The sequence below is a fragment of the Procambarus clarkii genome, chromosome 12, assembly GCF_040958095.1.
Source record: "Procambarus clarkii isolate CNS0578487 chromosome 12, FALCON_Pclarkii_2.0, whole genome shotgun sequence".
Classification (NCBI taxonomy): domain Eukaryota; kingdom Metazoa; phylum Arthropoda; class Malacostraca; order Decapoda; family Cambaridae; genus Procambarus; species Procambarus clarkii.
Window position 1 is genome coordinate 39,227,857 of NC_091161.1, and position 71,755 is coordinate 39,299,611.

General features: G+C 48.1%; 1 protein-coding gene across 1 annotated transcript; it reads left to right on the plus strand.

Annotated features, from left to right (window-relative positions):
• Nucleotides 1–18,496: 18,496 nt before the first annotated feature.
• On the plus strand, nt 18,497–30,422 carry LOC138363906 (zinc finger protein 271-like). The gene is made up of 2 exons (XM_069323366.1): nt 18,497–18,644; nt 24,488–30,422. Exon 2 carries the CDS (start codon nt 26,399–26,401, stop codon nt 27,437–27,439), a length of 1,041 nt encoding a protein of 346 aa, XP_069179467.1. The 5' UTR covers nt 18,497–18,644; nt 24,488–26,398; the 3' UTR covers nt 27,440–30,422.
• Nucleotides 30,423–71,755: the final 41,333 nt, after the last annotated feature.

A 71,755-nucleotide genomic window follows, 5' to 3' on the forward strand; every position in this document is an offset into this window, starting at 1 on the left:
AAGAGGTTGACCTGAGGGTGGCCCTGATACCTTTGGCTTCCCCCACTCAACTCCTCCCCACTCAGATTTCCCTCTCCATCTCCCTCTCAATTCCCTCTCCCCGGTCCCTTCCCCATACCAGGCGAGTCAAATGTCCCTACTCTTTATCTTGGAGGAGACAGGCTTGAACATAATTTATCAGTGTGGTAAACATTGTTCGCAGGTACACGGGTTTCCATAGAGGCGCCTTGTCCCCTTCTATAGCTGGAGAGAGCTGACTCAATCTTCGGGAATTCATGTAGCCTTCCACGGCAGATCATGGAAGGTGATTGGCGGTAGATAAGGGCCAAGTCCTTATTGGCCCTAGAGAGCCAGACCTCAGGCCTAAGTGTTAAATGGTTGGCCATTGCCAAAATAATGGGTGGAGCCCTGGGGCTGTATTAGATGGTGGGAGGAGCAATCCTTTCCAGCAATAAGCTGGTAAAACAAAATTTCGGTATGGTGTCTAGGGAGTGTGTGGAATAAGGGCCGCAAGCCCGCATCCAAGGGGCTGAGGGCAGCCATCAACATCTTGGCCTCAGTGCGATTTTAAGGTATTGTGCACTTGATTCATGTCCTCAGTTGATATCCATTGTGCCTATATGGGAATAGAATAGGGTATATGTTCCTCCATACACATGACTGATGCCAAAGTCTGACATTAGCATATCAGCCTGGTAAAGCTCCGGGGAGCCTCCGGGTTTCACCCAGAAAATGGCGTTTCATTACATTCAACGCTGGTTTTTTAAATATAGTTTTTTTGCAAGATCATTGCTGATATGCGCCCAGGGATTTGGGTGGCGGCGTTCCCTTTGGATACATATATAGTTTTGTGAAATCATGTTGATTCATGCGTGAGTGGGGTGGCTTCGGGAAGACTTTGGGACATTTGCTGGGGAAGGGAAGGGGTGTGAGAGGTAGTTGTTCCCGGTTCAGAGGTGTGAGTGTATTTAAGTTTAAAGCTATTTTTATTTTTTATTAATTTTACGGCCGTGGCGGGTAGGCAGTTCCGCACAAAACATGATTTTTTTTTGTTTTTTTATTAATTTTTGTGACTGCAAATGCTAGTAGGTAGCTTCGACGAGGGCAGGAAGCCGGTGGCTTGTCCGAGGTCTCTCCATTTTGCCCTGATGATCCTTTCGGCTTTTTTTTTTTTTTTTCTAAAAGCTCAGAAGAGTTTATTTGGCTGATTTTTCGGCTTCGGCAGGTAGGTGGTTCCATAAGTTATTATAACCTGTCATAGGACGGTTTTCTTTATGCTGTCCCTTATTCCAATGGCTTAAGAAATACTATTGTTGAGATAACTGTTATAATTGTACTTACGGAATCTTGGGGATAGAATTTCAGAAATATATATGTAGCTTCGGTGATTATATCAATGAGAGAAATGGCAAATATATTGGGACCCTCGACAATAGCATATGTGATTTGTTGTGATGCCAAAAAATATAGCTTAATACAGAACATATATATATTATACAAGGAATTAAACTTTTATTAATTGAACACTAAAGAGTTAATTAATCTTTACAAGTGTTAAGATATTGAGGTTGGGACTCTGCCCCGCACGAAATGGCTGATGCAACTGGGGAAATCGTGTATAATTCTAAAAATTGCATAACTCTAACCCAATGCTTTCTAAATTTTTATTTCAAAGGTTAACATTTGTTTTGTGGCATATTTCCATATTAAAAATAAATTCAAACCTCTGCAAATATAAATATAAAGTGCTTGGAACTATAGAAAATTTATCATTGCTATGTTTTGTATTGCAAAAAAAATCCAACTGACTGCATGTTCAAATAACGACAGTTTATCGCAGTTGACCCTTAAACATCCTGTTTGTTCATTAAATCCCCTATTGATGATTTTTTTATAATTATACATAAAGTGATGTAAGCTTTGCTATGGTGATGTGATTCTGGTTTGGAGAACGATTTCAATATGATAAACATTCTCTGTATGTTTGACCCCACTGGGTCACTCGTAGGTAGGGGGCCCCTATTGATGACGTCAGGTCACGTGACACCCCTGCGACGCTGGGTGAATTTTTCTTCTGGAGACCCAATTTGGCCTCAGGCTACCACTGACTAGATGTTTTCTCTGGAACAAAATTGAAAGAAAATGGGACATATATCTGGGGAAACTAGCACAAATATAACTCTAGTCTTTGTTCCCATTTATTTTTTTACCTGACTATTTTTACCTGATTATTGAAACCTTACCAAATATAGGTTGAGAAACCCTTTTTTCAGATACGCCTCCCAGCAGGAATTAGAAACAGATATACTCACACATACACACACATACTCACGCTATTAAAATGAAAATACTCCAAAGAAAGGTTTATATTCCTTTCACCAGTTTTTTTTTTAATCTATTGAACATTCATCCTCTGTACCATTCATTAGTAGGGACCCCCCTATTGACGCCTAGTACTCACGCCAGAGCCTTGGGACAAATTGTGAAAAAACCGGTTGGGTTTGGGCACGAGTCGCTCAGGCTCGTCCTGGAAGGTGGGTGGGGGGGATCCCTGGGGGAAACGGACCACCACCCCACCCCACCATCTAGCCATGTGTGCGCCGAGCGTGCCGTAACCCAACCGCTTAAATCCGTTTTTGCACGAATCCGCCCCCAGAAGTAGAGTCGGCACGACACTGCCCAACCGTTTCTCAAAATCAATTTATGATTTGTCTCATATTACCCTACTGAGCATTGCAGCAACCTAAACCTAGCATGCAACGCCGCAGCTGCCTGTACCTGCATATCATGATCGGTGACTTTGGTGAACGGGAGCCCTCACAGACAACACGCGTCACATGACTCCGGGTCAAAAGAAACACCGACCCAACAGGCAGCATGGTGGAAGCACAACTGGTGAGTGTCACCCTGAGAAAAGGGGACAGAACAACATTCGAACTCGCAAGACGTGAGGGGGGACTCAGGGGTCACATCCATCGGACCACGTAGCCCCCCGTGGGGTTTTCCAGGGCCTTGAGCCATGGTTACATGCTAAGGGAAGCCCAGGCAGGGTACTGCAAACCGACGCCAAGTCTACCAAACAAACTTCTAAAAGCTGAACCCCTGGAACGTGTCCACTCACGGGGGCCAAGCAGGGAATATCATCAAACAGAAAATATATATATAAATACCCCGAGAACAGCAAAGGGGGACCACAAAGGCAGACTCTCCTACCAGGCAAAAACAAAAGCAGAAGAAAAACCCTGCAAAAGGACAACTTACCCAGGTGAAACAGAGCCGGCCGCTGTTATTGGTGAAAACTAGCTATGCAGTACCCCGTGCCCCTACCAGTGATGAAAACTACCTCCTACCCAGAGACAAACAAGGGCGACAAACCCCCAGCTGACTCCAAGGGCGGCCAAGTACCGAGCAGTAAAGGACACAGCAGAGGTAGATCCCATGGTGACTTGTAGAAGGTGGCCCCAAGCCCCAAGGGCAGTACTTACAGGGCACCTAGTCCTAGGCGCATGCAGCCCAAGTACCATGGAATCTCTCTCCTGGCTCACAACCTGTAGAGACAGCCCACACCACAAGGCACAGAACTGAAACAAAACTGGAGCCAGAGGCACCCGACCGGCCAGTAATCACATCAGCCAAGAACTGCTGGTCGGATCGCCAGTGTGGAGGGTCTGGGGTCCCCCTTCCCCCTCCCGGGGGTGGGGGGGGGGGTCCAATTGTTCGGCTTTCGGTAGCAATATTTTCACCAGAATAGGGGTTTGTTTTGGGGCGCCTTTCTTTTTGGGTGCCTATCCAGGTCAATGACAGACAGAATGCTCCCAACCACAGGGGGGTTTCTGTAGGCCATTGCTCCTCGTGCCTCTCTGAGGGGGGGGGGGGGCCAGGTTCTGGCTCGTGGTCCCCGGAAGCAAGAACTCCAAGCACTTTGACTGATGTCAGAAAGTTATACATATTCATTCAGCCTGGATAGCTCCGGGGAGCCGATGGGGCTCCCACAAGAAAGAGGCGTTGACAGAGCAAGCATCCGAGGCGGTCTGCTTTGCCTCAGCTGTCACGGGGGAGTTGCCACAAAGATATTGTTACCTAATTATCTTAATGTCTGTGATTGATTTTTTCTTAGTTTTTTGCAGTAATATTATTCAATCGTGTGTAGTGTGATATATTTATATAACAAAATGTGTTAATCAACGCTATACTGTATTCAAAATTATGGTGTTTATATTACTGATTCAATTATTTTGTTCATAAACAATAAAGAAATAGTTTTGCAGTTATTACATTATATACACAGGTTATATATAAGTATCAGCATAATTTGTTCACCATAATAAACCACTAAGTTGATATGGTGAGTCAAAAAGCAACGAGGAGTGGCCACCACATTCCAGCCAGCCAGCCGCTCTCCACCACCCCCTCCCTCAACAACACCTCACTCACCAACATGCTCCTCCCACCATACTGTGTTTGCTTTTATTCACTATATACAGACATTATATATAAGTATCTACATGTTTTGTTCACCATAACTGTTCAACTAAGCTGGTATAATGCCCAAAGAGCATAGTGGCCACTCTTACACATCATGACAAGTCTTGCAGATGATGCCACCTCACTCACTAAAATGGTTTCTCCCACCACTCATTTTGTTGTTATTACACTATATATACACGTTATATATAAGTACAGTGGTACCTCGGAATACGAGTGTCCCTGTATATGAGTTTTTCGGAATACAAGCAGGATTTGCTTGGAAAATTTGCCATGGAAGACGAGGGTGTTGATACACGTACAGGCCGACTAGCACGTGGTGGCACGGCGATCGCGCCTCAGTTTACCAGTACCTTGCGCCCAGTGACTATCCCACCTGAATTCTCCACAAGAATTTATGTTTTTTTGTCGGATTTTTGGCCATTTGAGCATAAAAGTTGTTGTTATATATAAAATGTCACTAAAGCATGAGTTAGACCAGCATCAAATAAAGAGCTACGTTGATCACTAGCCGTGAGTGCCAAACAGCGACGAAATGTTTCTACTCTTTTTCAGGGTTGTCAACTTCTACAGTGTTAAATTTGGTATCACTGAGATCGCAATAAAATTCCCTACACGGACATATGCATATAAATGTAGAATCAATGTCGCAGCCCACCCGCAAGAGTGTGGGAAGTGGCCGAAGTGTTACCCGTGACGGCACATCGGCGAAACCCCTATTGAAAAGTGTATATTCTTTTCACTGTTTTGACATTAATTTTTAATGTACGTATTTCATTTTTGTACCAATGTGTTCGCAATAGAATGTTCTAGAAGAACATAAGTATAAAATGTCACACAAGGATGTGTTAGACCGGCACCAAATAAAAAACTACCTTGATTACTCTTGTCGTGTCAACAATACAATTGTCTTACCTCCATGGTGCAATGCTATGCTGTTTTCTCAAATAGGCTATGCGGCTATTAGAGAAAACGGAAATTTCATGGCAAACATTTTCAAACTATCCCAAAGTCGATCGCATAACAAATAGAGATTATAGAAATATTTTTTCTTGTGACTCGTGAGCGAGTCCGCTGTGCAACCTCAACACAAAAAGTGGTAACGCTCTCGAGCACCGTGATAACGCTAAAGTGTTAAGAAAATGTGTAAAGTATGGGAAGAATTGCAAAGTTGTGTTGAAAAAACTTGCCCAGATAAAGCTGTAGCAGGCTGTTGCACTGACCCTTCTAAATGACAATGTGATGTCTTACTACAGACAAGTGTTAAAATATAGGGAAAAACAAGTGTCTTTAGATAGATTCTTAGTAAGACAAGCAAGTCTTAGTGGTATGCATGCAAAACGTGCCAGTGTGTGCACACCAGTGAAATCCTCACTGCCTGATGTTATAATGGAAGGGGACTCCCCTTCCAAACAATAACACCTCTTCTCCTCCCTCCTCCTCACCATCTTCCATACGCCAACAGCAGTCATCAGCAAGGTAAGTAATAACTTGAACATAGTTTTGTAGGTTTATTTAGATGAATTAGGTATAAAATTTAGTTTGAAGTGAGGATTTTGGGTAGTCAGGAATGGATTAATTCATTTCCCATTATTTCTTATGGGGAAATTAGCTTCGGATTATGAGTTTTTGGAATACGGGCTGTCTCCAGGAATGGATTAAACTCTTAAACCAAGGTACCACTGTATCTACATTTGTGTTCACCATAGCGAATCACTAATCTTGTATGGTGACTGCAGACAGTAAAATGTTGCCACACAACTGATGCTCCCTCCCCTCCATCCCTCCCTCCCTCCCTCACTGGTTCAAGGCAAGATGCACTAACATTCCTTCTTCAAGTATATACTGTTTGTGGTGTTATTACACTATATACACACATTATATATGTCTCTACATTTTTGTTCATTATAACTGATCAACTAAGCTGGTATAGTGCCTAAAGAGCATAGTGGCCTCCCTTACACAGCATGACAAGTCATGCAGATGATGCCACCTCCCTCACCAAAATGGCTTCTCCCAACATTCCTTTTGCTGTTATTATACTATATATACATGTTATATATAAATACAGTGTCCATTCGATTTAAAGACCTATATGGGGCTGTACCCAGATGTTAAATGCAGGGCTCTGGTATTTCCGACGTTGTTGAAGTGTCGGTAATATTTCAAGTAACATTCTGGTAGGATATATTTTATGTAACTAAAGTGAAATACAGTTCATTGTGTAATTGCGTTCCAAGTTAGTTCCTGTGTTAGTGCCCATTCTATCACAAGTTACAATTAATAATTCCTTCATATGACAAGTTGGATCACACAAGTGGACCACACAACAAGTGAACCATAGTAACCAAATACCTCCCTCCCTCACACCCCACTCTTCCCTCACCCCCCCCACTCTTCCCTCACCCCCCCACTCTTCCCTCACCCCCCCCACTCTTCCCTCACCCCCCCCACTCTTCCCTCACCCCCCCCCACTTCCCTCACCCCCCCCCCACTTCCCTCACCCCCCCCCACTTCCCTCACCCCCCCTTACTCTTCCCTCACCCCCCCCACTCTTCCCTCACCCCCACTCTTCCCTCACCCCCCCCACTCTTCCCTCACCCCCCCCCACTCTTCCCTCACCCCCCCCACTCTTCCCTCACCCCCCCCCACTCTTCCCTCACCCTCCCCCACTCTTCCCTCATCCCCCCTCCCCACTCTTCCCTCATCCCCCCTCCCCACTCTTCCCTCACCCCCCTCCCCACTCTTCCCTCACCCCCCTCCCCACTCTTCCCTCACCCCCCCCCCCACTCTTCCCTCACCCCCCCACTCTTCCCTCACCCCCCCACTCTTCCCTCACCCCCCCACTCTTCCCTCACCCCCCCCACTCTTCCCTCACCCCCCCACTCTTCCCTCACCCCCCCACTCTTCCCTCACCCCCCCCACTCTTCCCTCACCCCCCCACTCTTCCCTCACCCCCCACTCTTCCCTCACACCCCCCCCACTCTTCCCTCATCCCCCCCTCCACTCTTCCCTCACCCCACCCCACTCTTCCCTCACCCCACCCCACTCTTCCCTCACCCCACCCCACTCTTCCCTCGCCCCACCCCACTCTTCCCTCGCCCCACCCCACTCTTCCCTCGCCCCACCCCACTCTTCCCTCACCCCACCCCACTCTTCCCTCACCCCACCCCACTCTTCCCTCACCCCACCCCACTCTTCCCTCGCCCCACCCCACTCTTCCCTCGCCCCCCCTCACTCTTCCCTCGCCCCCCTCACTCTTCCCTCGCCCCCCCTCTTCCCTCGCCCCCCCCACTCTTCCCTCGCCCCCCCCACTCTTCCCTCGCCCCCCCCACTCTTCCCTCGCCCCCCCCCACTCTTCCCTCGCCCCCCCACTCTTCCCTCACCCCCCCACTCTTCCCTCACCCCCCCACTCTTCCCTCACCCCCCCCACTCTTCCCTCACCCCCCCACTCTTCCCTCACCCCCCCCCCACTCTTCCCTCACCCCCCCACTCTTCCCTCACCCCCCCTTACTCTTCCCTCACCCCCCCCCACTCTTCCCTCACCCCCCCACTCTTCCCTCACCCCCCCACTCTTCCCTCACCCCCACTCTTCCCTCACCCCCCCACTCTTCCCTCACCCCCCCCCCACTCTTCCCTCCCCCCCCACTCTTCCCTCTTCCCTCACCCTCCCCCTCTTCCCTCACCCCCCCCACTCTTCCCTCACCCTCCCCCCCCCACTCTTCCCTCACCCCCCCACTCTTCCCTCACCCCCCTCCCCACTCTTTCCTCACCCCCCTCCCCACTCTTTCCTCACCCCCCTCCCCACTCTTCCCTCACCCCCCTCCCCACTCTTCCCTCACCCCCTCCCCACTCTTCCCTCACCCCCCCCCCACTCTTCCCTCACCCCCCCCCCACTCTTCCCTCACCCCCCCCACTCTTCCCTCACCCCCCACTCTTCCTTCACCCCCCCCACTCTTCCCTCACCCCCCCCCACTCTTCCCTCACCCCCCCCACTCTTCCCTCACCCCCACTCTTCCCTCACACCCCCCTCCACTCTTCCCTCACACCCCCCCTCCACTCTTCCCTCACCCAACCCCACTCTTCCCTCACCCCCCCCACTCTTCCCTCACCCCCCCCACTCTTCCCTCACCCCCCCACTCTTCCCTCACCCCCCCACTCTTCCCTCACCCCCCACTCTTCCCTCACCCCCCCACTCTTCCCTCACCCCCCCACTCTTCCCTCACCCCCTCCCACTTCCCTCACCCCCCCACTCTTCCCTCACCCCCCCACTCTTCCCTCACCCCCCCACTCTTCCCTCACCCCCCCACTCTTCCCTCACCCCCCCACTCTTCCCTCACCCCCCCCCACTCTTCCCTCACCCCCCCACTCTTCCCTCACCCCCTCCCACTTCCCTCACCCCCCCTTACTCTTCCCTCACCCCCCCCCACTCTTCCCTCACCCCCCCACTCTTCCCTCACCCCCCCACTCTTCCCTCACCCCCCACTCTTCCTTCACCCCCCCACTCTTCCCTCACCCCCCCCACTCTTCCCTCACCCCCCCACTCTTCCCTCACCCCCACTCTTCCCTCACACCCCCCCTCCACTCTTCCCTCACACCCCCCCTCCACTCTTCCCTCACCCAACCCCACTCTTCCCTCACCCCACCCCACTCTTCCCTCACCCCCCACTCTTCCCTCACCCCCCCACTCTTCCCTCACCCCCCCCCACTCTTCCCTCACCCCCCCCCACTCTTCCCTCACCCCCTCCCACTTCCCTCACCCCCCCCCCACTCTTCCCTCACCCCCCCACTCTTCCCTCACCCCCCCACTCTTCCCTCACCCCCCCACTCTTCCCTCACCCCCCCCACTCTTCCCTCACCCCCCCACTCTTCCCTCACCCCCTCCCACTTCCCTCACCCCCCCTTACTCTTGCCTCACCCCCCCACTCTTCCCTCACCCCCCACTCTTCCCTCACCCCCCCACTCTTCCCTCACCCCCCCACTCTTCCCTCACCCCCCCACTCTTCCCTCACCCCCACTCTTCCCTCACCCCCCCACTCTTCCCTCACCCCCCCACTCTTCCCTCACCCCCCCCCCCACTCTTCCCTCACCCCCCCCCCACTCTTCCCTCACCCCCCTCCCCACTCTTTCCTCACCCCCCTCCCCACTCTTCCCTCACCCCCCTCCCCACTCTTCCCTCACCCCCCTCCCACTTCCCTCACCCCCCCTTACTCTTGCCTCACCCCCCCCCCACTCTTCCCTCACCCCCCACTCTTCCCTCACCCCCCCACTCTTCCCTCACCCCCCCACTCTTCCCTCACCCCCCCACTCTTCCCTCACCCCCACTCTTCCCTCACCCCCCCACTCTTCCCTCACCCCCCCACTCTTCCCTCACCCCCTCCCCACTCTTTCCTCACCCCCCTCCCCACTCTTTCCTCACCCCCCTTCCCACTCTTCCCTCACCCCCCTCCCCACTCTTCCCTCACCCCCCTCCCCACTCTTCCCTCACCCCCCCCACTCTTCCCTCACCCCCCCCACTCTTCCCTCACCCCCCCACTCTTCCTTCACCCCCCCCACTCTTCCCTCACCCCTCCCCCACTCTTCCCTCACCCCCCCCACTCTTCCCTCACCCCCCCACTCTTCCCTCACCCCCACTCTTCCCTCACACCCCCCTCCACTCTTCCCTCACACCCCCCCTCCACTCTTCCCTCACCCAACCCCACTCTTCCCTCGCCCCACCCCACTCTTCCCTCGCCCCACCCCACTCTTCCCTCGCCCCACCCCACTCTTCCCTCGCCCCACCCCACTCTTCCCTCGCCCCACCCCACTCTTCCCTCGCCCCACCCCACTCTTCCCTCGCCCCACCCCACTCTTCCCTCGCCCCACCCCACTCTTCCCTCGCCCCACCCCACTCTTCCCTCGCCCCACCCCACTCTTCCCTCGCCCCACCCCACTCTTCCCTCGCCCCACCCCACTCTTCCCTCGCCCCACCCCACTCTTCCCTCGCCCCACCCCACTCTTCCCTCGCCCCACCCCACTCTTCCCTCGCCCCACCCCACTCTTCCCTCACCCCACCCCACTCTTCCCTCACCCCCCACTCTTCCCTCACCCCCCCACTCTTCCCTCACCCCCCCCACTCTTCCCTCACCCCCCCCCCACTCTTCCCTCACCCCCCCACACTCTTCCCTCACCCCCCCCCACTCTTCCCTCACCCCCCCACTCTTCCCTCACCCCCCCACTCTTCCCTCACCCCCCCACTCTTCCCTCACCCCCCCACTTTTCCCTCACCCCCCACTCTTCCCTCACACCCCCCCCACTCTTCCCTCATCCCCCCCTCCACTCTTCCCTCGCCCCACCCCACTCTTCCCTCGCCCCACCCCACTCTTCCCTCGCCCCACCCCACTCTTCCCTCGCCCCACCCCACTCTTCCCTCGCCCCACCCCACTCTTCCCTCGCCCCACCCCACTCTTCCCTCGCCCCACCCCACTCTTCCCTCGCCCCACCCCACTCTTCCCTCGCCCCACCCCCACTCTTCCCTCGCCCCCCCACTCTTCCTTCGCCCCCCCCCACTCTTCCCTCGCCCCCCCCCACTCTTCCCTCGCCCCCCCCACTCTTCCCTCGCACCCCCCCCCCACACTTCGCTCGCCCCCCACTCTTCCCTCACTGCCACCACCACCACCACCCACCATCCCTCCATCACTGCCTCCCATCCCTCCCTCAGCACCTTCCATCCCTCCCTGCTTCTCCCCATCAATGCCTCCCTCCATCACTGCCTCCCATCCCTCCCTCAGCACCTTCCATCCCTCCCTGCTTCTCCCCATCAATGCCTCCCTCCATCACTGCCTCCCATCCCTCCCTCAGTGTCTTCCATCCCTCTCTCAATGTCTTCCATCCCTCCCTCACTGCCTCTCTGCCTTCCTCATAACATGAGAACAGCAGGCTTTGGAGGAGGGAGCTACTAACAGGGTCAAGGGAGTTACTAATGGGGTCGAGGCTAGATGTAGAGGCGTACATGTCTGTCAGCCCCTGCTCACAAATGCCAACTGTGCATAATTCCTAAAACTATATAAGTTTAATTAATAAACAGGAAACAATAAAACATGTTAATGATTAATAATGTATAGTAATACACAAAAATTAACATATTTTGGCATAAATATTTTACTGCTAAGATTAAAACTTTGAATACAGTATGAGTGAGAGGTTTAGCAATCATCGCCTGGTCAGCAATCCTTCCCTCCGCCTCCCTCACCACCACCAACACCCTCACTACCACCAACACACTCCCTCCCTCACCACCACCACCAACGCTCTCCCTCCCTCACCACCAACACTCTCCCTCCCTCACTGCTTTTATCCCTTCCTGCCTCTTCCCCTCAATGCCTCCTTCCATCAATCACTACCTCCCATCCCTCCCTCAATACCTTCAAGGTTGGTGGCCCGTTGCCATGTGAGGGCCCGCCGATACCGAAACAAACCCAATATCGACCGCCAGACCGGTATATGAGGTTCCAGATACCGGATCTCACAAACCGGTCAATGGAACTGGCAGATTGGTAAATAAGAGACTGTTAAATAGAGTCGATACTGTATCTACATATGTGTTTACCATAACAAACCACTAAGTTGGTAAGCTGAGTCAAAACGCAGCAAGGAGTGGCCGGCACACCAGCCAGCCACTGGCTGCCACTCACTCCTTCACCAAAATTCTCCTCCCACTATACTGTTTTTGCTTTTATTCACTATGTACAGACGTTATATATAAGTATCTGCATGTTTTGTTCACCATAGTAAACCACTATGCTGATATAGTAAGTGCAGACAGCAACAGGTGGCCACACAGATTCGGCAGTCGATGCTTCAGACCTCCCACCCGCAACTTTACTCATCTCACAGCACAGCACAAATTATCACACCAATCCTGCTATTGTCAGAATCCTGGTAATTTTTATCACAGTCAGGGGATCATCTGTAATACTATCATTGCTAAATAATACCAGTTACATATATTTTTGACATTTTTAGGTGAAGCTGTGGTCACAAGCTGAACAGCAGTGTTGTGAGCTCATGCTGCTTGTGCCAGCCCTGGTGGCTCACTCAGCCCCCACACCCGGGAATGTTGCCGACAATTTTTTTTTAAATGGCGTCTGTTTACAAGAGCCCTGCAGAAGGTGATGGGAACCCCTTGTATCTGTGGGCCGTTTAAATAGTACTCCATATTTTTTATGGAGTTATATTATTTTTATTCAAACTTCAGTTTAAATAGCGGGTAGTACTCCAAAACGTCATATTGCGCAGCCATGCGTCAATTACTCAACATGTCATATAAAGTGTTGTGCAATTTAAGGGTTAACCACCGCACTGTGCAGAGTGCCTTGAGGCATTAGATTGGGGGTACGCAGAGCACCAGATTGGGGGTTAGATCGGGGGTGCGCAAAGTGGCGCTCTTAGGTATAGGGAGCGATTCAAAACTTCTGCGGGTATACGAGGCTCACATCCTGTGTCTCAGGACTCCTTTAAACAGACCCCATTTTTAAAGAAAATCGTTGGCAACATTCTTAAGTGTGAGAGCCTCAGTACTGAGTTAGCAACCAAGGTTGGCACACAGTTTGCCACCAGACTAGCACCCGAGCTGAGAGGTATGAGCTACGAGGAGAGGCTACGGGAATTAAACCTCACTTCGCTGGAAGACACAAGAGTTAGGGAGGACATGATCACCACATTCAAGATTCTCAAGGGAATTGATAATGTAGATAAAGACAGGCTATTTAACACAAGGGGCACACACACTAGGGGACACAGGTGGAAACTGAGTGCCCAAATAAGCCACAGAGATATTAGAAAGAACATTTTTAGTGTCAGAATGGTTGACAAATGGAATGCATTAGGAAGTGAGGTGGTGGAAGCTGACTCCATACACAGTTTCAAGTGTAGATATGATAGAGCCCAATAGGCTCAGGAACCTGTACACCTGTTGATTGACGGTTGAGAGGCGGGACCATAGAGCCAGAGCTCGACCCCCGCAAGCACAATTAGGTGAGTACAGCATGAGCTAACAGCATCGCTGTTCAGCTTGTGACCACAGCATCGCCTAAAATTGTCAAAATATATATATGTAACTGGTATTATTTAGCCATGATAGTAATAGAGAGGAGTCTGACTGTGATAAAGACTGTGTACAATTTCCAGATATCAGTGAACACAATGCTGTTGTGGGATAGGTTGGACATGTATATGAGTGGGAGGTTATAAATAGGAGCTGCCTCATATGGGCCAATAGGCCTTCTGCAGTTACCGTTATTCTTATGTTCTCATGTTCTGTTCAAGATGTTCACAGCACTATGCAGGTAGCCACAGCACCCTACCATTGTTTGGTCCATCTTAGAATGTTGAAATGAATTCTCATGTTCCTTAACAGAATAAACTTGTGGAATATGATTAATTTACAGGATTTAGTGACCAGGATTCTGATAATAGCAGGATTGTGGTGATAATTAGCCTTGTTCGCAGTATGGTGGGAGGAGTAATCTTGGTGAGGGAGAGAGGGAGGTAGCGTCGTCTACTGATTCTGCGTGGCAACCTGTTGTTGTCTGGACTCAGCATACCAGCTTAGTGGTTCGCTATGTTGAAAACAAATGTAGATTCTTACACTGTATATGATGTGTGTGTATATATAGTGTAATAACAGCAAAAGGAGTATGTTGGGAGAAGGAATGTTGCCGAGTGAGGTGTTGGTGAAAGAGGGAGTGAGGTGGCGTCTGCTAGTGACCCTGAGAGCTTTATCGCTCAGGGCCCATAATTTGCTCAACTTCTCGGCTCCATCATGGCTATAGTATGTCACATACAATATTTAATTTTATTTTGCTGTGATCAGAGGCTACAATTTAACAATATAAGAAGAGAAAATAATTTTTTGCGCAGAATTTATTTTCGGCTCGCCACAGAATTGTCCTGTATTATGGCCGTACAGCATGGTGGTTAAGTCTAGCCAGCCTGCTATCTGTCCGCACGCCCATGACGTTAGGAAGTTTGCTGCTTTGGCTGCCGTGTTTGCCATTTCTTGGGTCAATATTCGGGCGCAGTGCTTTTGGAGGTCGAAAAGTTCTCAGTGATCCCTGGAGGCTCCCAGTCACCCTCCCTCCCTCCCTCCTGCCGATGTTTTTTTTTCGCATTGTTTGGATGCTTAGCTTCCGAACTGGATTGCTAGGTAGCCGGCACAAGGGGTCCGGGGCTCCCCCATCACCCTCTCGGGGAGGGGATGGCTGTGCTTACGAGTGGTGCGACGGCAAAGTGTGATGTTTGCTTGTTTCCCTTGTTAACTTGGGACTGGTTGGGTGTTTAGCCTCTCCGGTTTTTGGTTGCAGTTTTCTTACCATGTGGGGTCTGTTTTGTTATGCCTACTTTTTTGGGTGCCTAACCCCATTGGATGGCAGATAAGGAAAACCCCCAACTATGGGGTGTTTTCCAGGGCCATTCCTCCCTGTACCTCTCTGAGGGGGCCAGGTTCTAGTTCATGGTCCCCGGTAGGCTGAACTCCATTGACTAATGCCCTGATCGAGCTCAAGTCATTTCCAGTGCTGTGCCTTGTGGTGGTGTGTTAACCAGGAGTAATTTCACAAGTACTCGGGGCTGCATATGCCTAGGGTTCCTTTCCCTAGGTGCCCAGTAGGTATTGCCCTTGTGGCTTGGGGTTATCTTCCACAAGTCGCTTGGGGTCTGCCTCTGTGGAATCTTTTGCTTCTCAGTAATTGCCCACCCTTGGTGTCAGCTGGGGTGTTTCTTGCACCACTTGTTTTGTCACTGGTAGGGGCACAAGGTACTGTGCAGCTAGTTTTCACCAGATTATAGCGATCGGCTATGTTCCACCTGGGTCGTTGTCCCTCATGCGGGAGTTTTCTTTTATTTTTGTTTCCTGCCTGGTGGGGGTCTGCCCCTTGGTGTTGGTACCCCTTCTATATAAATTGGTGGTCCTACTAGGTCCCTGTGAGTGTACACCTCCCGAGGGTTCAACTGTTAGTAGTTCGCTGGATAGTTTGGGGTGCCAGTTATCAGTATCTTGCCTGGGCTTCCCTTAGCAGAGCATGTAAGGGCCCTGGAAACCCCCTTTAGGGCTCCGTGGTCCGATGGATGCATCCTCTGGGTCCCATCTCACTTCGTGTGAGTTTGAGGGTTGCTCTGTCCCCTTGTCTCAGGATGACAATCACCAATTTGTGCCTCCCTCATGCTGCCTGTTGGGTCCGTGACACCTTTGACCCGGAGTCCTGCGAGTGGTGTTCCTTGCTTGTACTCCAGTTCATCCAATCCACTGATCTTAATACTCGGGTGCAGGCAACTTCGGCGTTGCTTGCATGTTTTAGGTTGCTGCAGTGCGCTGGGTTGGTTACTAACCCGGATGCCCCGAGCCTGCCCAGTTTTGCATATAGGGATTCGAACTTGGGGTTGTTATCGCCTCAACTTTGTTTCGTCCATGCCTCCCTTGTCCTTCCCCTGCTGTTCTTCGACCCTCTGCACCCAGTTTTGAAGTGTTTAAGGGTTTCAGAGTCAGGGCAGGGTTTAGTTGGTGGTGAGATTCGGGCAGTTTCAGGGGATGCTCCTTCTGGTGTGATGACGGAGGCATTCGAGCCTTTTTCTCCAGCCGGTGCTTTTGGGTGTGACCAATGGGCCCTGTTTGTTCCAACTTTTCCGGTGGACTCTTCTGGGTGTTGACTTAGGGGGCTTGGGCTCCATTTGACCCCGCTTGGGTGTTGGTACCCTATGAGCGAGGCTTGTTGTTGCAGGGGGGTGGGGTTTTCTTATCCCCTCCCTCCCTATACGATTTTGATATAGCATCAACACCTCCCCGGGATCCCTCTGGTACTTCTGTCCCTCACTTCCGGAGGTTTTCGGCTTCCCGCATCGTGCCCCATTAGGTGCAGGAGGCCATTGTGGCTCGAGGCCATCTCTTGCGCGACCTGGATTGTGCCTCGATAATGGATCCTGCCTCATTTGTGATTGGTTTTTCCTTTCCTTACTGGGTGCGTTACGAGGTTCCGGAGTCGTCCTCTTTGGCAAAATAGCCTGTATTTTCAAAGGCGGTATGGCATACATTCTGTCGGTCCCACATGCTTCAGTGGCGAGAGGCCCTGACAGTTGTTCAAATTTACCTGGGGGGGGGGGCCGAGATTGAACGCTTCACTGCTTGTTTGTTCATCCCTGTCCTTCTTTGGGATGTCTGCCTGTGTAGCTTCGCGTGCAGGTTCCCTTCCTTTCGGCTGCCCTGGTTCCTGAGGACTTACTCATCCGTGACCATTAGGCTTCGGTCTTGCGTTTCTTTTCCCTTCTCAAGCTGTCTTCGGATTGGCTTAAGGAGGACATGGAGGCGTTGGTTGCTGATTCCTAGTTCTGGTGCGTTGGTCGCAGTGGTGCGGGCATCGGCTGCCTTGTTGAAGCTGTTTGTGCCGATCCTGAGGGAGGCAGTGTCTCTGTTTTTTGCTTCTCGTTTTGGGTGCCATCAGGCGGTGCTCGCTCAATCCTTAGAATCCGCTTGAGCTCTGGCTCTTAGGTTTTCTATGCCCATTTTGTCCTTTCTGTTTGCAGAGTATGCGGTGGTGCAGTTTCTGCAAACGGAGGTTTCTAGTTGTCGTCCCATGTTGGACTTTTTGGTTCTTAGGGGGGCCCGTGGGGTTTCTTCCCAAAAGGGTCATGCCCCAGGGCTCGAGGTTCCTCTTGTCGTGGTATGCCAGTGGTGCCATTTTCAGAGTCGAAACAGCCTTCCGGGCCGACGACGTCTGGTTGGAGCGGTAATTGCTCTGCTCATCTATCGGCTTTTCATAAGGGGCTTTGGCCCTTTCGTTGGTCATCCTATTGACGAGGCAATTGGGGGGGGAGAGGTTCGTGCAGTTTGCTCACACCTGGTCCCACGATTTGTCGGCTTTTGGGGTCTCTTCATGCGGCTTGCAGTGGCATTCGGTGGCCCCTCCTTCTTCGGGGGGGCTTGGAGCTGGCAGGGCAGGCTCTCTCTCTCTCTGTTGGGTCATCTTGGAGTGGGTTTGCTTGGGTGTGGACAAAAGTCCTCATCCCTCAGGTCAGTTTCCCGCCTGTTTCCGGTTCTGAAACGAGACTGTGCGGACTTGCGGTACATTCTGGACTTGTTCCATCTGAACCTCTGGGTCTATTGCTCCTGCTTTCGGATGACTTCTTTGTCCCAGGTCCGGCTTCTCTTGGAAGCGGGCGCTTGGATGGTGCCCCTGGAGCGAGTGGCGACCTCCTCCCGGGAAAGTCCCTCTTGTTTTTATCTTTGGTTAAGTAGCTCCAGGGAGCCAAAGGGGCTCCCCCAGAAAACTAGCGTTGAATGTAATGAACCACCATTTTTTGGGTTAGACCCGGAGTCTTCCCGGCAACCCTCCCTTCCTCCGGTCGGAGGTTTTTCACAGTTTTTGACATCCAGCCTCTGAACTTGGGGGTGATAGCCGGTGTGGGAGGTCTGGAGCTCCCCCTTTCCCCTTCTGCACAAGTGGGGAGCTGCACTGACAGTGGCACGGAGATGGTTGTGACATCATGCTCGTTTGTTCGTTTTTAGCTTGGAGAGTTCTTCTCAACAGTTTGGCTTTCAGTAGCAATTTCTGGAGGGAGCCCCTACGGCTCCCCGGAGCTATCCATGGCTGATATGGATACCCTAACTATTTTGCATCAGTCGATGTGGGTGGCGTTCTAGGCCTACCGGGGACCATGAGCCAGAACCTGGCCCCCCTCAGAGGCATGGGGAGCAATGGCCCATAGAATTGCACATGTGATTTGGAGCATTCTGTATCTGCCATCGACCGGGACAGGCACCCAGAAAGGTAAGCGCCACAAAACAAACCCCTATTCTGGTTAACAACAAAAATCGACAAACGAGTGGACAGAACTCCCCCAGGAAAACAAACTAACAAGCATGACGTCACACGAGCCGCGCCGCATGTCTGCGTAACTCCCCCCTCCCCGGGAGGGGGAAGGGGGAGCCCAAGACCCCTGCGCCGGCAATCCCCGCCCCAATTCCTCGGCTGATGGAATAATGTACGGTCGTGTGGCTCCAGCTCCGGTCTTGTCTCAGTGCTGTGACTTCTTTGCAGTGCTGCTCCTACGGTGGTCGTGTGAGCTGGGAGTAGTATTCTCAGGTACTCGGCCTGCATGTGCTTGAGGTCACCTTCCCTGAGTGCCCTGTAAGTACCACCCTTGGGGCTTGGGGTTGCCTTCCACAAATCACCTTGGGTCTACCTCTGTTGGCTTTTTGCTGCTTGGCGTTTAGCCGCCCCGAGTGTTTGGGGGTTTTCCTCCCTTGTTTACCTTGGGGTACATGGTAGTTATAGCACTGGTGGGGCGCAGGGTACTGCGTAGCTAGTTTTCACCTATGACAGCGGCCGGCTCTGTTCCCTCCGGGTACGTTGTCCACTTGTGTGGTTTTTCTTTTATATTTGTTTTTGCCTGGTAGGGGGGTCTGCCTTGTGTTCCCCCCCCCACTTTATGTTAGGTTTGTTTGTGTGGTGGCACCCCCCAGCTTCGCCCTCACGGGTGGACACGTCCCGTGGGTTCAGCTTTAGCAGTTTGCTTGGTAGTTTGGGGCGCCAGTTGGCAGTGCCCTGCCTTGGATAACCCTTAGCAGATCCAGTCTAGGAGCCCTGGGAACCCCCCCCCCCCCCCCCCCCCCGGGGGCTCTCGGGTCCGATAGTGGAGACCCTTGCGTCCCTTCTCGCTTTGTGCGAGTTGAGGGTTGCTCTGTCCCTTTGTCTTAGGGTGACTCCTTGTTTTTTGCCTCCGTCATGCTGCCTGTTGGGTCGGTGACACATTCGACCATGAGTCCTGCGAGCTTTGTTGCTTGTTCGTGACTCCATTCACCCAGTCTGCTGATGAATTCCCGTGGCTGCAGGCAGCTCGCGCGTTGCAAGGTAGGTTGTTGCAACGCGCTCGGGTTTGTTGCTTCCCTGGATGCCCCGATGCTGCCCCGCTTTGTGTAGGGACCCAGACTTGGGGGTTTTGGTCGCTTCGGCCTTGGTTCCTTCCACTCCTCCTTGTTTTTCTCCCTCCTGCTTCTGGCCCCTACGCATCTGCAGGCTTCGGGGTCGGGGCGGGGTTAGAGGTTCTGAGACTTGGGCAGTTTCAGGGGTTGCCCCGTCCGGGGTAGCTGCGGAGGCATTTGAGTCTGTTCCTCCGGCCGATGCTCCGGGGTCTGACCAGTGGGCCCCTTCTCTTCCAGCTCTCTCGGCTGCCCCGGCTTTTTCTTGTGGGGCCGGGGCTTTGGAGGGCGACTCGGCCCTGGGGCCTGTTGTAGAGGCTCCTGGGGTTGGGGAGGGGGGGCCTTGGGCTCCATTGCACCCTGCCTGGATTTCCGTCCTGAGCAGGGCTTACTGTTGCGAGGAGTGGGGTTTTCTTTCCCCCTTCTGCGTACGATTTGGGCTTGGGTTCTGCTCCTCCCCGGGTCGGTTCTGTGTCTCTGTGGTTTTTCGGTTCCGTCTTCCGGATGTTTTCGGCTACCCGCATCTCTTCGCCTGTGGTGCGGTTGGCCTTTGCGGCTTACCTCCTGTGTGTCCCGGAATTTGCCTCCATACTGGTTCCTTGTAGCTGTTTGGGTTCCTTGTAGCTGTTTGGGTTCCTTGTAGCTGTTTGGGCTCCTTGTAGCTGTTTGGGCTCCTTGTAGCTGTTTGGGCTCCTTTGTAGCGGTTTGCGTTCCTTTGTAGTGGTTTGCGCTCCTTTGTAGCAGTTTGGGCTCCTTGTAGCGGTTTGGGCTCCTTGTAGCTGTTTGCGCTCCTTTGTAGCGGTTTGCGCTCCTTTGTAGCAGTTTGGGCTCCTTGTAGCGGTTTGGGCTCCTTGTAGCGGTTTGGGCTCCTTGTAGCGGTTTGGGCTCCTTGTCGCCGGTTTGGGCTCCTTGTAGCGGTTTGGGCTCCTTGCCGCCGGTTTGGGCTCCTTGCCGCCGGTTTGGGCTCCTTGTCGCCGGTTTGGGCTCCTTGCCGCCGGTTTGGCTCCTTGCCGCCGGTTGGGCTGCTTGTCGCCGGTTGGGCTACTTCTCGCCTTGTTGGGCTACTTTTCTTTTGCGTCCTGCGCATGCGCCGTGGGAGTTTGTTTTGGCTCCAGGCGGTGTGCACACGTGTTGTTCTGCATCCATTTCTCTCAGGGGGCTTCGCCTCTCGCTCTTTTCTTAATCCAATCCGTGCCCCGTTGCTTTGGGGGTGTTCTGGAGTGCCGCTGTGGAGAAGTCACAAGGTTTTTTCCCTGCATTCTAGGGTGGGGAGCCTCCTTCGCTGCTCCCCTCCTCCTCTCCAGCATGGGCGCCCTGGCCGCCTCCGGCGGCTACGGACTCATAGGCTTGCGTCATGGCCCTTCAGAGCCTATGTTCTGCAGGTGGGTTGGTACAGTATGGCATCTCCTTCGTCCTGACGCTGTTTTTGTTTTTGGAAGTAGGAATGAGTGTACATACATACTTGAGAACGTGGACCGTACCACCCGAGGTGCCTACTGCAGGGCTATTAGCCCATACAGGGCAGCTCTTGTTCTCTCCACCTGATTCCTTCCTCGGTTCACGGGTGTCTGCGGGTGGCCTCTTGGCCCTTCTGAGACGGCTCCTGCCCCTCTCCTATGCTTGTCTAACATTGCTGGAGTTCGGGGCCCCGCCTCCACCTTGTTCCGTGGTGCAACAGTGGGGGTGCCTGTTCGGTGGTACGTTTTCCTGTGTGGAGGGTGTTTTGTGCTCGCCTCCTTGTGCTTGCAGGATTGGGTTCTGGCTCTTTGGTTCCGCCTCTCCCCTGTCGTTCGCCTGTCGAGCGGATTCTGTGCTTCATGGGCGCTCTCATTTCTGCTCTTGGGGCTGTGTATGGGGACAGCCCTAGTTGGGCTGCCTAATGTGTTCCTTCGATTGCCTGTTCCACTGCACACGTTTCTTCTACCGTCCCTGTGGCTCAGTTGGGTGCTCGGTTTCCGCCTGTGTCCCCTTGTGTGCCACTCATGTTCCGATTTATCTTTATCTTCTCTGTCGCTTCCTCGGGGAGTGTGGTGACGTTCTGCTGCGGTTTTGGTACTGCGGCTGCGTGTCGGGGTTGGTTGTGGCATTTTGTTCGGCCCTTCCGTGCTCCTTCTGGGGCCCTCCTTCCTTGCCGGTCTTGCTGTGCCGGGCCTGGTTTTTCCATGTTCCTTGGATTCTCTGTCCTGTCCTCGTTGTCCTCGCCTCGTTGAGCTGGCTGGGGATGAGCTTGGGGTCTTCGTCTCGCCCCTCTCCTATCCTCCGATTTTGGTTCAAGTTCCAGAGCCTAGTGGGCTTCCTTCCTTAGTGTTTTTCACGGCTGCCCCGGGGTTTTTCTTGACGCTGGGGCTTAGGGGACACAGCTCGGCCCCAGGGCCTGCAGGGTGGGTTCCTGGGGCTGGGGGGGGGGGGGCGGGGCTAACGTGAGGGACCTCAGGCCCCGTTGGTCCCCGCCGGGGTATTTCTACCCCTCTGGGCGGGGCTTGCAGTTTTGTGGTGTGGGGTTTTTCTGTTCCCCCCTTTCCGCACGTGCTTTGTGGGCGTCGGCCCCTCCCTGGGCTCGGTTTCCTTGTCCATTGTGCCCATTTCTTCCGTCCTGTCGGTGGGTGCTTTTCTACGGTCTTCGCCCCTTTTTTCCGGGACGGGCCTTCTTCCGTCATGTCCCCCTCTTCTTGGGGTTTCTGCATGACTTTTGGTCTCGGGTGTGATGGGGTTTTTGTGCCTTCGTCCTTTGTGTGTGCTTCTTTTTGTTCTCGAAGGTTCGGGACGGTTTTGCTCCTTCCCGTTTTCTGGTACGTCTGTCGTCATTCGGTTGAGCTTCCCTCCGGTCTTTTCTAGGGCTTGTGGGTCCTATTCCAGGCAGTTTCTGGGTGTTTGGCCTTGTTCTTTTGTTCATATCTCTTCTCTTAGCGCTGTCTCGGCGCTACTCGTTTTCCTGGGGGCGATTTTGCTCCTCTTAATGAGTCTTTTCACTCCTGCCCTTCTGCGGGATGTTGGTGCGGGGCGGCTCCTTATGCGGGTTCCTTCCCTGTCGGCTGCACTTGTGGCGGTGGACTTGCATGCTTGTGGCATTTTGGTTTTGGTCCTGCATTTTCTTTTCCCTCCTGGGGCTGTCATAGGATTGGCTTGCGGAGGATGTAGAGGCACTTGGGACCGTTCCTGGGTCTGGCACCTTGGTTCCTGCTGCTAGCTTTCGGTATCGATGTTCCTTCTGTGCCGTTTCGCAGGCTGTCTCGTGCATTGTTTCACCTCCGGCCTGCTCATGCACTGCCTGTACCATTCTGGTCTTTGGACCGGGTGCTCTCCTGTTTTTCTTCTCCTTGGTTGTTGTGGCTCCTTCGGTTCAGGTTTGTTTTGCCTCGGCTCTCTTTTTATGTTGGCATTGGCCTCTGGGGGTTGTGTGGCAGAGCTTCATGCTCTTCTCAGGCGCAGTGGTTTTTGGCTCCTGTGGTCGTGGTCATAGGTCTCTTCGTCTGCAGCTGTTCTCCGTTTTTCTGGCGAATGATGTGCCTGCTGCTTTCCGGAGGGGTCCTTGGGTTGTCTCAACTTCGTGTTGAAGTGTGGTTCACCGACCGCCTCCCGGGAATGTCCCCTTGTTTTCTTAGGTAGTCTTTGGTGAATAAGCTCCGGGGAGCCGTAGGAGCGCCCCCCAGAAAACCAGCGTTGAATGTAGTGAAACACCATTTTCTGGGCGAGTCCCAGAGGCTTCCCGGCACCCTCCCGCCCTCCGGTCGGCGTTTTTTTTGCGGTTTTGATATCCAGCCTCAGAACTGGGGCAGGGATCACCGGCGCGGGGAGTCTGGGGCTCCCCCTTCCCCCTCCCGGGAGGGGGGAGTTGCGCAGACATGCGGCGGCGAGGCTCGTGTGACGTCATGCTTGTTAGTTTATTTTTTCTGGGGGAGTTCTGCCCACTCGTTTGTCGATTTTTGTTGTTAACCAGAATAAGGGTTTGTTTTGTGGCGCTTACCTTTCTGGGTGCCTGTCCCGGTCGATGGCAGATGTAGAATGCTCCAAATCACATGTGCAATTCTATGGGCCATTGCTCCCCATGCTTCTGAGGGGGGCCAGGTTCTGGCTCATGGTCCCCGGTAGGCCTAGAACGCCACCCACATCGACTGATGCAAAATAGTTAGGGTATCCATATCAGCCATGGATAGCTCCGGGGAGCCTCCGGGACTCACCCAGAAAATGGCGTTTCATTACATTCAACGCTGGTTTTTTTAATCAGATAGGGTTTGCTTTGGGGTACCTACCTTTCTTTGGTGCCTGTCTTGGTCGATGGCAGACATAGAATGCTTCCAACCTCACGAGGCTTTCTATAGGCCATTGCTCCTCGTGCCTCTCTGAGGGGGGCCTAGGCTCTGGTTTGTGGTCCCTGTTAGGCCTAAGAACTCCATTCACTTGGCTGATGCCACGGTCTAATTCACTCATATCAGCCCGGATAGCTCCAGGGAGCCTCTGGTCTCACCCAGAAAATGGCATTTCATTACATCAATGCTGGTCTTTTAGGTCCAGATAGACAGTTGGCCAACCATCTCTTTCCTGTAGAATCTCTGTGATTCATAAAAAGTAAGTAGATTTGTTACACAGGATCTTCCTGTTCGAAAACCATACCGTCTGTCCATTATGATGTCATTATTGTATTCTCCAGGTGTTCTACCCATTGTTGTGTTAACAACAATGGATCAACCCATTTGGTGTTAGCTATTTTTTTCTAATGTTTTAACTACCATACTTGTTAATGACACGGGTTTATAATTTAGAGGGTCTTTTTGGATACCATTTTTGTAGATTGGAATTATGTTTGCCATTTTCCATATACTGTATCTGCTAAGATTCCTGTGCGCAGGGATTTGTACCTGTTTGAAGTCTGCTGGCTGATATATTTTACCTATACTGTATATCTTTGTTTTATTTGGAGAAAGAACCATTATAGTATTGGAATTATTAAAAAAAAATCCTATTTGGGAAATCTTTACTAGCTTTAAAAGATTCTGTATTTGGTATTTGTTGACTTAAAACGACTTGGTAATCTCTCAATCCTTTCTTTCACAGCTCCTACGGTCACCAGAAGAATAATACATGCAGTGCCAGAAACCAGTGGCATTGAATAATACCTGCAGTGTCAGGACCCAGTGGTATTGAATAATACCTGCAGTGTCAGCATCCACACACAGTGTCAGATATACTGCATACATGTTGTCAGCAGTATTATGAAACACGTTATGGTGTAAGAAATACTACATGTAGATGGGTAAGACTGTCTTCAGCACACTCATGTGAATGACTACATGTATTATCAATATGTCATGCATTATTAACATCTCATGCACTATGGTAACAAAGGAAATGTGTATTTAAATTAAATTTGGTGTATCATTAATTTTAAAATCTCAGTATTTATTAGTTCATTGTGTATGTGGTACAGTATTGTTTTTAATACTATTGTTTGACAAGAAAACATTTTAAGATTTTCAAATTAATTATTTTTATTATCAGGTTCTAATATAAAAAAGTTTAATATATATTTTAAGTTTTAAAACATTACATACTGTTTCTCCTATGTGAGCCATTGTAAATGTTGAGAAAGCATTTAAAATAAATAATCTTTATACTCTATAGTAATTATGAATTTTTTCTTAGGTAATTTGCTCTTAAGCTCAAAAGGCTCTCCAAATAAGATAATATATCAGTGTTCTTAATGCTCAGAATTTATTTATTTATTTACATATTTACATGAATGTATATGGGATTTAAAAATAACAATGTGCATGGTACATGTTTGCAAATGACAAACCACATGAGGGTCCACTGTACCTGACTCTTGTGCTGTGGTTATATTTATAATAAGACATCCATCAGTTCTGTGGTTATGTTTATAATTAAACATCCCAAATTCTGTGGTCATATTTGTAATAAGGTTCTGTAGTGAAACATCTTAATACCGTGGCTGTATTTATAATAAACCATCCCTCTCTGCTGTTGCTATATGTACAGTATGATAAAACAGTATAATTATAAATAAATTTATAATATATTTAGTTTTCCTATGCAAAGACATTTTGCTAAATCTTAAAAAAAAAAAATTGCCACAGGATTTGTTTGTAATGTTTACAAAGTTATACACGGACACTAACTTTCCTGCTGGTGAACGCATGTGGAGACGTAGATTTGTATGTTTGCTTTTACACTTCCTGATTCACAGGAAATATTGTACAGTATATTTTATGTCTAGCACATTTTATAATATAATAAGTACAATATTATCTTACTATTTATGAATAATACCAGTGGTTTACATATTGTAACTTTTTTCCATTCTCTTGTGTCTTTGACAAGTAATTAAATTACTTTATATTCCTACAAAAGTTAATTAGATTATTCCAATTGCTTATCTGATATTGAGTGCCATCTGTTGACAACAGAGTTAACACTATAACCTGTGTGCTCTATTCTGGTTACTCTATACTGATTGCAATGTAGTTACTTGAATTATTTATGTATCCGACAGTCCAAGTGTTTTTGGCATCTCTTAACAATATTTGCTTTAGTAATAAATAAAAGCTCATGCATTTAAAATATATCAAATATATTACTAAGATTTATAAAGAACACAACAATTTATAAAGGAGACAAATACTAGTAATAATTGTCTACAAGACTTAACTAATGAAATGTAGAATATTTCATTAGATAATACTTGCTTTTTGGATCAAATAGCTGTAAAGGTTTATACAATCAAGAAAACTGTACAAATATTTATTCAAAAGAAAAATGTCATCAATGTTGAATGTTCAAAATTATATTATGAAAACATCTCGCATAATAGCATACAAAACATTTAGAGAAAAAAAGTAAATACATTGTCTAAACTACTTTCAAAAATATCAAAATTTATATAAGTGACCATTCAGGAGAAAAGTCATATCACTGTAGAATGTGTCTGAAAGACTTAAAAAATAAATTATGGCTAATAACACACACACAAGGATTCATACAGGAGAAAAACCATATCACTGTTCAGAATGTCAAAAAGACTTTTCACAAAAATCATCTCTAATAAGGCACATTTGGGTTCACAGAGAAAGGAAACCATATCACTGTTCAGTATGTCAAAAAGACTTTAAACTTAAATCAAATCTAATAACACACATGAGGATTCATACAGGAGAGAAACCATATCACTGTTCAGTATGTCAAAAAGACTTTTCACACAAATCAAATCTAATAAAGCACATGAGGATTCATACAGGAGAGAAACCATATCACTGTTCAGAGTGTCAAAAAGACTTTTCACTTAAATCAAGTCTAATAACACACATGAGGATTCATACAGGAGAGAAACCATATCACTGTTCAGAATGTCAAAAAAACTTTACACGAAAATCATCTTTAATAAAACACATGAGGATTCATACAGGAGAGAAACCATATCACTGTTCAGTATGTCAAAAAGACTTTTTACTTAAATCAAATCTAATAACACACATGAGGATTCATATAGGAGAGAAACCATATCACTGTTCAATATGTCAAAAAGACTTTAAATCAAATCTAATAACACACATGAGGATTCATACAGGAGAGAAACCATATCACTGTTCAGTATGTCAAAGAGACTTTTCACACAAATTATCTCTAATAACACACATGAGGATTCATACAGGAGAGAAACCATATCACTGTTCAGAGTGTCAAAAAGACTTTTCACTTAAATCAAGTCTAATAACACACACGAGGATTCATACAGGAGAGAAACCATATCAATGTTCAGAATGTCAAAAAAACTTTACACGAAAATCATCTTTAATAAAACACATGAGGATTCATACAGGAGAGAAACCATATCACTGTTCAGAATGTCAAAAAGACTTTTCACAAAAATCAAATCTAATAACACACATGAGGATTCATACAGGAGAGAAACCATATCACTGTTCAGAGTGTCAAAAAGACTTTTCACAAAAATCAAATCTAATAAAGCACATTAGGATTCATACAGCATAAGAGTCATTTGAATATTGTCAAAAACACACAGAAATCACAATAGCGTGATGCATCAATGAACAAATCCACAAGGACCATGACGAGGATTTGAACCTACGTCCGAGATCATCCCAGACGCTGCCTTATCGACTGAGCTACAACATGGTAAAATGAGTTGAAACCAGAAGTTTTACTGAACTTGAATCCTGCAACCTCTCCGAGACACAAACCAGGGTTTTACACAACTCCCCCATGCACTCTAGCTATGTCAATAGGCCGTTCTACCTCTTCTGACGTAGGTTCGAATCCTCGTCACGGCCCTTGTGGATTTGTTCATTGAAGCATCACGCTATTGTGATTTGTGTGTGTAATGAAGTGAGGGGAAGAGGTAGAACCACCAAAGAACTCCCTCCCAAAAGAAAACAATAAAACTTACTTGGCGTGGTTATTACTTTCTCTTTTCCCCTCCAGCTTTTACTGCACATAACTCGACTGCTCTCTTGATCTGTCTTGATATTCCCTTCATCCCTCAACTTTTTCAGTCGCCCATTCAGTGTTTTGTGGTCCGTATCTTTGTGAGTAAATGGTATACAGTCTGTTCCGTTTATTTCCCCTCAAATTTTACGCTTTCTCTTCATGATCCTAAACACTTGTTGGACTCTTTACCAGAGCCTGTGCTCCTTTTGGATGATTTTAACTGTCAGCATACCCTCTGGGGAGATATTCTGACAAACACCCGGGGACGCCTTCTTGAACCATTTGTGCTCACTTCTCTTCCTTTATAACTAGTGAATTCTGGTGAACCCACTCATGTTGATTCCCACCATTTCCTGTATTGATCTTTCTGCTCATCTTCTCTTTATATGGATTTCACCTGGCGGGTTCTTGATGACCTACATAAGTTACCTTTTCCCCATCCTTCTCACTTTTCTTTTCTTCTAACCCTCCCCTCTCTTTCCCTAGGTGGAAGTTTGACAAGGCTGTTTGGAACCTCTTTACCTTTGTGTTACTCTTTCCAACCTCTCTGATTTTCCTCTTTCCCGAGCCCCCCTCCTCCTTTCCTGACAGTTTTTGATGCTGCCCTCAGCTCTGTTCCTCGCTCTACCTCCCGGGGCGCACAGAAGTGTGTTCCCTGGTGGAATGCAGCCTGTGCTCAGGCTGTCCTCTGTAAGCGTGCGGCCTAGAAGAAATACCGATGTTGACGGACGCCTGTTTCTTTGCTTTTGCATCAAAATTCAAGTGTGGTGGCTCGTAGGGCCATCTGTACGACTAAGAGTGAGAGTTGGAGATGTTTCATTTCCACTATTATGTCTAACACCCTTCTGCCCCTGATCTGGGAGGAAAGCTGCAAGTTAGTGGGTAAGTTTTTTCCAGATGTCTTGCCAGTTCTTCACCTCTGTGGTTCTATTGTGGCAGATCCAGTCTCGGTCAAAACCGAACTGGGTTCACACTTTTCAACTGTTAGCTCCGATTCTCCTCTTCCTCCTTTCCTTACTCTTAAGCCTCTTCTTGAATCTTGTCACTTAGATTTTCAAACGCCTCTTCATCTTCTTTATAACGCTCCTTTCTCTCTCAGAACTCCAGTCTGCCCTGGCCTTCTGCGGTTCTACAGCAGCGGGTTCAGATGATATTCATTATGTAATACTTTGACATCTCCCTCCATACACATTTCAGTATTTACTGAATGTTTATAACAGTGTCTGGGAGTTGTCATCAGTTCCCGAGGACTGACTTGAGGCGGTTATTCTTCCTATTTGAAAACCTAGTTCTCTGTGGTCATTCCCTAAAGACTTTTGCTCCATTGCTTTAACGAGTTGTGTCTGCAACCTCTTTAAATGTATGGTCAGTGTCAGTCTGATATGGTTCTTGGAATGCTATCACCCCCTCTCTCCTTCTCAATTTGGCTTTCGCAAGTGTTGCTGCATGACTGATGTCCTCCTGAACTTAGAGGTCTATGTTTGTACTACCTTTGCTGTGAAGACCTTCGTGGTTGCAGTCCTTTTTGACCTGGAAAAGGCGTATGACACCACCTGGAGATATCACATTCTGTTCCAACTCTGTTCTTTTGGCCTTCGTGGCACTCTCCCTCTCTAACTAAAGATCTTTCTCTCTTGTCGTTCCCTTAGAATGAGATTCTAAGGGAACCTCTCTGCCTCTTTTCGGCAATACGAAGGTGTACGTCAAGGTTGTGCTCTGAGCACTACTATATTCCTGGTAACCCTCAATGGTCTTCTTTCCTCACATCCCTCTGGCATTTTCTCAGCTCTCTATGTTGATGATCTTACCCTCTGCTGTCAAGGTGATGACTCGCCTTTTCTGCAATGGCATCTTCAACTTGCGATTGATGCCATGTCGTCCTGGGCCACCAATCATGGCTTCAAGTTCTCTCCAACTAAGACTTGTGCTATGACCTTTACTCGGAAGCAGGTCGTTCTTCGACCCCACTCTGTCCTCTTTATAGTAATTCTCTTTTATAAAGGATAGTGTTAAACTTTTTGGGTTTATCTTTGACACTTGCTTGTCTTGATCACCCCATATCTCTTACCTTCGAGTTGAATGCTTCAAAGCCCTTAACTTACTTAAGGTCTTGTCCCATACTTCCTGGGGAGCTGAAAGGCACATGCTGCTCTCTTTACATTCCTTTCTCATGCTGTCTAAACTCGATTATGGCTGTCTTGCTTACTCTTCTGCCTCCCCCCCCCCTTCTCTGTTCAGCTCGTTGATGCCATGAGGGGGGCTTAGTGGGCGGCTGCTGAAGTGGACAGTCCTCTGCCCTTTTGTAGCCTTGTGCTCCTGCTGCTATCCTCTCTAATTGTGCTGAACAACTTTTCCTTTTCCTTCTGTTTCGTTTTTCTCCCCCCCTCTTCTCCTATCTACTTGTCGTTTCCTGCCGACCTTTTGCTTGTTTTGGTTATTCCTTTGGACTACTACTAATTTGACGCCCGTGTGCTTGAGGAGGCATACTCTTGCACCCGTAGAACTGTAGTGTGTAGAACTGTAGTACCCAAAGTCGAGAGCAAGGGGAACTTTTTATTGTCAATCCTCCTTTCATCACTGAACACGATCTCGACAGACTGACGGTTCTTAAGGTGGCGTTTGTGGGGCGTATACTCACGACACAGCCCTAGGAGGCCCCGGTGTGATCAGCAATAGCTTCTTGTTGGGTGTCCTGCCTCTAACTGTTGCTTCATGGTGGGTGTGGGGGCACATTTGTGAATGACTGTTTCTATTTTGTCCTCATGTTAAATTCTGTTTCTCCTTTACCTTCTCAGGCTCGTGGGGTGGGCAACCAAGCCCCCCGAGTCGGTCCGTGTTGGAAGACCGGGCTCTGGAGCCTCCGCTGCATTGGGCCCCGACCCTGCTCCTCCTTTGGCCCGAATGTTTTGGCATTTTGGCATTAATGTGCATTTACAAAGGTGAAATGTAATTCTGATCAGTGTTACGGACCCGAGCCCAGCGTCCGAGCACGGAGCAGTGACGACCGCGCCATCTGTGGGTCAGGGCCGTGGAGTGGCCTAACCAGCGGAGCTGATTGGAACCTGGCAGCTACAGGCTAGATTTGTGGTTGACGGCCTCCACGACCGTGCACCCAGTGGGACTGTGATTTGGCTGACCTGTGGCCGGGGTAGACTCGCCGAGGGAATCAAAAAATTCATTGTGAGGCCACAAGAGAACCAGGACCACTCGTCTTGAGCACCGTGAACGTCTTGAGTCTTCGGAGGAAGACAAGTGATTGTAAATAAGTGTAGTAATAATAACAGTGTGTGACTGTTTATATATTTATTTATGGTGGTGGTGCTAATATATACTTAATAGAGAGCAGTTTTATCCCTTCCCCTTTAATTTACTTGCGTTATGGAACACACCCCTTGAAAGCCACTACTAGCTTGGGGCTGGATACCCTAACTCTAACAACATCAGAGAAAGAACCCAGTTGCGACCCAATAGGGCTGTAACAATCAGCTTCCATACATACTTTATACACATACATATACATACACACACACACACACACACACATATACCTACATATACATATATACATACATATACATATATACACATGCATTTGTCTCTATCAGCTATCTCTCCCTGTCAGAGTAAAAGAGAAACTAGTGTGCAATTAAGTGCTTAATCACTGAAGGTGATTAAGGTGCTTTTACAAGCTCAGGTTATATAGTTACATCACATACATACATTGAGTAATTGATACATTACATGGTTAATGTTGGGTACAAGTCCAATATATCAAGTGTTCCAGTACTCATATAGTAATTACACAGTTCAGCATACCTTAGCCCAGGAGGGCGAAAGTCAGTCAATCTACAATATAATGTTCAAGAGAGTGCATGTTTTCTCTTTCACAAAGTTGACACATTGTGTACTTGACATTTGGGTTTTGAGAAAGCTGCCAGATACGTCTATATCCCAAGCATATTCTGGCCACTATAACATCACATTGCCAGGTTCTTGTTCTATTAGTCACACATGTGAATGTCTCCTCACGATATCCATCATAATATTTAATGCTACAACTTTCAGGTCTTTGTGAATTTGTTAGGGTGGTGAGATCTGCATTAGATATTTGTTTAAGTATTCTCTTTGTCACTGCTAATGAAACACCCATATCAATTTCTACCACTGGTTTTCTACAGGCTGTCTTTGCAAGCATATCAACAGTGTCATGCCTTGAGATGCCAACATGTGATGGTATCCATAGGAATTTAATTTCAAATCTGTTTTCTTTAGCAGCTAAAACATTCATTCGAATATCACTGACTATTTTCTGGGTGTCACTACTATGTGCGTTCAATGCCAGGAGTGCACTCTGCGAGTCAAAGTATATAAGTCCACTGCCTTTGTCTTTTAAAAATTCAGTGGCAAGGTATATGCCTGCAAGTTCGGTTTGAGTTGTACTTGCCCAGTCATTGACGTGCTTCATTGCTGTGTGTGTTCAAATATATTACATGCACATTCGGTACATCGTCCACATTCTTCTACAGAGCCGTCGGTATAGCACTGATAAACATCGTTACCCCATATTCTGAGTACTTTCAGTGATGCTTTTCAGTGTTAACTGTTTTAATAATGTAGAGTGCACATTATCCTAATTGCATTGTCCCTCTTACGGTCGTGCACATCCTTGTTGAATGTCCTGACTTCCGGGACGAGCGTGCGTTTTGTTTTCCGACCGTCCCTCGCGTTCGTTTGTATCTCGATGGTATTCTTGGTGACTCGGATACTTTTGATATCGTTCGCCTTATGCGTTTCTGTTCTCGTATTAGCGTCCTTGGTGATATTTAGCGCCCTCTGATTATCCCACACATTTGATGGTGCTACATAACCTTCCTGGTTTGGTGCCTTCTTTTTGATAATTACTTCTGCCTTTCCCTCAACTCTTCGTCGTCGTGATGCTCATCACTGTACTAGGCTACGCCTCAGTTCTGGTGCCTTTCGTTTGATTCCTACCCAGAGCCTGTATGTTGTAACCGGCATCCTGTGTCTACAGGATCGGTGTGATCATTACTGTCTTCACTACTTTGCGCGGTCCCTACAACACCTTCACTCTCACTAATGTCGTACTTTGACCATTACCCCTCCTGTGGACCCTGTTCCCTTTCACCACCTTCCCCTTTCTGTGTGATTGACTTGCTGGCAAGATTCTCTCTCTCGGATCGTCTTGCCAATGTTTTTCCTTGTGTCATTCCATCTTTGCCCCTATAGTGGGTCCCTATTCCTAAGTTTTGACCCCACATGAGTAAAGCTTTTACCCCTCCTACAGTTCTGAAACGAATTTTCCTTGCTCACTTTTATTCACACTCCTGCTTTATCTCCATCTTCACAGATGTATCCAAGTCTGCCGATGATGTAGGCTACTCTGTTGTATTTCCTGACTGCACCTGTATGTGTCGCCTGCCTCTGGAGGCATCTTCATGGCAGAACTCTATGTAATTTTGAATGCTCTTCGTCAACTGCTTTCTCGCTGTCAATCTTCCTTTGTTGTAGTAGACTCGCAGTGCCCTAATGGCTCTGGAGTCCTCTAATCCTGTCCATCCTGTAGTCGTTGAAATTCAATACTGACTGTTTCTTATCTCCTGTAGATTTCATACAGTCGAGTTTTGCTGGGTTCCCAGTCATATAGGCGTTTCCTTAAATGGAAGTGCTGATGCTGTTGCGAAGAAGGCTAGCCGCACTTGACCCATTTTCCGCAAAGGTGTTCCTTATTTCGACTTCTACCCAGTTATTCATTCCTCAATCCTTGCCCGGCGACAGGATCACTGATCTTCTGTTACTGGTAACAAGCTGCGTGCTCTTAAGGGTAGCATGTCACCACGGCCTTTCTCTTACCACCAAAACCGGCGGTGGGAAACGGCTCTCGCGAGATTATGTATTGGTCATACCCGTTTAACCACTTAACTGCGCCAAGTATTCTCGGTCGGCGGGAAACTGCGCCAACCGAGAAAACTTTGATTTTTCGGTACCAATTCTAAATGTGTACGAGGTTGGTTGTGTACGAAATGGACTCTTAGGACCTCCAGTGAGAGGCAGCCATCTTGGAAAAAATTCCCAGAATGCCCTAGGGCTGCTGGCTGGGTTAGTACTGAATAAGCAACCATTGGTGGCGCACGCGCCTCTGGCTCCCAAACACCTGTTTGAGGTGGTGTTGAAAGATCGTGCTCTGTCGGTGAAATTCAGAACTTATTGTTTTAAGAACATAAAGGTCATAATATTGGTGAAGCTATGCACAATAAGGACCTAACACAAAGGTCGGATGCAAGTGATACAGCACCTATAAGGACGATACAGCGAGCGTATCCAGTTGTAGCTCTGAGTGTCACCCTTGCAATCCTATGCTATCTACAATATATTTGGATGATACATAGACGAATCGTTTTCTGCCTTCAGTGACGATGCATCTGATACAAGTAGCATAGATGAACAGTGTTAGTGGCTTCCATGGTGGTGTTTTCCATAGATATTTTCAAGAATACCTGAATCTCTTCCTAACTGACGGACACTCTTAGAGGCTAGCTGAATCTCTCTCTGACTGACAGACACTCGTGAGGCAAGCTGAATCTTTTCCTGTGAGGGATCATACAAAGCGACCTTTTCAAGACTACCTTGCAAATTGATCTTTTTCAATAACCTTATCAATACTACCTTATGCTTTACAAGCTTGGCCCTCCTCCCCGCTCCTCGTTGATGCCGTGAGGGGGCTTAGCGGGCGGCTGCCAGAGTGTGATGCTCCTTGGGGCAGTCCTCTGTCCTTTTGTAGCCTTGTGGTCCTGCTGCCGTCCTCCAATTGTGCTGAGCGACTTTTCCTTTCCCTTCTGTTTCGTTTTTCTCCCCCCTCTTCTCCTATTTGCTTGTCGTTTCCTGCCGACCTTTTGCTTGTTTTGGTTATTTCTTTGGACTTCCTCTATTTTGACGCCTGGGTGCTTGAGGAGGCATACTCTTGCATTCGTAGAACTATAGTACCCAACGTCAATAGCGAGGGGAACCTTTTATTGTCAATCCCCCTTTCGTCACTGAACCCGATCTCGACGGACTGTCGGTTCTTAAGGTGGCGGTTGTGGGGCGTATACTTGTGATGCACCCCTAGGAGGCCCAGGCATGATCGGCTATAGCTTCTTGTTGGGTGTCCTGCCTCTAATTGTGGCTCCATGGTGGGTGTGGGGGCACATTCGTGAATGAATATTTCTTTTTCGTAGCGATGTTAACCGATGTTTCAGTTTCTGCTTTACCTTCTCAGGCTCGTGGGGTGAGCGACCAAGCCCCCGAGTCGGTCCGTGTTGGAAGACCGGGTCTGTAGCCTCTGCTGCATTGGGCCCTGACCTTGCTCCTCCTTTAGATTCTGACCCCTCCCCTCGGCTCCCCTCCCTCCTCTGTGGTTGGCCCCAAGCCCCCAGTGGTGACTACCTCGTCCTCTGGTACGGCTCCGTCTCTAGTTGTAACTACTGCTCCTTTTAACCCCCCTCTTTCTCTGGGGGTTCTCAACGCCATCCACGACACGGCCGCCCTCGCCCGATTCCTTCCCATTCTGATACCTATCAAGCCTTGTTTGGTCCCGCTTCGTGAGCCAAATATTTTGATCTCCCTCTTGATCCTGCGCCTCCTGATGATTTCTCCCTCCATCGACATCTCGTTGTTTCCTTGGATGCCTCTGTTACCTTCAACCCCACTCGTCTCGGTACACGTGTCGTTGCTGCTCCTTCTCAGGATGCAGCTTCCCGCTTGGCTGCCTTATCCTGCCTTGGCGAGACCCCTGTTCAGGTCTCAAAGAACGCTCAGTTGAATGCCAGTGTTGGCACTATTCTCCTTCCGCCCCATGTTGCGACCGGTGTTCGGAATCTGCGGGACTGCCACGACGATATTCGACATATCCTTGATGCCCAGGGCCATTCTATTCTCCAGGCGGACATGTTTACTCGTCCCCCTCGTGGTAGTCACCGTGAACCCCTTCGGGTTGTGAAGATTACCTTTGATGGTCGGACCCTTCTACCCTCTGTCATTCTTGCTGGTGCCAGGTGCTCTGTCCAGGAGTACATTCCTTCTCCTAGGCTCTGTAACAAGTGCTGGAGGTTTGGGCATGGTGCCCTCTGCTGCTCTGGGACTGTCTCTCTGTCCTTTGTGTGGTGGCGAAGGTTACTCTAAGTCGGAGTGCACTTCTCCCGAGGCTCGTTGCCTCAACTGCAGTGAGGCCCATCCTACCTTCTCCCGTGCGTGTGTCCATTACAAGCTTAAGGCAGCCGTCCTCAACTTGAAGCACCGGGAGCATTTATCTTTTCCTGACGCGAGGCGCCAGGTTCGCCAGCTCCCGCTTTATGCTAATATCTCTTATGCTCATGTGTTGCGCTCTTCCTCTCCTCGTCCTTCCCACCTTCCTCAGACTCTCAACCGTTTCCGGGCCTTTGGTCCCTGATACGCCCACTGCCCTCTCCTCTGTTCCTTTCAGTTCTGTCCCGAAGGGTCTACCTCCTGGTCCTCTGTCTGGGTTCCCCTTCTTTCTACCCGGTCTGTCTTGTCTCCTGTGTCTTCTTCCTCGTCTCCCTCCGATCCTCCTTCCCATCCTTCCCCTCCGACTCTTGACTCTTCCCGCCGCCTCTTGGTGCGGGCTGGTGTCCATCGCTCTCCAAACGGTCGTCGTGTGCGCTCTCATTCAGCTTCTCCTGTTGAGACGCTAGAATCCGTTGCCCGGTACGTAGTTGCTGGGACACCTGTCTCTAAGTCAAAAGCGTAAGCCTGGCTCCTCTCCCTCCTCCCCGGCGGGTAAGAAGGTTTCGCTCTCTTCCTCGGCCCCTACTTTTGCCTCTATCGCACCATCCCCTCTCATTTCGGTGGTTGCGCCCTCTGTTCCTGCTATGTAGGTTTCTTTGGCCCCTCTCGGTTGCTGCCCTTGCTGAGGTGCGCTCCCCTCTTTCTCCTCCCCCTCTTCCTGCTGCTGTCCTTGACTGCTACTCTCGGTTGCCTCCTCCTCTTCCTCCTCCTCCTCCGGACCCCGCCCGTCCACCTCTGATCTGTTCTCCCGCTTCCTTCCCTCCGTCTTTGCTCAGTTTAACCATGCCACCTAACCCTGACTTTGCTGACCCTGATCCCGACCCTGACATTCTTTAATGTGCTGTGTTGCTCTTTCACCTTTGTTTCTTCCTTGTTCTCTGTTGTTGTCCTTCCTCTTATCGTCGATGTCTATTCTTCAATGAAACGTTCGAGGTTATTACGCCAATTTCCTTGAACTCCAACTTCTGATTTCGCGGTTTTCGCCCCTTTGTGTCTGTCTCCAGGAGCCAATGCTTGGTGCTCGTCCTGGTCGGTTTTGTGGCTATTCCTTTCTCTCTCTCTCCCCCCCCCCCCAGCTGTTGCTGGGGCTCCTAACTCTTCTGCTCTCTTGATTCGCTCTGATGTTCCCTTTGTCCCCTTACTTTTTCCTTTGTCTCTCCATTCTTCTGCTGCTCGTATCTATGTGGGAAATGGTACACTGTTCCATTTATCTCCCCCTGAGTGTCCCGCTTTCTCTTCCTGATCTGAAACACTTACTGGACTCCTTGCCGGAGCCTATGCTCCTGCTGGGTGATTTCAATTGTCATCATTCCCCTTGGGGGTGATGTTCTGACGAACACTCGGGGTCGCCTTCTTGAGCCGTTTATCCTCTCTTCCCTGTCTCTTCTGAATTCTGGTGAGCCCCTGCATTTGGACTCTCGGTCTCGCACCCTTTCCTGTCTTGATCTTTCTCTTAGCTCTTCTTCTCTTTACTTAGATTTCACGTGGCAGGTTCTTGACCTCCATGGCAGTGACCATTTCCCCATCCATGTTTCCTTTTTCTCTTTTCGCCCTCCCCTCTCCTTCCCTAGGTGGCAGTTTGCGAAAGCGGACTGGAACCTCTTTACCCTTAGTGCTACTGTCTCTGTCATGAAAAAGGAGGAGAGAGCGAGGGAGAGGCAGAAGGGAGAGGTCACTGTCTTCGACGCTGCCCTCCGCTCTATTCCTCGCTCTTCCTCTCGGGGTCCACGGAAGTGCGTTCCCTGGTGGAATGCAGACTGTGCTCGGGCTGTCCGCTGTAAGCGTGCAGCCCGGAAGAGACACCGCTGTCAGCAGACAGCCGATTCTTTTGTTTTCTTTCAGAAGGCGAGTGCAGTGGCCCATAGGGCCATCCGTACGGCTAAACTTGAATGTTGGGCATCTTATGTCTCCTCCAATACGTCCGAAACTCCTCTGCCAGAGATCTGGAAGCGTATCCGCAAGATAGCGGGCAAGTTTGTTCCCAATGTTTCACCTGTCGGAAAATCCGACACCATTTAATATATCATACAGATAATAGCTGTATTACCAACAAGTTACCCATAGAAAACGTAACTTGTAGTGGAATTACCATCTAAAGAAAACGGGATATCATCACCACATACCATTATAATTCACCAGCTATTCTGCTGGGAATTATTCTTAAATACATTAGTCTTTGGACTTTACCATCATAAAAACATCTTATATAAATTAACTTAATTATCAATATTAAAGTAGAGTAAATGTGACCCTTCTATCACTTTCTGAAATCTGGACAAAGTAGGCCAGGCGTAAGGGAGGAAGGAGGGGCAGCCATTGTTGTGTCACCTCCGAGACGTGTGGAGCAAATTTAGCTCCTATCATATCTGGACAATGTCGGCCAGTAACGTCAATAGTATGGAGTGTTAAACAGCCATTGTTTATATTGAGACCAGAGGCTCACACGGGAGCAAATTCGGCTCCTGTTAATTTTACTTGGACGTAGTGTTATGGAAACCAAAGGTACCATCTCCAACACGATGTCTACAATTCAAGTTAAGTGTTCTTTCCGAAACCCGTTTATCATTCATTTATGGCCATTAATGTCAGGATATAGGGTGACCCGGTTAGATCACGTGGAAGCCTCAAACTAAAGGTATTTAAGCCAGGTCTTCATGTTCCATGTACAGTTTTCTCTGAAATACTTGTCATATATAGGATTCTGGCTTCACAGCTAGCGCACTTTTGACAGGTCAAGACGAGGAAGCAAGATTTGTGCACCAGTTACTGGGTGATATGGAAGCTACCTCAAAGAGGATAATTTGGTGTCTACACCCTAGTTATACCTGGTGGACTAACCTGCTGTACTATAAGATAAGGAACCTCTTCAATGTATGTAGTTACTGTAGTTTGATTGGCTGCATATATATTAATTTAATAACCCCCCCTAATGTGTAGAGGATCGATTTGTGAGATTATGAGATTATTGCAGAAATACAGTCCACTTATCATTATACAAATTGCTATCGAAGTATATAAATTAACGTAAATATAAATTCTATATAAATTCATATAAATTAAATAAATATAAATCTCACAGGTCGGTTCCCACATCACCGGTCCTTCACCTCCATGGTACTCTTGTGACGGATCCGTTGCAGGTCGCTACCGAACTGGGTTCCCAGTTTTCTTCTGTTAGCTCTGGTCTTCATCTTCCCCAATCTTTCCTTCTTCGTAAACTTGTCCTTGAGTCTCGTCCTTTGGATTTCTGCACTCATCTTCGGCTTCCCTATAATAATCCCTTCTCTGTCTTTGAACCTCGTTTTGCTTCGTTCTGCTCTCTGCGGTTCTATGGCGGCGGGCTCCGATGGTACTCTGGGAACATCCCCTAAGGACTTTCGCCCTATTGCCCTCACAAGTTGTGTCTGCAAACTCTTTTGAACATATGGTTAACATTCGTCTGATATGGTTCCTAGAACACCATCACCACCTCTTCCCTTCTGAATTTGGTTTCCGGAAGTGTCGCAGCACGACAGATGTCCTGGTGAACTTGGAGGTCTATATTCGTACTGCTTTTGCTGCGAAGACCTCCGTTGTTGCTGTTATTTTTGACCTGGAAAAGGCTTACGACACCACTTGGCGATATCATATTCTAACCCAGTTTCATTCTTTTGGCCTTCGTGGTCATCTCCCTCTCTTTCTCCGTAGCTTCCTCTCGCGTCGTTCCTTTCGGGTGCGCCTTGGTACCGCTCTCTCTGCCTCTTTTCAGCAATACGAAGGTGTGCCCCAGGGTAGTGTTCTGAGCACTACTCTCTTTCTGGTTGCCCTCAATGGTCTTCTTTCCTCTCTAACTTCGGGCATCTTCTCCGCTCTCTATGTCGATGATCTTACCCTTTGCTGTCAGGGTGATGACTTGCCTCTCCTTCAGTGCCGGCTTCAACTTGCGATTGATGCCGTGTCGTCTTGAAGCCATGATCAGTGGCCCAAATTCTCTGCATCTAAGACTTGTGCTATGACTTTTACTCGGAAGCATGTCGTTCATCATCCCTCTTTGTCGCTTTATGGTCATCCCATTGTGTACAGGGATTCCGCAAAGCTCTTGGAGTTAGTCTTTGACACTCGTTTGCCTTGGTCAGTCCATATCTCTTACGTCCGGGTTGAGTGCTCTAAGGCCCTGAACCTACTTAAGGTTTTGTCCTATACTTCTTGGGGACCGGATAGATGCACGCTCCTATATTTGCACCCCTCTCTCGTCCTGTCTAAACTCGATTATGGTTGCCCTGCTTACTCGTCTGCTTCTCCTTCTACTCTTCGCCGTCTTGATGCTTTGCACCATACTGGGTTGCGTCTCAGCTCTGGTGCCTTTCGTTCGACTACCGCCCTCAGTTTGTATGTTGACACTGGCTTTCTCTCTCTTCAGGACCGCCGTGATCGCTACTGTCTTCGCTATCTTGCGCGGTCCTTACAGCATCCTTCCTCTTGCCTCTGTCGTGCTTTGACTTTTCCTCCTCCTGTAGCCTCTGTTCCTCTCCATCGTCTCCCACTTTCTGTCCGGTTATCTCGCTTGCAAGATTCTCTTTCTGTTCATATTTCTAATGTTTCTCCTCATGTTGTTCCTTCTTTGCCCCCATAGAGAGCCCCCCTTCCGCAGTTTTGTACATCCTTAACCCGCATCACTAAAGCTTTTATCCCTCCTACGGTTCTAAAACGCCTTTTCCTTGAGCACTTTTCTTCTCACTTATACTCCGTTTCTGTCTTCACCGATGGGTCTAAGTCTGCGGACGGTGATGGATACTCTGTTGTTTTTCCTGATTGCACTTATATGTGTCGTTTACCTCCGGAGACTACCATAAAGCTCCGCTGTGAAGATGCTATTCTCTATGCTCTTCGTCTCCTGCTTTCTCGTTGTCAGTCTTCCTTTGTAATTGTTGTTGTCTCTCGTAGTGCCCTCATGGCTCTCAGGTCCTTTAATCCGGTTCATCCAGTAGTTGTCGAGATCCAGCATTGGCTGTTTCTTGTTCACAGTAAATTTAAGTCAGTTGAGTTTTGTTGGGTTCCCAGCCATATTGGTGTTTCTTTAAATGAGTGTGTGGATGCTGCTGCCAAGGAAGCTGTCCGCTCTTGTCCCATCTCTCGTAAAGGTATTCCATATTCCGACTTTTACCCGGTTATCCATTCTTCCATCCTTACCCGTTGGCAGGCTTCTTGGTCGTCTGGTACTGGTAACAAACTCCGTACTCTTAAATGTTGTGTTTCCTCGTGGCCATCCTCCTACCACTGTAACCGGCGATGGGAAACGGCTTTGGCGAAGTTGCATATTGGCCATACTCGCTTAACCCATGGTCACTTGATGGAGCATCGCCCTGCTCCTTATTGTGCTAATTGCATTGTCCCTCTTACGGTCGGGCATATCCTTGAATATCCTGACTTCCAGGACGAGCGCGTGTCGTGGTTTCCAACCGCCCCTCACGGTCACTTGTCCCTCAATAGAATTCTTGGTGACTGATACTTTTGATATCGTTCACCTTATGCGTTTTTGTTCTCGTATTGGCATCCTTGGTGATATTTAGCACCCTCTGACTATCCTGCACATTTGTTGGTACTACATAGCCTTCCCGGTTTGGTGCCTTCTTTTGATAATTATTTACTTTACAAGCTTGGCTGCATACAATCTACAAGTACTAAAGCCAAGGGTTTACGTGAGTACATTTCATAAGAAATGTACCTAAGAAACAGGAAGCAAAAATTTATTTGTACCTGGTGCACTGAGAGCGAAGTTGCGCTGTGTACCATGGACTACTTCGTTGATTATTACTCACTTCCGAAGTACTGAGTGTGTAATACAGTATGTTACTGTGTAAATAGTGTGTGAAACTGTACATATTGTAATTTTAGTGAATTTTTAACAGGTAATATTGCGACAATAAACATTTACTGTGGACACCTTACTGACACATGTATCACAGTTCCATGGACCATTATGAACGTTTTACTGTATACATATTGTAAAGGACACAAATATGCATCATATACAATAAAAAAATCTATTAAAACCACATTGGTTTACATAAAACAAATAATTGAAAATATATTTGTGGCAACACCCGGTGCTTGAATGGCCCGCGCGACTGTGTCTGGGCGATTCACGCACGGGCGACCAGGTCCTGATGATGTCACAGCTCACCTTGTCCACGTCTCCACAGCCAAAGTAAGTGGAATTTGGTATTTATTTTTACATAGACATGTTGAGGGAAGGGAATTTATCATTTTACGAAGAAAAAATATTTTTGGGGGAACACTCTATTTCATGCGCACTGGGGGAATTTAACAATACTGTAAACTCGGCGCAGCACGGTAGTTAACGTGCAGGCACTTAATAGAGCACCACCCTGTTCCTTATTGTCCAAAATGCATTGTGGCTTTTACTGTCGTGCATATCATTGTAGAATGTCCTGACTTCGAGTATGTGTGTGAGCGTCTTGCTTCCTGACAGTCTCTTGCCGTCACCTATCCCTTGATACAATCTTTGATGAATCGGATGCCTTTGACGTTGTTCACCTTATGTGCTTTTGTTTTTGTATTGGCATCCTTAGTGATATTTAGCGCTTTTTGAATATCCCGCACTTTTGACGGTGCTACATAACCTCACCGGCTATATTCCGTCTTTTGATATTTTTCTTTAGTACTAAACTCGGTGAGTGAGGTAGCATGAGACATTCAACTTCAACAATACTTTTACCAGAGTTTACTTGGTAAATATATTGTTTATAATCAATTATATCAGTTTGTAATAAAGTTATAATGATTAATTCTGTTACCTTTAAAGTTACCTCGAGCACCTGCCCAAAATGCTATGCATGATAGTGGCTTTGCAAGAATTTTATACTTAAACTCCAATGTATGCACTTTCTCGACGCAATATACCTTCTTGTATATAAATAAACTAATGACAGAGCTTAAATAAATATATTTATTTTAATTGTTAATTGATTAAGGTGTAATACTTGGCTCATACTTGTGACTTGGTAATTATTATATACAACTTGCTTGACAATTGTCTGAACTTTCAAGGTCACTGTCCACTACTAACTGTAACTAAGAGTATTAAAGCATTTTAGTACTTAAGACATGCAACTTCACCGGTGTTATCAATACCTTCAATTTATATTGTAGTTATTATGATGAACTCAAATTTTGCTACAATGTAGCTATTGATAGTCTTGGCCTTATCTGTTAGATTAAGTAACTGCTCAAGATGGAATGCATGTTTGTGACTTTCCAAAAATATAAGAATAACAACATTATTATTATTATGTGCTCTCAGACCCCACTGTACCTTCTTGTTTTTAAATAAATAAATATAAAAATAAATTGTTATATTTCAATTTAATATTTTTATTCTGCTTAATGCAATTAAACTACCATACTATTTCTAGAACTACTGACTCCATAATGTAATAGTCTATGCTTGTCATCTTTAGGTATCATCCTTTTCTGGGGGGAGCTCCGTCGGCTCCCCGGAGCTATACCAGGCTGATATGCTAATGTCAGACTTTGGCATCAGTCATGTGTATGGATTTCTAAGGCCTACCGGGGACCACGGCCTGATCCTGGCCCCCTCAGAGAGGCAAGGGGAGCAATAGCCTATAGAAACCCCGCGTGTGGTTGGAAGCATTCAATGTCTGCCATCGACCGGGTCAAGCATCCAGAAAGGTAAACATTCCAAAACAAACCCCTATTCTGGTTAAAATTGCTACCAAAAGCTGAACTAGTGGATAGAACTCTTCAACAGAAAACAAGCAAACTAGTATGACGTCACACGTCACCGCGCCGCTGTCTGGAGAGGGGGAGCCCCAGACCTCTCACCCTGGCTATCCACCCATCAGTTCTTCGACTGATGCTATAGGCAGCGGTTGTGTGCTCCGGCTCCATTAGTTGTGTGAGCACTGTACCTAGTATGGTGTCTTCTAGGTGGTGCGTGAGCCGGGAGTCTCCAGTACTCTGGCTGCATGCGCCTAGGGTTCCCTTCCCTAGGTGCCCTGTAAGTACTGCCCTTGGGGCCACCTTCCACAAGTTCCTTGGTTTCTGCACCTGCTAGGCCGTTTACTGCTGTTACGACCCTGGGTTCCTCAGTAGAAACCAGAGGTCAAAACTGACTAATAAACTGCCTTTTAGTATTGAAAACGCATCACGAGGTGCACTTGTTTGCATCTTCCCTGCCAGACGTAAGACTATTCTTCTTTTTCAAAGAGCATTTAAGGCTGAGCTTGGGGTTGATTATTAATATTAAATAATAACATAGGCACCAACTATGTTTACTAATACTTTCTAATCATTTGTAAAGTAAACCCGAGTAAACTTGGTATAGGGCTGCGGTGCGATTAGTTGAGCAGTCTGCCGGCAGCGAGCCAGCTGGGGGAAAGGAGACAGAGTCGTTCTTTTTCTGAGCTGGCATTGGGTGGATAGGATCCTCCTACCCTTCCTCCTCGTTTCCTTATTTCTGTGTCTTGTTCAAGCTAAGTATATACTGTGTACATTATTCAATTTCTGGCATAAACGTGTTCTATGTGTAGAGTAGTATACTTTGTGTGTAGTAGGTGTTTTTAGAGTTCATATTACTAGTTATTCTAAAGGGGGTCACAGTGGAACCACGTGGTCTCCCTACCCTAAGCTGACTCTAGCTTCAAGTGTTTCCATAGTAGAACTTTACCCTAGCTTGTGTTCAGTGTAAAACCTTGTATCCTGCTTATGTGGACCAAGTCTTTTAACGTAAGATAGTGTAGTAATTATTATTTTTGTTATTTGGGTGAATGTATATGGGGGGTTGTTAAGGGGTTAATAAATAAGTAAGTAGTAACGGAGTATCCCTTCTTCCTGTGTGGGAGTGCTATGATCAACGTCTAGTCTGACATGGTCTAGTAGCAAGTTATTACTGTGGATAGTTTATTTGGGGGCCGGGCCTTTTAGTTCTCCCATATTTGATAACTCTGAATGCTACCTACTGCCCCTACACCCATGTTATAATAGATCCCCCATAGTACAGTCACTACCCCATTATTTAACAACTGCTTGGTTTTTGGCCGCCCTTTGTGTGCTCGGATGTTCTGTCTCCCTTGTTCGCCTTCGGGTAAGGGGCAGTTTTGCACTGGTGGGGCACAAGGTGCTGCGCAGATTGTTTTCACCTATATGGCGGCTGGGTCTGTTCCGTCTGTGTATGCTTCCTCTTGCGGGGTTTTCTTTTTATTTTTGTTTATCTACCTGGTGGGGGGTCAGCCTTCGTTCTTGCCTCCTGCGTCCCTTGTGTTCCGAGTATTATTCTGGTGGGTCCTCCTGCTAGGTCCCCATGAGTGTACACGTCCCGGGGGTTCAGTGCTTAGAAAGTTGTTTGGTAGCTTTGGACGCCGGTTAGCAGTACCCTGCCTGGGATTACCTGAGCACGAATCCTATTATAGTAAACGCTTGGGACCCTGGGAATTCCCTGGGGGCGTGCAGGTCCGATGAATGTGACCCCGGAGTCCCCCCCCCCCTCGCTTCCAGCGAGTTTGAGGGTTGCTCTCACCCCTTGTCTCAGGGTGACTCTCTGTTTGCCTCCGTCTGCTGCCTGTGGGGTCGGTGACCCCTTCGACCCAGAGTCCTGCGAGTTTTGTTGCTCGTTGTGGCTCGGTTACCCAGTTGTGCTGACTACGCGGGTGCAGGCAGCAGGGGCGTTGCACTTTGAGCCTTGGTGACGGGAACGTTCTCGTTTGTTTACTCCCAGGGAGCCTCGGGGCTGCCTCGTTTTGGTTCGTGTTGGGACTTGGGGGTGTTGGTTGCTTCGGTTCCTTCTATGCCCCCTTGTCTTTCCCCTGGATGCCCTCGTCCTGCCTACATCCGGTTCCTTACCATCTGTGGGTTCGGGGTGGGGTTCGATGGTTTTGAGACTCGGGCAGTCTCGGGAAATTCCTCTACAGGGTTAGTGACGGGGGCATTTGAGCCTGTTCCTCCAGCTGTGTTGTAAGAGTCTGCCAGTGGGCTGCCTTCCTTAGTATTTTTTGTAAAAGTGCAGCTGCCCGGTTTTCTGGTACGGCCGGGGCTTTGGGGGGACGGCTTGGCCCCCGGGGCATGTCGTGTGGGTTCCTGGGGCTGATTTGGGGGGCTTTGGCCCCGTAGGACCCCGTGGGGGGTTTTTCTCACCCTCTAGGCGGGGCTTGTGGTTACGCGGAGTGGGGTTTTTCCTCCCCACTCGCCGTACGTGTTGTTGGGCATCAACCCCTCCCCGGGTTCGGTTCCTTGGCCTTTGAGTCGGTTATTTCCATCCTGTGGGTGGATGCTCCCCCCTTTTCGGGATGGTGTCTTCGTCATGTTTTCCCGTTCTTGGGGTTCTACATGACTTCTGGTTTCGGGTGCGACTGTGCCTTTGTGTGCCTTCGGGACTGCTGTTTGCTTCTGTCTTCTTGAGGGTTTTGGGAAGGTTTTCGCTACTTCCCGTATTATTGGAACGTGTGTCGGCTCCTAGTCCGGGTCGCCGTATTGGGCTACTTGTAGCCCAGTTGGGCTACTCGTGGCCCAGTTGGGTTCCCTTTTGGGTTCTTTGTCTTTGCTTAGTTGGCCGGTTTTGTTGTTACTGCTTCCTCTTATGGCTACTTTTCTAGTGCAGTTGTCCTGGTTGGCGCCTTCCCGCAGAGCGGGTTGTGCGGTTCGGCCAGCGTGTCATTCGTATGCGCCGTGGAGTTTGTTTTGGTCTGGGCGGTGTGTTTCAGTGCTGGTGTTTTGCGCCCTTTTTACTCGGGTGCTTTGCCTCTCACTCTTCTCCCTTTCTCCGGTATGTGCCTCTTCGCTTCGGGGGTCTCCTAGATTCCAGCTGTGGGGAGGACGCCGCGGTTTTCCCTGTGTCATGGGTCCTTCTCCTCCTTCGCCTCTACCCTGCTCTCCTGCATGTCCGGCTCTGGCTTTTTCACCTAGCGGTGCTCAAAGGATCTTTTGGGCTCTGTTGGGTCGTGACACGTTCGTTCCTCCGTTTGAATGGTGAGTTTCTGTGGTCTGGCGTCTTTTGGCTGGGCACTGCATGGATGCGATGTTTATATACCTGTCTTTATTTAGGTATATTTATGTACGAATGAGACCGTTAGCACACCAGTGACTGTCCCTTTTCAACCCTTCCAGTCCCACTCATGTGCATGTCCAACGTACCCATGCTAGTGTCATTCAGGGGACCCACATCTTTCGTGTTATGAGGTGTTTGGGTTGTGGTGCTGGTTATGTACTCACCTGGTAGGGCTCTCCTGGTTGTGCTTGTGGAGTTGGAGCTCTGGCTCTTGGGTCCCGCCTATCTGGAAGAACTTGCGGGATAGTTCCAGTGGAGTGCAGTGGTGCCATAGGCACAATCGGGGAACACTGTATAACCATCAGAGGTCTGCGGTTGTTACACGTCCTACCTGCGAGCATCCGCTGTATTGCCGGTACATCCGTGGAATTCCAAGGAACACTAGCCTGTTCTCGGATAGAGGTTCCAGCCCATCCTGGCTGTGGTGGGTATATGTGGGCCTGCGGGCTGCTCCAAGCAACAGCCTGGTGGGCCAACCTCTCCCTAGTCAAGCCTAGCCTCGGGCTGGGCTTGGGGAGTAAGTGAACCCCATCCAGCAGGTATTGGGCTGGTATCTCCGCCGCCGGTCGCCGGGTGTGCTGGTTCTTGGGCCTGCTGGGTTCTGTCGTGTCTCCGTTGGCCCTGTCTGGGGTCTGCCTACACCGTTCTCTGCCTTTGCAGAAGCAGGTTGCTACTTACATGTTGCGTGTTGCGGTGGTGCACGTTGCTGCTGCACGTGTGCATTGCTAACGTGTTTTGTGATGGGGTGTCCTTTTTCCTGTGTCCGGTTGTGGTGTGGCACTTTGCTGCTGTTTTGTGCCTTGGGTTTGCATCTGGGGATTTGCTTGTTAATTTTCGTGGTCTTTCGGTTCCTGGCTTGGACCTTTCATGTGCGTGGGATCCTGTCCCTGCCTGATTATCCACTCCTGGTTGTTTCCTGGGGTTTGAGCTTTGGCTCTTTTCATCCTGCTTTTCCCCAGTCGCTTCCCTGGCATCTCCTTTGGTCGGTTTTGCCTGCTCTTCCTCCTATGGGGGGGGGGTGTTGGTTTTTACCGCTTTCCTTCCTTGTGCATTCCCTTTGTTTCCTCTTCTGCTGCAGGGGTGTTCTTCGTGCGTTCCTTGGCTTCTTGGGCGTTATTACAGCCTGTGTCTTATAGTGCACTTATGTGTCTTGGTCTGTTTTCATTGCTCATACCCTTTGGTTCGGGTACTGTTCTGGTGGCAACCCATACACTTTCTTCGGCTTTCCTGGCTTAGCCTGCCGGTTGGTTTTCAGGGTCTTGCCATGTCTTGCATTGGACCCGTTATTTCTGATCTCCTGGCGGGCTTGCTTGCATTGGGAGCTTTCTGTTCGGCAGGCATTCCATCTCCTTTGTGCCACCTGGACTTTGGTGGTCGCGCCCGAGATCTTCCTGCGCACGGAGGTGCCTTGTCGGGGCTGCTTACGTTCTGCTTCGCGTGTCTCACCTCCGGTTGGTGGTCGGGTGGCTTAGTGGTAGGTGTCCCACCTGCGTACTTCTTCTTGGCAGTAGTATGGGGTATTTTGGCGGTCCTTCCTTTTCCTTCTGTCCCTTCTTAGGTGGCTGCAGTTGTTAGCGTCGGCTTGGTTTTTTCTGGTGGGGTATGGGGCTGTCGTCTTGCCACGTACTGTCGCCTCGTTTGTGCGGCGCTCACGGAGCCACTTCGGCTTTCTTTCATTCTTGGTGTTGCTTCTGCACCGTTAGTACGCTATCTCGTACGTTATTTCACTTCCGGCCTGTTTGTTCGCCGCTTGAACCGTCCTGGTCTCTGTTAAGCGTGCTCTGTCTTCTCCTCAGTTGGTGGTGCCCCTTCGATTACGGTTTGTTTTTTCGTCAGCTCCTTTTCCTGTTGGCGTTTGCCTCTGGGGAGTCGGGTCGCTGGGCTTCTTGCTCCTCCGCAGGGGTTTTTCTGTTCCTTCGGTTTTGGCGTTTTGGTTGTTCGGTGACAGCATTCTCCATCATTTCTGGCACGGGAGGGGGCTGCTGCGTTCCGGAGGGGTCCTTGGGTTTTGGTGCTTTGGTTAGTAGGGCCGGGGGTGTGTCGTGTTTTGTTCAGTCGCGGCACTTCGCTGTTATTTGCGTGCCACGGCCTTTATGTTCAGGGCGTGCTTTGAGTTGATCCGGTTCCATTCTTCCCTGTTCGCGGATGACGGTGTCCCGGGTTGTCAGCCGTGTTCTTGCGACTAGCCTGCCTGTGTTCTTTCCCTATGCCTGTGGCGTTCGTGGCTTCGCTGCTCGAGCTGCCGTCTATGCAGCGTATCCTTGATGTCATTCGGGCAAGGATCTTTGGTGTTCGTGCAGGGGCCTTGCCGGTCGTTGTCTCGTGTTGTTCCCGGGCCCTTCTTCGGGCTGTGTCGCCTTGGGTTAGCGTTGGCTGCCGGTTGTCTCGCTTCTGTTTAGGGGTGCGTGGTGTCCGCCTCCCGGTTCCTTCCCTTTGACCTTTCTCTGTCGGTATTTAGCTCTGGGGAGCCGACGGGGATCCCCCAGAAAACCAGCGTTGAATGTAAAGAAACGCCATTTTCTGGGCGAGACCCGGAGGCTCCCCAGGCAACCCTCCCTCCCCCCGGTCGGCGGTTTTTCGCGTGTTTTGACATCCAGCCTTACAACTGATGGGTGGATAGCCGGCGTGAGAGGTCTGGGGCTACCACTTTCCCCTCCCACGGAGGGGGGGAAGCTGCGCAGACAGCGGCGCGGTGACGTGTGACGTCATACTAGTTTGCTTGTTTTCTGTTGGGGAGTTCTATCCACTAGTTCGGCTTTTGGTAGCAATTTTAACCAGAATAGGGGTTTGTTTTGGAATGCTTACCTTTCTGGATGCTTGACCCGGTTGATGGCAAACATAGAATGCTTCCAACCACACGGGGGTTTCTATAGGCCATTGCTCTCCTTGCCTCTCTGAGGGGGCCAGGTTCTGGCCGTGGTCCCCGGTAGGCCCTAGAACTCCATACACATGACTGATGCCAAAGTCTGACATTAGCATATCAGCCTGTTAAAGCTCCGTGGAGCCTCCGGGTCGCACCCAGAAAATGGCGTTTCATTACATTCAATGCTGGTTTTATTAGTTTTATACTGGAGCCAGATTTCCCCACAGAGGGCGAGGAGGGAGGAGGGCGAGGAGGGAGGAGGCCGAGGAGGAGAGCAAGGAGGAATAGGGCGAGGAGGAAGGAGTAGGAGGAAGGAGGAGGAGGAAGGAGTAGGAGGAAGGAGGAGGAGGGAATAGGAGGAAGGAGGAGGAAGGAAGAGGAGGGCGAGGAGGAAGGAGTAGGGCGAGGAGAAAGGAAGAGGGCGGCGAGGAGGAAGAGGGCGGCTAGGAGGGAGGAAGAGGGCGGCGAGGAGGAGGAGGAAGCAGGAGTAGGAGGGCGAGGAAGGAAGGAGGGCGAGGAGGAAGGAGGAGGGCGAGGAAGGAAGGAGGAGGGAGGAGGGCGAAGGGGAGGGAAGAGGGCGAAGAGGAAGGAGGAGAAGGGCGAGGAGGAAGGAGGGGGAGGTGGAAGGAGGAGGGCGAGTAAAGAAGGAGGGCGAGTAAAGAAGAAGGGCGAGGAGGAAGGAGGGGGAGGAGGAAGGAGGAGGAGGAGGGTGAGGAAGAAGGAAGAGGAGGGCGAGGAAGGAAAGAGGAGGGCGAGGAAGGAAGGATGGCGAGGAGGAAGGAGTAGGGCGAGGATGAAGGAGAAGGAAGGAGGAGGGCGAGGAGGAGAGCGAGGAGGGAGGAGGGCGAGGAGGAGGAGGGTGAGGAAGGAGGAGGAGGAGGAAGGAAGAGGAGTTAGGAGGAAGGAGGAGGAGGGCGAGGAAGGAGGAGGAGGAGGGCGAGGAAGGAGGAGGAGGGCGAGGAGGAAGAGAAGCTAGGAGGAAGGAGGAGGAGGAAGGAAGAGGAGCTAGGAGGGCGAGGAGGAAGGCGAGAAGGAGGAGGGCGAGAAGGAAGGAGGAGAAGGGCGGGGAGGAAGGAGGAGGAGGAGGAAGGAGAGCGAGGAGGAAGGAGGAGGAGGAGAGCGAGGAGGAAGGAGGAGGAGGAGGAAGGAGGAGAGCGAGGAGGAAGGAGGAGGAGGAGAGCGAGGAGGAAGGAGGAGGAGGAGAGCGAGGAGGAAGGAGGAGGAGGAGAGCGAGGAGGAAGGAGGAGGAGGAGAGCGAGGAGGAAGGAGGAGGAGGAGAGCGAGGAGGAAGGAGGAGGAGGAGAGCGAGGAGGAAGGAGGAGGAGGAGAGCGAGGAGGAAGGAGGAGGAGGAGAGCGAGGAGGAAGGAGGAGGAGGAGAGCGAGGAGGAAGGAGGAGGAGGAGAGCGAGGAGGAAGGAGGAGGAGGAGGAGGAGAGCGAGGAGGAAGGAGGAGGAGAGCGAAGAAGGAGCAGGAGAGCGAGGAGGAAGGAACAGGAGAGCGAGGAGGAAGGAGGAGGAGGAGGAGAGCGAATAGGAAGGAAGGAGAAGGAGGAGGAGAGCGAGGAGGAGAGCGAGGAGGAGGAGGAGAGCGAGGAGGAAGGAGGAGGAGGAGAGCGAGGAGGAAGGAGGAGAGCGAGGAGGAAGGAGGAGGTCGAGGAGGAAGGAGGAGGGTGAGGAGGAAGGAGGAGGAGAACGAGGAGGAAGAGAGCGAAGAGGAGGGCGAGGAGGAATGAGGAGGGCGTGGAGGAAGGAGCAGTAGGAAGTCAAGGGGGAAGGCGAAAAGGAAGGAGGATGTTAAAAAGGAGGTTAAGGAGCAGAAAGGAGGAGTAGGTCAAAGACGAAGGAGGAGTTGGTAAGGTAGGAAGTAGGAGGAGAAAGGAGGAGTAGGAGGTCGAAGAGGAAGGAGGAGTTGGTAAGGTAGGAAGGAGGAAGAGAAAGGTTGCAGAGGAGGGCGAGAAGGAGGAAGGAGGAGGAGGAGGTTAAGAAGGGAGGAGGAGGAGGAGGAAGGAGTAGGTCGAGGAGGAAGGAGTAGGTCAAGGAGGAAAAATTCCAGGTAGAAGGATGAGGTCGAGGAGGAAGGAGGAGGAGGAGATCATGGAGGAAGGAGGAGGAGAACAAGGAGGAAGGAAAAGGAGGTCGAGGCAGAGGAGGAAGGAGGATGAGAAAGAGGAGGAAGGAGTATGTCTAAGAGGAAGGAGGAAGAAGGGAAGAGGAAAGGAGGGGGAAGGAGCAGGACGTCTGGGTGGAAAAGGTGGAATTAGGTAACGGAGGAGAAGAGAAGGAGGAAGAATAGCAGGGGTAGGAGTAGTACAAGTAAGAGGAGGAGGGGGAGTAAGAGAAGGAAGGGAAAGAGGAGAAGGAGAGGGTAGGGGGAAGAGGAGGGGTAAGAGAAGGAGGATGAGGAGGGGGTAGGGATAAGAGAAGGGGAAGAATAGGGGTTAGAGAAGGGGAAGAGGTGGTAGTTAAGGAGGGGGGAGGGGTAAGATAAGGAAGGGGCGAGTGCGAGGTGATTGTAGGTGGTGGGGGTGATGGTCACTATGCATGGGTATAAACACTGGCCCACCACGGTGATGGTCAGCTGGGTCAACCCGTTCTCGCAAATTTAATAAGTCAATATTGACTTATTAGTTGCGTGCATAGGTGACATACTAAACATAATAGTTTCCCTTGAAAAGCTTCATAGAAAACACCGACCTTACCTAACCTACTTAGTATGTTAAAATAAGCATCTTATAGCTTCGTAATTACAATTGTTACTTAACCTATTATAGGTATAGGTTAGGTAATAATTGTAATTACGAAGTAATAAGATGCTTATCTTAACATACCAAGTAGGTTAGGTAAGGTCGGTGTTTTCTATGAAGCTTTTCAAGGGAAACTATTATGTTAACTATGTCACCTATGCACATATTTAATAAGTCAATATTGACTTATTAAATTTGCGAGAACGGGTTGGCTGGGTACAGCTGATCGTCGCCTGTTGGGACCCTCTCAACAACCGTCGCTGTGTCACCAACCTGAATGTTCAATTTATATTAATTTAATTCAGAAGTAAAATCAGAGAAAGTTATTTAAAACATTATTATCTGATTCTTTATTTTTCTGGCTGCATTTTATGAAGAACACACCATATTATATCTACCAAGACATTATCTACCTGTTTAATCCAGGCATCTCTTTACCAGTCTCCGCGGTGTAGTGGTAAGACACTCGCCTGGCGTTCCGTGAGCGCTTTGTCATGGGTTCGTATCCTGGCTGGGGAGGATTTACTGGGCGCAAATCCTTAACTGTAGCCTCTGTTTAACTCAACAGTAAAATGAGTATTTGGTTGTAAAAACGATTCTTCGCGGCGGGGATAGTATTCCAGGGACCTGCCCGAAACGCTACCCGTACTAGTGGCTGTACAAGAATGTAACAACTCTTGTATATATCTCCAAAAAAAAAAAAATCAAGCTCCCTAACACGTCATGGCAACTGTTGTAGGCCTACAGTGTACATGCCCCAGCCGTCACACAGATCCCGTTACACTCCCTCCCCATCTTCTCCTCCCCTCCTTCCTCTCTTCCCTCTTCCCCTTCCTCCTCCTCATTCCCTTTCTCTTACCCCTCTCCTCTTCCCCCTTCTTTTTCCGTTCCTTCACATCCCCCCCTCCTCATCCACCCTTCTCTTACCCCTCCCCCCTCTTTACCCCCTTCTCTTACCCCTCCCCCTCTTCTTCCCCTTCTCTTACCCCTCCTCTTCCCCTTCTCTTACCCCTAGCTCCTCTTCCTCCCTCATTCTCATCCCCCCTTCTCTTACTTCTTCCCCCTACCCTCTCATCCCCCTTCCCTCACTCCTCCTCCTCTTCGCCCTCCCCCTCTTACCTCTACTACTTCTACCCCTGCTATTCTCCCCCTCCTCTTCTCCGCCGTCACTTAGTTCCCCCCTCTCGGACGTCCTCCTCCTTGCACCTTCCTTCCTCCACCTACTCCTTCCTCCTCGACCTCCTCCTCCTCCTCCTCCGCTTCTTCCTCCTCGATCTCCTTCTCCTTAATTCCTCCTCGAGCTCCTCTATCTTCTACTCTTCCTCCTCGAGCTCCTCTATCTTCTACTCTTCCTCCTTGCCCTCCTCCTCGCCCTCTTCCTCCTTCCTCCTCGCCCTCTTCCTCATTCCACCTCTCCTTCCTCCTCGCCCTTTTCCTCGTTCCTCCTTGCCCCCCTCCTTCCTCTTTGCCCTCCTCCTCCTCCCTCCTCACCCTACTCCTCGTCTTCCTTCTTCCACGAACTCCTTCCTCCTTACTCCAAAACCACCTCCTCCTTCCTCCTTCCACCTCGCCTTCCTCACTACTACTTCCTACTACTCCTTCCTCACCCTCCTCCTCCTTCCTCCTTACTCCTTGCCCTCCTCCTGCCACGCCCTCCTCCTCCTTCTTCCTCCATCCTACTCACTCTCTTTCTCCTTCCTCCTGTTTCCACCTCGCCTTTCTCCTCCTCCCTCCTCGCCTTCCTCCTTCCTCCTCTCCCTCCTCCTCCCTAAGTGCAGTATGGATGCACTTCCATACTCCCCTTCCCCTCCTCTTCCTTGACTTCTGTAGTTCTGAGGTGTTGCATGGTGAGTTGTACTGAGGTGTTGCATGGTGAGTTGTACTGAGGTGTTGCATGGTGAGTTGTACTGAGGTGTTGCATGGTGAGTTGTACTGAGGTGTTGCATGGTGAGTTGTACTGAGGTGTTGCATGGTGAGTTGTACTGAGGTGTTGCATGGTGAGTTGTACTGAGGTGTTGCATGGTGAGTTGTACTGAGGTGTTGCATGGTGAGTTGTACTGAGGTGTTGCATGGTGAGTTGTACTGAGGTGTTGCATGGTGAGTTGTACTGAGGTGTTGCATGGTGAGTTGTTCTGAGGTGTTGCATGGTGAGTTGTACTGAGGTGTTGCATGGTGAGTTGTACTCACCTACATGCACACACCTAGTTGTTCTCGTGTAGTTGTACTCACCTACATGCACACACCTAGTTGTTCTCGTGTAGTTGTACTCACCTACATGCACGCACCTAGTTGTTCTCGTGTAGTTGTACTCACCTACATGCACACACCTAGTTGTTCTCGTGTAGTTGTACTCACCTACATGCACACACCTAGTTGTTCTCGTGTAGTTGTACTCACCTACATGCACACACCTAGTTGTTCTCGTGTAGTTGTACTCACCTACATGCACACACCTAGTTGTTCTCGTGTAGTTGTACTCACCTACATGCACACACCTAGTTGTTCTCGTGTAGTTGTACTCACCTACATGCACACACCTAGTTGTTCTCGTGTAGTTGTACTCACCTACATGCACACACCTAGTTGTTCTCGTGTAGTTGTACTCACCTACATGCACACACCTAGTTGTTCTCGTGTAGTTGTACTCACCTACATGCACGCACCTAGTTGTTCTCGTGTAGTTGTACTCACCTACATGCACTCCCCTAGTTGCTCTCATGCAGTTGCACTCACTTACTCGTATCCATCTAGCAGTGTTCACCAAGATGTACTCACCTAGCTACATGTACTCTCCTAGTTGCACTCATGTTGTACTTGCCTAGTTGTACTCACCTATTTGTACTTCAGTGATATTTAATGTAAAATCTACTATAATACAGATGCATGCGATAAAGAGGTATTTTGATGCACTCAAATTTTTTATTAGAAAAACTGGTAGATTAAATGTTGCGGTTGTCCTTCATATACCTATGCAGCAGTATTTTCCATTTATGTTGATGTATTATGCATAAAGTACCAAAATATAATTTAAACATAAAAACAGTATTGCTGAATACAGCATTTAGCAAACAGTGTTATAATTTTTTTTTAGCAAGATCATAATAAAAAGTAAATGTTTCGCACACCTATCATACAACTAAGTCACAGCATTCACAATTTATATGTATAATGTACATAAATTTAATATTTTAACATGAACAAAATATTTTTTTAGTAAATAAAGGTGAAACTAGTGTAAGAAAAGGCAGCATTTGCTGTATTACATAAAAAATACTTTTACCATTCTTGGGTTAAAGGTTGCTCATGTGCTTGTTCAACCACACATGAAACTTCTCTCTCCCCACAATCATGTTGAAACTTTGGTGAAGGTTTCCAAAACGTTGTGTGTTTGCTGGGTCGCATTGGGGAGCTTTCTGTTCGGCAGACATTCCCTCTCCTTATTTGCCAGCTTGGGCTTCTTTGGGGGTAGCGCCCAAGATCTTCCCATGACTCCACCTCTTCCTTGGCTCAGGTGAGCCTTGTCGGGGCTGATTCCGTTCTGCCTCGCGTGTCTTGCCTTTGGTTGGTGGTCTGGAGGCTTCGTTGTTGGTGTTCCACCTGCGTGCTTCTAGGCGGCAGTATGGGGTATTTTGGCGGTCCTTCCATTTCCTCATGTGCCTTTTTAGGTGGCTGCAGTTGTTAGCGTCGGCTTGATTTTTCTGGTGCGGGTTGGGGGCCGTCATCTTCCCACATACTGCCGCATCGTTTCATGCGGCGTTAGCGGAGCCACTTCGGCTTGCTTTCAGTCTTGGTGTTGCTTCTGCGCCATTAGTGAGCTGTCTAGTGTGTTTCACCTCCGGCCTGTTCATGCGCCGCTTGCACCGTCCTGGTCTCTGGTCAGCGTGCTCTGTCTTCTCCTCAGTTGGTGGTGCCCCTTTGATTCAGGTTTGCTTTTCGACGGCTCTTTCCTGTTGGCATTTGCCTCTGGGGGTCGGGGTCACTGGGCTTCTTGCTCTCTTCCGCAGGGGTTTCTGCTCCTTCCGTCTTGGCGTTTTGGTTGTTCGGTGGCAGCCGTCTCCATCTTTTCTGGCACGGGATGGGGCTGCTGCGTTCCAGACGGGTCCTTGGTTGGTCGGGCCGGGGGTGCATCGGGTTTTGTGTTCAGTGGCGGCCCTCTGCTGGTATTTGCTTGCTGTGGCCTCTATGTCCAGGGCGCGCTTTGAGTTGATCCAGTTCCGTTCTTCCCTGTTTGTGGGTAATAGTGTCCCAGGTTATCCGCCGTGTTATTGCGACTAGCCTGCCTGTGTTCTTTCCCCATGCCCGTGGCATTCTTGGCTTTGCTGCTCTTGCTGCCGTCTGGGCGGCGTGTCCTTGCTGTCATTCGGGCACGGATCTTTTGGCGATCGTACAGGGATCTAGCTGCTCATTGTCTCGTGTTGTTCCAAGGCCCTTTCGGGGCTATGTTGCCTTGGGTTGGCGTTCGCAGTCGGTTGTCTCGCTTCAGTTGAGGGGTGTGTGGTGACCGCCTCCCGGTTCCGTCCCTTTGACCTTCCTCTGTGGGTAGTTAGCTCCGGGAAGCCGACGGGGCTCTCCCCAGAAAACCAGCGTTGAATGTAATGAAACGCCATTTTCTGAGTGAGACCCGGAGGCTCCCCTGCAACCTTCCCTCCCTCCGGTCGGCGGTTTTTCGTGTGTTTTGACATCCAGCCTCAGAACTGATGGGTGGATAGCCGGCGTGAGAGGTCTGGGGCTACCACTTTCCCCTCCCACGGAGGGGGGGGGGGGAGCTGCGCAGACAGCGGCGCGGTGACGTGTGACGTCATACTAGTTTGCTTGTTTTCTGTTGGGGAGTTCTATCCACTAGTTCGGCTTTTGGTAGCAATTTTAACCAGAATAGGGGTTTGTTTTGGAATGCTTACCTATCTGGATGCTTGACCTGGTCGATGGCAGACATAGAATGCTTAATTCCAACTACTCGGAGGTTTCTATAGGCCATTGCTCCCCTTGCCTCTCTGAGGGGGCCAGGTTCTGGCTGTGGTCCCCGGTAGGCCCTAGAACTCTATACACATGACTGATGCCAAAGTCTGACATTAGCATATCAGCCTGGTATAGCTCCGGGGAGCCTCCGGGTCTCACCCAGAAAATGGCATTTCATTATATTCAACACTTTTTTTGTATTCATTTACTTTCCTTGAATGTTCTTATTGTGAGTTTAGATCTCTTTTAGTATAAAGTGTTTACCCTGCCCCTCATGCACTTAGTTAGATTTCCTCCAATATTTTTAAGTTTTCCCCAAAATGATTTTCGTAATAGTGTCTTCATTAGTATGTGTAACTCTTGTCCCTGCAACTGTAGGTTTTCTTATGTTCTTTGCCCCCTCCCCATCTGGCCCGCTGGCGTCGTGAGTTGGCTTGGTGGTCGGGTGCCGGAGTGTGATGCGCCATGGGACAGTCCTCTATCCTTTTGTCACCTTATGCTCCTGCTGCTGTCTTCTCCAATTGTGCCGGATCGCTTTTCCTTTCCCTTATGTTACGTTTTTCTCCCCCCCCCCTCTTCTCCTATCTGCTTGTTGTTTCCTGCCGACCTTTTGCTTGTTTTGGTTATTGTTTTGGACTACTTCTATTTTGACGCCCAGGTGCTTCGGGAGGCATACTCTTGCACCCGTAGAACTGTAGTACCCAACGTCGAGAGCGAGGGGAACCTTTTATTGTCAATCCACCTTTCGTCACTGAACCCGATCTCGACAGACTGACGGTTCTTAAGGTGGTGTTTGTGGGGGTGTATACTCACAATGCACCCCTAGGAGGCCCCGGCATGATCGGCAATAGCTTCTTGTTGGGTGTCCTGCCTTTAATTGTGGCCCCATGGTGGGTATGGGGGCACATTCGTGAATGAATGTTTTTCTCTTCGTACTTATGACTAATTCTGTTCCTCTTCTATCTTCTCAGGCTCCTGGGGTGGGCGACCAAGCCCCGAGTTGGACCGTGTTGGAAGACCGGGCTCTGTAGCCCCCATTGCATTGGACCCCGACCTTGCTCCTCCTCTGACCCTCATGACTACTCCCCTCGGCTCGCCTCCCTCCTCTGTGGTTGGGTCGAGCCCCAAGCCCCCAGTGGTGAGCACCTCGTTCCCTGGCATGGCTCAGTCTCTCGTTGTGAATACTGCGCCTTTTAACCTCCCCCCCCCCCTATCTCTCTCTCTCTCTCTCTCTCTCTGGGGGTTCTCAACGCCGTTCTCGACACGGCCGCACTCACTCGATCCCTTCCCATACTGATGCGTATCAAGCCTTCTTTGATCCCGCTTCGTGGGCCAAATACTTTGATCTCCTCCCTCTTGATTCTGCGCCTCATGACGATTTCTCCCTTCATAGGCACCTTGTTGATTCCCTAGATGTCTCTGTTACTTTCCACCCCACACATCTCGGTACACGTGTCGTTGTTGCTCCTTCTCAGGATGCAGCCTCCCGCTTGGCTGCCTTGACGAGATCCCTGTTCGGGTCTCCAAGAATGCTAGGTTAAATGCCAGTGTTGGCACTATTCTCCTCCCACCCCATGTTGTTACCGGTGTTTGGAATCTCCAGGACTGCCACGAAGATATTCGTCATATCCTTGATGTCCAGGGCCATTCTGTCCTCCAGGTCGACTTCATTTACTCGTCTCTCTCATGGTGTCAACCACTTCGGGTTGTGAAGATTACCTTTGATGGTAGGACCCTTCTGCCCTCTGTCATTCTTGCTGGTGCCAGGTGTTCCATGCAGTTGTACATTCCCTCTCCTCGGCTCTGTAATAAGTGCTGGAGGTTTGGGCATGGTGCCCTCCGCTGCTCTGGAACGGTCTCTCTCTGTCCTTTGTGTGGGGGGGGCAAAGGTCACTAAGTTGGAGTGCACTTCTCCCCAGGCTCGCTGCCTCAATTGCGGTGAGGCCCACCCTACCTTCTCCTGTGCGTGTATACATTACAAGCTTGAGGCAGCCATCCTCAACTTGAAGCACCGGGAGCATTTATCTTTCCTGAGGCAAGGCGCCAGGTTCGCCGACTCCCACCTTATGCTAATGTGTCTTATGCTCACGTGTTGCGCTCTTCCTCTCCTTGTCCTTCCCACCTTCCTCAGCCTCAATACCGTTTCCAGGCCTTGGACCCTGATTCGCCCACCGCCCCCCTCCTCTTTGAGTTCTGTCCCAAAGGGTCCCCCTCCTGGTCCTCTGTCTGGGGTTCCCCCTTCTTTCTGCCCGGTCTGACATGTCTCCTGTGTCTTCTTCCTCGTCTCCCTCCGATCCTCCTTCCCATCCTTCTCCTCCGTCTTTTGGCTCTCCTTGCAGCCTGTCCGTACGAGCTGATGTCCAACGCTCTCCCAACTGCCATCGTATATGCTCTCGTTCAGCTTCTCCTGTTGAGACGCTGGAATCCGTTGCCCAGAACGTAGTTGCTGGGACACCTGTCTCTCTGAGTCAGAAGCAAAAGCCTGGCTCCTCTCCTTCCTTCTCCCCGGCGGGTAAAAAGGCTTTGCATTCTTCCTCGTCCCCTACTTCTGACACTCTCGCTCCATCCCCTCCCGTTTCGGTGGTCGCGCCCCCTGTTCCTGCTATGGAGGTCTTTTTGACCTCCGCTTCCCTTTCAATTGGTGCCCTTGCTGAGGTGCATTCCCTGGTTTCTGCCCCTCCTGCTGCTGTCCTTGACCCTCGGTTATCCCCCCCCCCCTCTTCCTCCTCCAGACCCTACTCGTCTTCCTCTGGTTGGTCCTCTAGCTACCTTCCCTCCTTTACTCAGTTTACCCATGCCCCCCTAACCCTGACTTCGCTGACCCGGATCCTGCGCTTCTTTAACTTGCTGTGTTCCCTTTTCGCCTTCGTTTCTTCATTGTTCTCTGTTGCTGTCCTTCCTCTTCTCGTCGGTGTCCATCCTTCAATGGAATGTTCATGATTATTACGCCAATTTCCTTTAACTCCAGCTTCTGATTTTGCGGTTTTCGCCCCTGTGTGTGTCTCCAGGAGTCGATGCTTGGTTCTCGTCCTGGTCGCTTTCGTGGCTATTCCTTTCTCTCTTCCCCTCCCCCCCCCCCAGCTGTTGCTGGGGCTCCCAACTCTTCTGCTCTCTTGATTCGCTCTGATGTTCTCTTTGTCCCCTTACTTTTTCCTTTCACCTCACCATTGTTCTGCTGCTCGTATCTTTGTGAGGAAATAGTACACCGTTGTCCTATTTATCTCCCCCCGAATGTCCCGCTTTCTCTAACCGATCTGAAACACCTACTGGACTCCTTGCCGGAGCCTGTGCTCCTGCTGGGCGATTTCAATTGTCGTCATTCCCTTTGGGGTGATGTTCTGACGAACACCCGGGGTCGCCTTCTTGAGCCATTCATCCTCTCTTCTTCCCTGTCTTTTCTGAATTCTGGTGAGCCCACGCATTTGGACTCTTGGACTCGCACCCTTTCCTGTCTTGATCTTTCTCTTTGCTCTTCTTCTCTTTACTTAGATTTCACGTGGCAGGTTCTTGATGACCTCCATGGCAGTGACCATTTCCCAATCCTTGTTACCTTTTTCTCTTTTCACCCTCCCCTCTCCTTCCCTAGGTGGAAGTTTGCTAAGGCAGACAGGAACCTATTTACCCTCAGTGCTGCTCTCTCTGACCTCTCCTTCGCTCTCTCCTCCTTTTTCATGACACCGTCTTCGACGCGGCCCTCTGCTCTATTCCTCGCTCTTCCTCTCGGGGCCCACAGAAGTGCGTTCCCTGGTGGAATACAGACTGTGCTCGGGCTGTCTGCTGTAAGCATGCAGCCTGGAAGAAACACCGCCGCCGGCAGACGGCCGATTCTTTTCTTCAATTAGGTTAGTATGTTTTATTTTTTTATATTTTGATATTACATCATAAATAATTGTAAATATAAAGCTGCTGTCTTTTTTTTTATTTTTTTTTTTAATTAAATTTGTTTTATGTTTTTTTTTTATCAGGCGATCTTCATGGAACTTCCACACCTTACTGAAGGAATGCCAATCTACAAGGGTGGTAATTTTGATTGAAATTGGTCGTTCATCAACCTCAGCCACAGGTGGCTGAACTTTGACCTTGATTTTCTACAGGTAAGCAATTTGCAACTACATGATTGAATAACTTTTTTATTTATTATTCAATTTACATGAAACTTGCACATTATATGTAGAGTCTATGCCTCTAAAAACTATTATTATTTTTTTCCTAAGATCATTTATTGATTTTATAAATATTTGTACACATTTTGTTGCAGCATTTTTTTTTGTGAACTTTGAAAATTTGTATTATTGCACTAAATACATTTGGGATAGTAATGTTACAAGACAACCTTTATTATATAGTAATGTGATAGCCGAGTATCATAGAAATGATTTCGGTTGATATTTGCATTTGTTATTTCAACTTTAAAACATGTTAAAAAATGGTAAAAAAAAATGTTTTTTTTCTCCCTCTCTATTTAGGCTGCGATGCTGAAACTTGAACCAGTTGCAGCCCTCTTTAAATTTAACATGACAATAAAATTTCATTGCACTAGAACAACTTTTATGAAACCAAACTAAAATTAATGAGCAGTCTTATTTGATATTTACAATGAGGACATAACGAAATACATAGACGCTGAAGCAGCCTTTGATCAACACATCCAGTCTTGGTAGTTTGTTTATAATGTACTTAAGACTAATAATAAACACTAACATACACTTGAATCACTTCAGCAGTCACACGCCGGTTACATCGGCCCGTCCTCTAGAGTTGCCACGACGGACATAAAATGATGAACTAAATTGCTGTTTGGAATTTTGACGTTAAAATGGGATGCATTATTCAAGAGGACACTTTGGTTGCTAACCAACATTGCCCTGAGTTTGTATCATTAATCTACAACCTAATTCACAAACCATAATTTATTATTTTTTCTAGTTCGAAAATGGTCTAATTTGGTTCCATTATTTCGTGATTATTATTATTATAATTATTAACTTCTGCCATTATTATTCTTTCTAGCATCAGAACAGTAGACAACATATTTGGACATTAAGGGCAGCTCCTGTTAACGGTTCAAACGATCGGTAAAACAATCCACGTCTGCTTTAAGAACATAAAAATCAAGGATATTGGCCCTCGCATGGCAGCTTCCATTTATATTCAGTCATTCATTTACGTCTAACCTACGCTTGAAACAATCAAGGGACCCTACATCTATTATATTACCCGGTAATTTGTTCCACAAATCAACAACCCTGTTACCAAACCAGCATTTATCCAGGTCTTTCCTAAATCTAAACTTAGCTAATTTTCATCCATTGTTTCGTATTCTATTAATTGTTTATGTATTTTATACCTTAACCTTGTTATGCCCGTTCTTCAGCTTGTACGATTGGGGGGGGGGGGGGTAGAAATACCCAAAGCAACTCTATCCCTGTAAGATGTACTTTGTCTCAAACAGTTTAACTTGTACACTTCAATCAGGGCCACCCCCTAACTCTTCGCCTTTCTAGATAATGAATTAAGCTTTAACAATCTTTTTCCACATGGAAGGTTCCTAATTCGTGGGGTTAACATTGTCATTCTATGCATGACGCGTTCTATAGTACGGCTACCAAAACTGAACTTCATAATCTAAATGAGCCTAACTAGCTAGTTACAGCTGCAGAAAAACACAAGGTGTTTTATTGCTAACGCTTCTAGAAATATTCCCAGGGTCCTTTTGCCTTATTTCAAACAGTTATGCATAGATTTTTTTGCTTATAGTTCTTACTAATTATGACCAAGATTCCTTTCTCAATCTCATCACCTTCCCTCTGATATCCTGTGACTATAATCATTACCTAGCCTCATAACCTTACTTTTGTCAGTATTAAACTATCTACCGGTGTTTTTGATAATTTGGAAGCCTATCTACATCACCTTGAAATGATTTTGATCCATGATATTAATACATGCTTGAATATATACATGATACAATTACTTCATACCTATAAATGTCGTTTATTATGTATATGGCTCAAACGTAAATTATCGAGTGTAATAAACTGTTTAGTTCACGGGTAATTCCCTCATGGATTTTTTTTTTTTAGTTCGGGGGGGGGGGGTGGAGGGGGTTAAGTTTTAGAGTTAGCTGGCTTAGCAAAATCAAGTTGAAAATAATATAAACTTGCTTTCAGCGACACAACTGACTGTCCGATAATAACAATTTCACTTGTGCTTGTCACTGAGCCATGACATTTAAAGTTCAAACCAATGGTTCACCTTTTATAATAATGTCAAAATTAACCCCCTCCTCCCTCTCATATAGAGCAAAGAAAATGGCACTTACTAATATCACACAACCCAGTTTCCATTTTTGCCCCCATGTGGGTCATACTCCATGTTGAGAAACTGGTTTAAATCCATTCAAATACACAATTGATATAAAAAAAACTTGACTCACTGTCAATCAATCGATGAATAAGCGAGTTTGTATATATTAGTCATCGTGTGTTTAAGAATGAAGGTAACTGCAGAGGCCTATTGGCCCATACTAGTGTAATACACAACAATACCAGCTTAGATGTGCGATCCCTGTTGGTAGAAACCTTACGGCACTCAAACGGCCGTTTAACTCCATACATTTCCCACAAAACTTGATGGCACTACAAACAAGGCCATGGCAAGCCCTCAGACACTCACCCCAACCACCTGACTAACTCCCTAACCCGGTACACTTATTGGCTACCTGACAACGCTCTGGCGTTCAGGTAGCCAATTGTCAGGTAATATCGGAATCAGTAGACTGCGTTTGTCGTAATACTACCAATGTAGCCGTATAATTCCTTACTTAGAGGACGTCCCTTAATTTGGTTGGCTGATAGTTTGACCCAAGTCTCTTTTGGATAGCAGTGTACAAAGTCCGCCTCGCTGTTTGCACAGAAAAGTTTTTTATATTATAAATTTAATAATACAGTGAATTATTCTTGTGTTTTAGATACATTGAAGCCTATCATGTGTGTCAGATAAAGAGCCTACGACACCTCATGTTTAATGTGAATTCACGTCCATCATCAATGGAGAAAAAAGACGTCTGTGTTATTTGCATCGAAGCTTCGCCAAATGATTCTATGAAACCAAAAAAGTTGAAGACAACATTTGCAAAATGTTCAAGCACAACACAAGAACAAGGACAATTTTTTTGAACGTCATAGGAATGCTCAAAAAAAAAAACCTAGTTCAACAGGGGAATTCCAAGAAAAAAAGATGAAAAATAATTGAAGCTTTTTATGTTTTATGACTTGAGATAAAGCAGAAACGCACGCAATTGGGGAAAACTTTGTTCAAACTGTGCGTTCTCAAAATGGTTTAAGTACGTTTATAGAATCAATAAAATACATCTCAAAGGGATAAAGTAGCTTACGCTATTTCTACCCTCTATTTTAAGTCCCTCAACAGGCACACAAATCCACGAATCAAAATACAAGAATCACATTTTACATTGCAGGTTAATAAAGTAAACACAACATGTAAGTGTTACACTCTTGGGGCAGTGTTTGTAAATCCAAAGTATTCTGTATCACACCATTATCACATCTAAACAATTTGATGTGGTACACTACTTATTTCCTTATTTATTTAGTTATCATTAAGTTGACACTAATACATAATGATCTAAGGTGTGGGCGTGTGGCATACTACATAATTTACACTCCTTATCTATTTCACTGACAAAACCGTAATACAAAACACATTTGTATCCTACTCTTAATCTTATGTAAAGTGAATCCTTTCAAATAGACTTTCTTCTATCATAAGTGAAGGACGCATAATGCTTAAGTGTGTTACTGCTGTCTACAATAGCCGTTCCCTTTACTTTTTATTCATCCTCTTGGATCATCTTGATTCATGACCGTTTCAAAGTTTTATGACATACAACATGGACAAGAGTTTTTCTGAGGCTCTCTTCGCTATCACATCAACTGCCTCATTCACCAATATTTCCATATGTGAAGGGAGTCATGTAAATCTTATATTATAACCATTTTTTCTAAAGACTTTACATTCTCTATACACTATTACAATATTCTGGTATACTGCTCGTCTGCTATTTAAAGACTAACGCTCCTCTACTGTCTACATATGAAATTTTTTTTTTACTATATTTGACTACTTCCTGTAATCCTGCTAATTCAGTTTTAAGTTCAGCCTGCATTGAAGAGACATTGTCAGTTAAGCAGTGTTCAATAACAGTATATACAGTGCCGATGTGTACTCCCTAATAAAAACTGCATCCTGCCTTTCCACATCCTTAGCTGTTATTGCCGTTGTTTTAGATTTAGCTACTCAGAACTAAATGTCCATGTAGCACAGGCTATAGTGAGCCTGTAATTGAGATCAGTTATTCACAATAACCTTGTTACTGTGATGTGTGTCAAAGTTTTAAATGGAGGTGTGGTTTCCTCCTTTTCATTTTTTTTACTGCTTATGTTTTAGTGCACTGGTTTTAGTCATGTTTTGATAACATTACCTTGGTGGCAAATATAGATGTATAGTGTTAACTAGTGTCCCATTATTCAACTGTATTGTAGTCGCTGTGAATTTTGAGTCTAATGCAGCTGCTCTCATTGGATTAATGTTAAGTTTGGTGCACTGGGCTTCAGTTGCTTCACATTTCAATAAGTAATGCAATAGTGGTGTCCCTGCCTCTGTCCCATAGATATGACACGCTTTAACTATTGAGTTTAGTACCTCTCAGCAGCACTTGTAACCAAGTCAGTCTGTGTATGGCTAATACAATGTGTCTTTCTTTGCCAGGTTTGAAAGAGGGGGATGCACAGTGTCTTGTTCGTATTATATCACAGTGAGTCTTCCTTCTGCTACTTTGGCTCTGTGGTGACGTGATGGGAATATTGTTTTTTTTATTTGCTTCTTAATCTGCAAAACTTGAGGTATGTTAACCTTAACAACAGGTAGAGCAGTGGCAGTTTTTGCTAGTGATCCCTAGCTACTAATCCATCGCAATATATATGTGGTTTTTGTAGGTAATTCTCTAATTACACAGTTATATGTTGCTCTCAGCTCTGCTATCTCGTACATACTTTGTTCTTTTGCAGGGGAATAATTACTACATCTACATTACAATCCTTCCATGGTGGTGTGAATTGTCTCATGCAAATTCAAAGCAATACATTTGGGAATAACATACTCAAAGATCAGAACATAAGATACTCATATATGCTCACTTATACTTTAACATACATTGTTCATTACATATCATAACATACATTAATTCATTAGCTACACCGCTTCATTAATCTAATCGCAGAGGCTATATTCATCTCTAAAATTACATCCCTAATACTCTGTAGAGACCCCAGACATGTGCGGAGGCATTCATACATGTTTTCCGTAGGTTTGATGGGCGTCGATCCTGCCCCAAGTTAGTGATCTCAGTGCAACTTCGTTGCAGGGGAAGCATGTCTGAGGGAAGTTTGGAATCACCCAGTTGTATGTATTGCCTTAAATCAACGGTAGTGCCACTAGAAGTTCATATCCCCTAGAAGACAATGGCATGGAGGCTTCTACAAGCGGATGGTGGGAACAGTCAAATGCTGTCCAAGGAAAACCCTCCACCACAAAAGTTTGATCTACAGGAGCTTCACACCGGTCACCGAAATTGATTCTCGGGTCAATAACTGACCACTGACCAACCTCTTACGATCTTTCGCAGGTAAGCCATTAAGTCCATCTAATCTGATGTATGGAAGTCTTCGTAAATCTCTAGCATCCCTCACATACATGAGAGAGAAGATCCGTCGCATGTCATAGTGACTTAAGAGCTACAATCATCTGTAGGGAGTAGTAAGTCAGTGGAATGACGTTTGGACTCTAGAATACCGAACTGCTCCTAGGGAGAATGACTACTACAGGAGAATAATGACTAAAGGAGGATAATGAGTATGGGAGAATAACAACTATGGGAATATCAACAAAACCCCTACAATAAAAAAAACTTAAAATCTGGTGATGTTCTGATTGACAGCGACTATCCACGTTCAGAATGGCCTCTAGGCGGTATAGTCTGTCTATTCAGACAGTCAGGGTATCATGAGAATAGTGAAAGTGAAGTGAAGATGTACAACTAGTCTCAAAACCTTAGAAAAATTAATTCCCTCGTAGCTAGCAGGAAAGGATGTCACCCCAGAGACTCCCCACCCCACTGTCCTGAAATGACTGCTGTGCAACATTGCAAATTTAAACAAAATACTATAATTCTGAAGGAGAGCAATGAAGGTTTTGCAATTCCTAAAAAGTGAGCTCCAACCCTTGTTACTCCCCTCCTCCCCAGAATTATGCTGGAATTTTCGACACTAAATACTAACACACACTGCACCCAGCAAATGCAGTTATGTTAGGAAAATACTAATCCAACTACTACACTAATTTTTCCAAGATAATCATTAAAAGAAAATGGGTTTCATGGCTTCTCAGACAAAATGGGATATTTGCCACATCACCTGAAGAATATTTATCCATAACACCATAAAAACACCATTCTTGGAAACAAATAGGATAAAGTATTCTCCAAGACTGGATACAAATTAATTACAAGTGAATTCAATGTCTACTTCCCTAAGTCGGTAATGACGGATTTAAAACTGTGCAAGGGAACACGTCCTGAGTACTGGAGGGAAGAGACTATTGAGAGACCAGCTTAGCCTACAAACACGCTCGTGTGAGCAATTAATCGTTCTGCAAAATCAGTGTGGTCGAGCATCAACAACTCCTGTTATCGACTATGAACTTTGCCAATTAATTGTTAGATAAGTATAGTGATCACTTAAAAAAATAGACTGGTTATAGAGCAGGGCTACCCACCCAGAATCGATAAGAATTATTTCAATTAACTTATTCTTTACATTATCCCATGTAAATACAGGCATAAACTTGTGCCCGTGCCTCCCTCCCTCTCTTCTTACTGGCTATTCAGCTCCTGCCACCTCTTGAGTGGCTTACTCTTCATCAATTAGTCGTCTCGTCACAATCGACTTTATAATGGATCCAGAACGGGCCGAAATGTCGTTGCCCATTCATCTTCTAGTGTGAGGTTTCGGGAACTAAACATTCTTGTTTCCTTGTTATGTCAAATATATTTGTTTCTGGTTATTACTTTGTCATTATTCAGCAGGGGGAGACGAGGAGAAGTTAAGTGACTACATTATCTTTGTGTATCATGAGGCATTCTCAGTCGCCGTTAAGGCCTTGACCATGAGTTTCAGCCCACGTGACGGAGTCTCTTGCCTATTACCAGGCTATATTCTACTTTACAACTAAGCTGTATTCTCTTTAATCCAGTACTATTTAGTAGGCTAACAATTCTAGCAAATTTCAATTAGTTGATTAATTTTGATTGATAGGCTGTATTAAACCCCCGAATTTATGAAAGAGCAAAATCCCTAGCAGGATCATTTTTAAATACACAGTCCACTTTGAATTAATAAATTCCAATATAATAAAATAAATCGTTTAATAAAAACAAATCGTTGGGAGATTTCCCCACACCGTCTTCATCTCCAGGGCTTGTCTCTTCGAGCGACTCTCGTTCCCGGGCAGGAACGTCGCACGAGGAATGGAAGTGTTTTCACTGGAACGTGAGGATTCTCTCGAAATGTTGGAGACCATGGACAGTGAGCAGGGTGTGCTGGAGTCTGAGGTGGCTTCTTTTAGGTCAGTGGTTGTCATGAGGTTCTCTCCTCGGTGCAGACGTGTGGGCATCCCCTTGTGGGTAGGCCGGAGTGGAAGGTGCTGAGACTGTAGCCGGCAGTCATGATGGTCATGATTTGTATCTAGTTTTGAAGCGGGGAGGGGGGGAGGGGTCTGTTTCATGCCTTGAGCCCCGCCTCCTGGGGTGCTTCTGTCCAAGTTGCCCGAAAGATTTTCAGAGGCCGTTGTCGATTCTTTGCATGGAGTTTCGGCTCGTACTGACCGGCCGGGCCCTGACGTGTAAATATATACTTCAGATGACTCTTCATTTAACTTGTGGTTCCATTAATGACAACGGGCTGCGTTCCATGGTAACTGATCTCTATGCTTCATAGGCAGGGGTTGATGTGACTTGTTCAGAAACACAATGTTCGGTGTGTGGCTTTGTTGCATTGGTTGGAGGAGTATTATTTAGTTTTGTTAAATCTGGTACAAATGTTGAAAGGGGTACGATGATCCTTCTTTCCAAGCAGGCGCCTAGTTCGGTGTTGCACACTGAAATGACTAGGATGGCAGGATTTTGTTGGTCAAGAACTCTTATGAAGGTGGCGATTCCTTTATTATTCATTTACGCACCCTCAGAGGTGACTAGGCAGTTGGAACATGAGGATTTTTTTTTTTCAGATAAAGTTTAAATTTTTTTTGAGACATGCTACACGTGCCATGGTGTCTTACGGGGAATTTAACTGTCACGTCGGCATGGGACAGTAGCAGTCTCTTGCCTGCAAATGTGTCCCCTGCGGTGATTGAGGCTCTTCAGTGTTTTGGTTTTCGGGATGCGATGTGATTCGGGGGGGGGGGGGTGCATTGGCATTAACGATTTTGTCTTCTGGTTAGTGTTCTCGTCTCAATAGGTTTTACGTTCATAAGTGAACATAAACACACGAGATAAGGTCGGTGGTATCTGTTTGGACGGTACCAGTTGCTTTCTCGGACCATTGTATGGTGCTGGTTAAGGTTAGAGCTGTGAGCCAGGTGCGAGTGGAACGATGATGGAAACTGAACTGTACTTTGCTATAGTGTCCTGATGTTCGTGCTCGGTTTCGGGAACGGTGGGCTGTGTTGGTCTCCCGAAAACATTGGTATCATTGTCTTTTGGACTAGGGTGACTGGTGTAAGGGCGAGTGTAAGAGGTTGTTCACTGCATTAGCGAAGAGGAAGGTGGCTGCACGCTATTAGTTATTGCATGTTCTGCAGGAGTGGGGTGACTCATTTGTATGGGTTAGGTAATCGGGGGTTTGATAGGTTTGGGGATATTTTATTCTGTAACGTTTAAATTCGTCTGTTGCCGGAGATGTTGGCTTTTTCTAATATAAAATAAGGAAATTATTTTATATTAGAAAAAGTCCCTATTTTGAATAAACAGCATGTTATAATTGATGAATACATCTCTGGGGTCGACCGCTGGATGGAATGGACTTGGTCTGAGGACAGCTTAAACAGAAAATCTTTAAAATCTTGTTAACCTCTTCACAAATGCAGTGAACACAGTGATTGAAGGCTTAAAATTAGAAAATAAGTTTATTTTGAATTGCGTTACTTTTTTGGCAAATGTTAATGTGAAGACCCACAAGCCTGGATAACCTCTTAGGCCTATAATTTCGCAGATCCCCAAGACAACTTATAAACTCTCAGATATTGAACAAAATAATCTCAATGCCTCCCAACCACGGTCCCTTTTTAATCTAGCAACTAATTCATCGTTCTTGAAATAAAACCCCACAAGATCTTTGCTTTCCTTGGCCTTGACAGTCTTCATTAACGTACCAGTGGAAAAAAACTCATGATATTCTACACACAGTAATCACACTAAGGTGACTGCATCAGTGAGAAAATATGTAGGGGCCGTGATGAGGATTCGAACCTATGCAGTGGGTGTTCCCACGCACAAGCCCTGGTTCGAACCCTCATCACAGCTCCTACGGATTTTCTCACTGATGCAGTTACGTTAGTGTGATTACTCTATATTAAAGGAGGAGAGTCAGAGGGAGATCATTCCTGGATGACAGAGCCAGGGTGCATGGGGGGGGGATTGTGTGGAACTCCTGCCCCAATTTCAGTAGAAGCCTCAGGAAATCCTTGTATGTTCAGTAAAACTCCAGGTTGCAACCCTTATACCATGTCGTGGCCTAGTTGAACAGGGCGTGTGTGGGGGAACACCCACTGCATAGGTTCGAACCCTCATCATGGCTCCT

Excerpts from the sequence above, each read along its gene's own strand:
- LOC138363906 (XM_069323366.1), top strand. The coding sequence starts at position 26,399 with ATGGCTAATAACACACACACAAGGATTCATACAGGAGAAAAACCATAT.